The sequence below is a fragment of the Grus americana genome, chromosome 6, assembly GCF_028858705.1.
Source record: "Grus americana isolate bGruAme1 chromosome 6, bGruAme1.mat, whole genome shotgun sequence".
NCBI classification, from domain to species: Eukaryota; Metazoa; Chordata; class Aves; order Gruiformes; family Gruidae; genus Grus; species Grus americana.
The window spans coordinates 24984408-25055822 of NC_072857.1; the positions used below are offsets into that span (position 1 = coordinate 24984408).

Here is a 71415-nt window from a genome sequence, read left to right on the forward strand (position 1 = left end):
GATGCCAGCAGCGCTGCAGCAGTGTTTGGGATGGGGAGCTGAGGACAACACCGGTTGAGAGGTGTTAGGGGTGCACTGAGCTTCAGCGAGGCCATGCAGGTTCTCCTGTTCAGATCTGTGGGTTTTGGATCTCCCCTTGTTGGTCTGGCCCTTACGGTAACCCATCGATTAATGGGGCTGCAGCAGTTTCCCTGCTGCGAAAAGGAGATGAGGCTTTGTGTTAGCTCTGTGCAGTCAGTGCAGGGCTGAGCTGCCCCTTTGCACCGTTTCTTTTGAGGGGGGTTCCATCCATGTCCCTCTGTTGAGGGCCTGGTGAGCAGCACCTGGGCAGGGGGACCTAGGCAGGCATAGCCAGGGGCTCCCAGGGATGCCACTGTCTTGCAAGTGCCACTTTGTGTGGGGCTGGGGAAACAAAGCCAAATACCTCCTGCTCCATTAGCAAGTACTTCCTGAGCAGAGCACTGCAGGTGCCCAGCCCTGGTCCCTGGGCAGGCTGGGGAAGGGACTGCAGGGCACCCTGCATGGCTACCACCATGGGAGCATGCCTGGGTCACCCGGGGCTGCAGGCAACCGGGTCCATGCCTGAAGAGGAGGCAGCTGGCTGCACACCCAGGAGGCAAGGGGAGAGGCTGGTTAAGAAAGAGGGAGCCCACCAGCACCAACCAGAAGCTCCCTGACTTTCTTGGGCACCAGCTGGGTCATTGGAGCTCCATGGCAAGAAGTCTGAAGGCAGGATCCACCACTGGGGTCTCTGCACTGCTCTAGCCCCACGGGAAGCCCTGTGAAACAACCTGCAGGGAGGTCCAGGCACAAAAGGGACTACTAGGCTAGGGAAAAAAAGAGGGTAAAGGGGATGGGGCTGCCAGGCTACCATGGGGAGAGTGCCTCGCTGACAGCTGTCAGCCAGAGAGGGAGGGAAGGAGCTGCAGGTTGCGACACCATCTTTCTATGTGCCAGCCTGCCGTGTGTGCCCAGCGGCCGCACACAATGGCAGCCTGGTGAAGGCGCAGCGTTGCTGTGCGGCGGAGAGGCCCAGGTGTCCAGCACCTCCGCTGCAGATCTGCCTGGGAACAAAAGCTGGAGCCAGACGGGCAGCACAAAGGGGCTGGTGCTGCCGGGGCAATTAGGGCTGCAGTGGTTGGCTGGGCACCACGTGATGTTATATATTGATGAACAGGCTACCTCTGCTCTTAAAAGGCGTGAGATGGGCTGGACCAGAGCTCTGTTGGCTGCAGCCACTTTTCAGGGACTGAGCGGCAGGTTAATCCCTGAACGGGCAATGGCTCTCCATTCCCACGTGAGCAGCGGCAGTGGGTGCGCCGTGGTCCTCGCTGGGAGTGGGGCTGGCGGGGGCGGGAGGGGGCTGGCTCTATTAAGGGTCATCAATCACATGATGAGCACTTTTCACTCGACAGCAGTTCCTCCTACTTCTGCTTGGGCCTGAGCCAGCTGGGACTCGACCAGAAACCTGGGCCAGCAGAGGCAAGCCTGAGAGCCATGGAGTAACGTGGCAGGATGGGAGCGAGCCCCTTCAGTCACAAAGGCTGAAATGCAAAAGGGGACATAGTGAGGTGTCTGCACCTGCACATCCCCAGGTCTCTGCAGATGCTGCTCGGCAGCAGAGGTGGGCCTTTGTCTCCACCTTCAGAGCCCGGGTCCCTGAGCTCCCTGAACTGCTCTGGGATGAACCCCAGAAAGGCTCAGCTGCAATGACCATAAGCACAAAGCTGGACAAAATTAGCATGGGATCTGTATTGGGCAGGATGGAGGTCTTCTGGGTAAAAATACCCTTGAATGTACAATTTGAACACTTGGGTTCCTTTTTTCTTTATTTGCTGATGTGCAGATTTTCTTGCAACAGCAAAAGTTTTGGGAAGAGGGTAGACAACCCCATGCTAAGTGAGGTGCATAGTCTCGATCTTTCCTCCAAGGAACCTGGACCGCCTTTTAGGATCTTTGGGAGCAAGAAGGGCTAGGCAGGGCAGAAATCATGGCTGCAAACACTTTGACATGTCTGTTTAGCACACAGCAATATGGCTTACCTTGATACCTCTGGGTTGTCAATACGTGTAATTTTTCCTTCCTACCAAATTCACAGCCATGGGACAGAAACAGGGCTTTACATGGCACAGGAGCCCACGTGGAATCCTTATAGAAGGAGGGAGAGACTTTCCTCTTCTCTGTGTTCATGTGGAGGATCTTTGTAGTTAATCCCATGTACTGGGAGAGCAGAGGTCCCAGTCCCAGGTCTGGTGAAACTGCCCCAGAGGTCAGCTGGGAAAGGGGAGCTTGTGGCTGGGAAATATCAATGGCAGAGGGAGACACACCTTCCTTGGGAAGAACACAAAGTGCTGTCCCCTCCTGGAAGGGCTGTGCTTGTGCTGGAGCCTCGCCTCGCTCCCCCAGAGTGGCAGGATGATTCCCCTTCTTTGCCCTGGAGTCTCTACACATCCCTGGTTTTATTCATACTTTACAAAATAAACTCCCCAGAGCTTCGCCTCCTTCTTTGACAGCCTTCCTCTCAGAAGCCTTTGATGGTTTGCCTGTGTTAACAGGGCCACTGCTTAAATCCCCAGTGTTTGCTTACCTCTCTTTGGGATGCCCACCCACACCATGGATGTACATCCCCACGTACCGCTGAGAACCAGCTCTCCCCGGCTGGCAGTGTTGTGGCAGCAGAGGGGCAAGGACAAGGTCATGCTTGATCCAGATCTTCCACATCATTTTCCTGAGGGCTGGGGAGGGATCTGTGGAATCTCCTGTGTGTTAGTTATTGTAACAAGCACAGAGGATGGAGGCTTGCTCCAGAGAGGAAAGGCAACACCCCCCTCCCCAACCTCAAAGTAGTCCTTGTGGCTCAGGGCTGCCATTGCCTTCAACACATGCGCTGCTCAAGCAGCCTCCCCAGGGCACTGCTGTCAAGTGTCTGCACCCAACAGGGCTTTTTGGCTGGGCTTGTTCCTACATCATGTCTTAATTTCACAGTGACTGTCTCAGGCTTTGCAATGGCTCACGTGTTTCCAGAAGTGTGGTGGCATTGGGGTTGGTTTGGTCCATTGTTCTCACAGAGGTTTCTGCCCCAGCAGCTCCCCTGGCTCGTGCCATTGCTGCACAGCTTGCACAGATGTCCCTAAACGTCCCAGCCATTCTCAAATTGCCTTTGACAGCATCATGTTCCTCCCACTCTTCTTTTTAATGCACTTTTCTTCTTCATCCTTTGACTTCCAGGGACTCTTTCCCATTAGACCTCTTGCAAAAAACAAGCTGCACTCACTCAACTTCATATCACTGGGACTTAGCTATTTAAAAAGCCAGAGCAGCAACAAGAGATGCTTTGCCTGTGTTTAGCCACTGATTTCTGCTTTCCTCATCCTTGAACAGTCCTGCAAAAACAAACAGGTAGCAAATGAGAAACTTGGTAACAGAATCCAGCTGGGTGAATGGAAAGATCGTATGTTGATGTGACCACGGACAGCTCTTCTAGCGTTTAAAACACAGCTTTAGGTGTAATGAAACCAGTTACGTTATGCGAACAGAAGACTCAAGTAAAGCAGCAGCCCTCCTCTGGAGCCAGTGCTGTTTGCTTCACTCCGGCCAGGAGTTTTTACAGCAGGGGAGACTGAAGAGCACAGATGCTCTCCTGTGTGGACAGCCTTTTTCTGCTACAGAGAAAGCCTGGTGTTCCTAGGCTTCTGTTTTGTCAGAAGAGGATAGTTTCCAAACTGCTCTGATTGTCTTGGGTGTGCTGAGCAAGTTTGTATCATCCAGAATTTAACCCCTCCCTCAAAATGTAGGTTTCCTGACAAGGTGTATTTGATTTAAACTGTTCTAATTTATACCTGCATCCTCTGCAAATGGAAATGTAGGTGATATAGCCCATTATTAGCACAGCAGGGTAGCACAGCCCGGAACACTGAAGAAGTCTGTGTCTGGAGAAGACACAGAAGACCTAACTTGGGGTCTCTGGGCTTAGAGAGTCCCTAGCACATTAAAGCAGTAATCTGCATAACCAGCCTTTGCTCTGTAATAATTGCTTTATAGCAGATGGGCTGGATGAGCTCGGGATAAAGCGGGGCTGATAGAAGGCCATGTTGCTGGTCAGAGCCCATATGCATGGAAGCGCTCCTGTGGGCTTGTGTCTGCCTGTCCCAGGGATATGTCCTCTCACGGCCTCTGCTGGAAAGAAAACCTTGTTGAACCATCAACTGGGCATAATGGTGGGGCAGCTGGGGCTGAGCTGCAGAGCACAAGTCTCCATGGGAAAGAGTTGAGGCTGAGTCAGTGAAATGCTCTTATTGTGTCTTCCTATGCTGTCCCTTCCTTGCCACCAGCCCAGCCCTCTGAAATCTGCAAGACCCAGTGGAATTTTTCCTTCTCTGGGATCATGGTTGTCCTTGGGTGGTTGGCATCATGTCTGGTCCTCACAAAATTTGTGGTCTTTTCCTGACCACAGCGAGCAGCACTTTGGTCAAGAGCTGATAGAGCTCTTTGGGCCTTTGAGTGGAAGGCACTGGATGATGGATGAAGGCATTTCATGTTTTTATTTAGAAATAAAATATTTTTTTAATAAGGTACCACCCTTGCATTTCCCAGCTGAGTCCACATCCACCTCCTAAGACTTAGAAGGTTACATGTCTAATTCAAAGTGGCATGATGTAGCCCTTCTTCATGTTCCTTGTCTGTCCAGTCCCAAGTCACCACAGCTCAAGCGTGCTCTGCCTGGTGCTTTTGCTGTTCTGAACCGCATTGACACATGGTTATCAGTTGACAATTTGGACCAAACCTATTCGTTATCCAAATCAAGCATATGTGTACCTCAGACTGGATGGTCAAGCGTCACTTGGCGCCATTTAGGGAAAGATGATCACTTCTGGAGTCTTCGCATTTGGAGGCCTCACATCCTCCACGCTCGTTCCTATTCCCTGCCATTCCAGAGGGATGAAAACCAAGAGAGAGAGTTGGAGGGTTTGGCTGGGCAGTGCAACTTGCTGCACTCTCTGCCAGCTGCAAACGCTCAGTAAACAATGCTGAATAGCCAAGGGAAAAATGAAAGCCCATTAACGGGGTGAGCCCGGGGATTCAATTTTGAGAGGCTGCAGAGCACTTATCTGATGGAGCAAGACCATTAACTGCCGCGAGGTGCAGCAACCCCCGCCCCCCTGAGTGCGGACAGTCTGGGGGTGCCTGCGCAGCCCGCCGCGCCCCCGGCTGCTCTCATGGGCTACGTGGGCTCCCGTGAGAGCCTCCGTGGGCCTGGCCGGCAGCGGGGGCAAGGGGAGGGGACAGAGCTGCCCCGGGATGGGAGCCCGGGTAGCGGGAAGGCGCCGGCTCACCGACCCTCCAAACTCCCGGCAAGCGGCTCCGAAGTGCGCGGCAGCTCCGGCGAGTCCAGACCGAGAGGCCTGTCCTGAGGGGATCCCGGGAGGGCTCGGGGGGGGGCTGCCCACCCGCCGCCGGGTGTGGGCAGGTGAGCCGGCGGCGCCCGGGACCCCCGGTGCGGGCTCCCCCCGCCGGGCTCCCATTGGCCGCGGGGCGGGACGTGCCGCCCCGCTCCCGGCCCTATATTAGGGCAATATTGCCCCGGCGGGGTGTGGGGAGCGGCGCTGCCCCGCGGGCCATGGACTTGGGGTACTTTCCCCTCGCCTTCCCGCCGGGGCTGTGCCGCGGGGCCCCGCAGCCCCCCTACCCCCGGCGGGGGGACGGCGCCTTCCTGGCGCTGGGCACCGCGGCCAGCGCCGCGCCCCCCCCGCCGCCTGCCTGCGCGGGGGCGGTGGGGTACGCGGCCGCCTCCCCCGCGGCGCCCGGCCCCGGCTACCGGCCGTCCCGCGAAGCCGGGCCGCCGGGCTACGCCACGTCCATCTTTCCCGGGAGCGGCCGTCCGCCGCCGCCGGAGCCCGGCCACCCCTGCCCCTGCCCCGGCGCGGGCGGCGGGGGGCTGCGGCGCCTCTCGCCCTGCCCCGGGGCCGCCCCCGCGCCCGGTTCCCTGGCCCCGGCGGCGGCCCCGGCGGCGCCCCGCACCTTCGAGTGGATGCGAGCGAAGCGGAGCCCGCCCGGGAGAAGTGAGTGGGGCGGCAGGGCGCGGGCGGGGGCTGCACCCATCCCGGCTCCCCATCTGCCCCCCTCCTGCCCCGGCCCCGACCCCCGCCCCGCTCCTTTCCTCTGTCCCCGCTGAAGCGCGGTGTTTTTCGGCGTTGCAGGCGGCGCGGCGCCGTGCGGGGGGGAACCTCCTGCCTGTCCCGCACGCACCAGCTTCAGCACCCGGCAGCTCACGGAGCTGGAGAAGGAGTTTCACTTCAGCCGGTACCTGTCGCGGGCCCGCCGCCTCGAGGTGGCCCGCTCGCTGCGCCTCCGCGACGCCCAGGTGAAGGTCTGGTTCCAGAACCGCCGCATGAAGCAGAAGAAGCGGGAGCGGGAGGCGCTGGCCGCCCCCGCCGCCGCGCCCGCGGGTGCCCCGGGCGGCCCCGCATGAGGCCCCGCCGCACCCCACGGAGGGGTCTGCCGGGGACGTCGGGACTGGGCTGGAAGCTGCGGCCGGCGGGGCACCCGAGGTGTCCTCTCACGCGGGACCGCGGCGATGCAGCTCCGCTGTTTTTTCTATTGCAACTTATTTACAGTTTTATTTATGAGGATTCAGGGAAAGGTGCCAGCCCGAAACGCTGCTGCTGGGACCTAACGGGGACTGCCGCTCCCCCCGGGGAGAGCAGAGAGCAGCTCCGCTAGCTCCCCTGGATCCGTGGGCGGTGGGTGCACGGCGGGGGGCTGCCCCAAGCTGCCGACACTGTCTTCGTTTTGCGTTTAAAAAAAGAGATCCGCAGGCTCAGGCAGAGTTCATGCAGAAGAGGGGGAGAAACCCCGAGAAAGCAGAGCAGAGGGGAGCGGGGAAAACTTCCTCTGGCGGGAGGGGGCAGGGATGGTCACCACTACCAGTGTGAGTCCAAGATCCCCTTTTGAAAAAAGTGCCCTTGTCTTCTGCCCTGCCCTTCGCAAAACTGCTGCAAAAAAAGAGGCTGTTTATACTTGTATGTATTCCTCATTCATTCCCATTCCTTCTCCTGATGTGGCTGATTTAGTCTGAAATCTGTTTAGTAACTGTGAGGGAAGGTTTTAAAAGAAAAACTCCTTTAGGAGGAGCACCTCTTCCCATTGAAAGTGCAGGGGTGCTGGGATTTTCCTTGCAGAGGCTCTGGGCTGCCCGGGGACTGGCCAGCAGCTGCTCTGTTGGCTCCCAGCACCTCTCGCATGTGCCTGGGCAAGCACAAGACAACATAAAGCCTCTTACAGCATCCAGGCCCAGACTCTCAGATCATCCAGCTCTCCCAGGCTCGATTGTATCTTATGGTTAAAAAAAAAGCACCATATTAAATCAGTTTGCAACAAATCTTACCACATGCAAAACCTCAAGAGCTGTTAAAGTGCAGAAAGATGCTTGGGTTCAACCACAGACCTCTGCTAGCAAAAGACCAAGAGGATTCCTGGGTCTTTTACTTGGGATACTTGTTCAAAAAGAGTCACAATGACTGATTACTCCATACAAGTGCAAAATTCACCAGTGATCCTCACTTCTCCTGATTTCTTCTTTCCCAGAGATAAAATAACAGTATCAAAGTGGACAAAAGAGCCAAGTTTAGACTCTTCTCCTGTCTGTAACTGGGAAAGCATAACAGCAATGTGAAGAGGAATGACATCTGGATTTATGGGAAGGGGATTTTATTTAATTGTGGGACAAAATGATTTTGGACAACTCTCTGCTCTGGATTTCTCTTGGGTGTTGGACTTTGGGATGAAGAACAAATCGTAGCACCAGGGGAGATGGATGTCAGGGAACCTGTAAGTGCTAGGTCCCTGTCTGAAAGTCAGCCCCAGACACGAACAGCTGTTGGTCTTCATTGGATGTTTGCTTGGCAAAAGAAACACAGAGAGAAGATGAAGATGGATGTCTCAAATCAGAAAGTCCACAATGTAGGGGATACTTATTCTCTGTACTGCCTTCCATTCCCCAAGATGCCCCTCTGCTTGCAGGCTTTTTCATGAAGACTTCTCTTCTGCTGAGGGACTGGGAAGCCACCTCTGATGGCAGCTTCAGCAGAGGTTGGTGGGAGCCCTGGGAAACAGCATGCTCCCAAAAGCCGGACAGGTACGTTGGGATGATGCTGCGGCAACAGGCCCACGGCTCAGCGGGGACAGGAGGCCTCCTTGGCAAGGAGATGGGTGTCCCTGCAGTGAGCATCTGAGGGAGGGGACCTCCCAAGATAGAGGTGTTTGCTTACACATCATATCCTGACTGTACCTGGAAAGTACAATGAAGTTAGAGGCTCATGGCTGTGCATGCACACAGGGACATTTTTGTTCTGTATACACTGTTACAGTTCACATCCCACTGGCTGATTCACTTCATGGGTTATCACTGAAAAATTCTCAGGACTGAAGTACTCATGTGAAACTAGGTGCAATCAAAATATGTAATTTGCAGTTCCTTATTAAAGTGATGACACCAAACAAGCGTTTATACTGAAGGCTGAATAAAGCAAAATCTGGTAAAATTAATGGAAATTAAAGTAAATCAAATTTGTTTTGCAAGCTGAATATTAAAAGCAAGTCAACTACTAACCAACCATTTTCATCTGTTTTTAAGGTACATTTTAACCAAATATCCTGTTAGTACTCTGTGTTTTTTTAAACAACAAATAAGCATAGACATGTAGCCAGAATAACCCACCTTTCTAAGAGCATATGGTTCACACGCAAACTTTAGAAAACAGCTGTGTTTTCAGTTGCCTCCAAATTTGTCACATGTCTTTGGGGTTGCTGGTTTGTCAGCCTTTTATTTTCCTAATGATTTTGACATTTGTGCTAGGCACTTCAGGCCAGAGGAACGTTTTCCACACTGCTGGCATGCTCCTGCGCTACCAACGTGGAAAGAAAGATTCTCATTGATTTCAGTGGTGCTGGATCAGGCCATTAGAGCACACTAAGTCTTTTATAATGAATGTTTTCATGCCGTATATTTTCCTGAATAAATAAATACATGTGCTGGCCTTGTAGCAGTGCACAGTTCTGTATCCATCAAAATGACACAGCCTGAATATATAGAGATTTACTTGCAAATTAAGACGAAACCTTACAACTCTTTTATGGCAGTCTGAATCAATTTGCTGGTATGAACACAACTATATTCTGTCTTAAGAACTGGTACTTAGTATTAAGTGTAATTTCTGCTCACATGACAGGGCCAGTTTAATAGGATCTTTCTTCTTCATGAACAGTTTTAGCTGTATGAGGATTAGATATTGCTCCTTTGCACTGTTCTGTCAGCAAGACACCCAGAGGAAGGAGTTAATGCAAGTCATGTGCCAATTCCTGAATAATTAAATAAAAATGCCTGTGATATACATGGGTGCACACATGAGACAAATAAATGATAGATAAGGTCTAAGATTCACTCATTTAACATTAATCCCAAGAGCTGTGTCTCACACATGTTCAATTTGATGCCTAGCAGTAGGAAACAGGTTTTAGGTTAGGCAGATAGAGGTAAGAGCACAAGCTGCAGCTCCTACCGCAGTCAGAACGAAATATTCCAGACTTGCCTCACTAGATACCCACCACCATATAATTTATCACAAATTATAAAAATACTATTTCCTGGCCTTATTTTCCCTCAAACATCATTAGAAACCACAGAAAGAGCATTCTATTTCAGTCATATATTAATTTTTGCCTACTGACTATTGCTCAAAGGGCCACAGGCTACAAAGGGATATGAAAAAAATAATTTTTTTATGTGTTCCCATTTTGCCTGAAACAGAACAAAAATATTGATTTGGAAGGCTTCGAAGGAGAAAAAAAGTTGTAAAATTACTGTTCCTAAGCGGTATATGTGAATGTAGAGATTTCATATCCTTTGGATAGGTAAGTAAGTGATAACAGAAAATCACACCTCTTTGAAAACCAAGCTTAGACAAGAACCCAGGCTTGCTTGGATAATCTGGCTTCCCTTGCAGAACGGAATGAGTATGTTATCACTTGGAAATACAGCACAGGGAATGGTTTGCCGAGGGTCAAACCAATGACTCTGGTTTATGGTATGAGCTGCATACACAGGTTTATTCTGAGCATGAAAGAACACAGCAGTAAGCCAGAAAACAAAAATATGCACCCCAATCACCACATTTTAATCTCCTTTTAAAAGTGTGCCATTTCCTCTATTTATTGCTAAAACCTGGAACGGTGGCTTACGCATTAAATGGTACAGATTATTAGTAGAGGAGAACAGACTATTACCTCTTTTAAGAAAAATCTTTGCAGGCAAAATTACAAAATGGAAAGACCTCCTTGTAGTTCCAAGCACTTGTCTCTAACAGCTAATAAATCATACTGACGATTTGTCCTGCACTGCTGTTAGCCTAAATTCCAAGGAAATCCTGAGAACACTTGCAAATCCCTCATGACCAAGGAGAAAGAGGTATGGAGAGAAACCCCAAATAAGACGTGGTTGTTACCAGTTTATCATTAAGAGGTGACTGAAGTTTAGGGGAAACACATCCTTTTCTATTGGCGATATAAGGCTGCATATAGCTTTATGTATGTGACTCACTCAATCTCGACCATAATTTTTTATGACTTCCTCATGTCAGTGAACTAGACGTGTCTTTGGCCAGGGAAAAGCACCCTGCTGAAGGAAAGAAAGGGGAAACAAATGACAAATCATTCTGTCCCTATTGTAACAATGTCTATTATTCACACCCCCCCCCCCCCCGACCATATCTCTAAAATGCCCCCCAAATAATTCTGGGCAATATATAGGAAAAGGTACTGTCCAGAGCCAGTGTCTTATTATATTTTCATTTTATCCAGAAATCGTTTGCTGTTCTTGGGCACCAGCCAAGTGAACAAAGTAACCCTCAACTGTGCAACATGTGAATCTTCCTTGGCTTAAATTTAGGCCTGCATACAGTGCTAAAATCTCACACAGAGATACAGTCCTGAGAACTATTTGTAAGCAGGACAAGGCTTCCTTTATACTGAAAAAAATTAGACTACTGGCCCACAAAAGAGCTTTTCATAAACAATTTTGGTTTTCTTGTGTTTTTGTTTCCTCTAAAGGCAACAGCCCCTGGTGATTAGCAGATTGAAAAACAGCAGTTTAAGTAAACAAACACACACACGAACAAATACAGTCAGTTTCTTCTCTACCAGCCTATCAGACTTCCCACCACCCGGAAAAGAGATCTTTTTACTACACTTCATCAGAAAGCATAGTGTTACAAAGAATAAACCACATGAAATTTCAGTTTATTCTGGAAACCCAGGCATTTTTAACCAGGATGGCATACCATGCCTTATGAAAATATTTAACAGGTCTAACTCAAGCAGTCTGGCCCATGGCCCTGGCCTTAGAGTGAGACCCCTCAACCCACCAGCATGGGGAACATACCTAACCTGGGTGCTCGTGCCCTTACACGGAGAGCAAAGACCTTTGCAATGCATTGATCCATGCTGCTGTGGGTGTGCGGGAAATTACACCCATGTGTGAATTCAGTGGAGCAGGAGAGCTGCTTCTGCTGGGCAAAAGGAACCATTCCTTCTGCCAACACAGCCCATGAAAACCACCCGCGTCCCAGTAATATGATTTTGGTGACATGAGTGTAGCAGGAGAACCTGAGAGCTAAGGCTTCCCAGTCATTACTCTTCATCTTAACAGTTGTGCTACACTAAATCTACATTCCTAATGCCCCTTTTTATGTTCCTTCAACAAGAAAGCTATATTAGACACAATAAAGTTTAGAGTGGTATTTGAAAATAGATAAAAACCTCACTAAATTTTTTAATGACTACTCAGATCAGATTTTGTGCAGTTACTGTTCAGATAATGGAAACAGTTTCTAATGCTGCAATCTCTCGTATCAGATCCATATGTTAAGCATAGATATTAGAATCATTATTTTTAAACCCCACACATTTATGGATTTGTAAATTATACCATTTATGTGGAGTGACATTTTCTTCAACATCCAAGTGTATCAAATCCAATGATAATTATCAAACAGTGTTAAAAGCCTATCAATAACAGAATCATAGAATCATAGAATGGTTTGGGTTGGAAGGGACCTCAAAGACCATCTAGTTCCAAGCCCCCTACCACAGGCAGGGACACCCTCCACTAGACCAGGTTGCCCAAAGTCTCATCCAACCTGGCCTTAAACACTTCCAGGGAGGGGGCCTCCACAACCCTGCTGGGTTTATTCTGGAAACCCTCCTGGGTTTCCAGAATAAACCCCATCTATCTTTCCCTTTAGAAATTCAGCTGACTAAAAGTGTGGTAGGTACATGACACCAATGGGTTATCATCAAACCCGTTTTCTCATGCTAGAGAGACTAGACCCCAAAACACAGTGCACGCAATGGGGTGATGTCTTATAATAGGTCCAAGATTTCGTAAAACTCAGCACTGTGACCACTCTGACTCTCATTTTAATGTGACCAGACAGTTCAAAAAAGTGGGACAGGTCTGTGGAACACCCTTAATGTCACGTCTCACTTAAGAAATGGACCGCCTGGAGCTTCTGGTTGCTTTTCAAATGTAGTACCAAATCAAACAGATTTGGTAATCTGATTTGAGACTTCACAGGTGTGAATTGTTACAGGAAGAGCCACACGAGAAGAGGACTATCACAACTCTGGGGATAATAATAAATGTGAAAGAAAAAAAAAAAAGAAGAAAAAAAGCATTACATCCTGTCTGCATGTTGTCAGTGTCATCTATGATGCTGTTGTGTCTGTCGCCTGTGATCTAAGGCCTGCAGCAGAGCTCACCCACCCCAGAGGCAGATGGCTGTGCTTTCAAGAACTAGAAGAGCATGGCTCTGGCTTGTTGTTCTAAAGATTTTTTTCCTAAATTTAAAATACATTGTTTTTAATAGAAAGATAATGGCATATCTGGATGTTGTCAGCAGCAGTCAAATCCAGAGACCCCCAGATCCGTGGTCACCTCCAGCCTGCTATTTGTTTCCTAAAGCCTTCATCAGCTGCAGGCTGGCCTGAGCCTCACCGGTGGCCACATGACGTATAAGCAGTGCCACCATTTGCTCACATTTCCCGGGTTTGTCAGTCTCAGGGCTTGTTCTGCATTGGTCCTGTCTGCATTCAACTGTGCTGACAGTTCAGGCTGACTGGCCATCTGACTCATCAGTGTAAGTCTTCTGTACCAGAGCTGAGATACGTTGGCAAGCCTAGGCATTCGTTTTACTAAACACATTTAATTCTGAACATCTGACTAAGAAGGCTTCAGATCCTAACAACATTACTCTTGTAACTTTTGCCAGCCTTCAGGGAATGGAGAGGAGGTAATGGATTGGGGATGTCATGCTTACACATGGCTGCTTGCTGGACTGGCCTGGAATTTAGCTAGCCTGTGCTCTCTGCACACTCATGGAAATGGAATCTGGCTCATGTGGCTGAAAATATTTCTCAGTCAGGCATTTCTTTTCCATGTCCCAGTGTTCAAAAAGTTTCCAAGTGCATATTCTTTGCAAAATATTCTGAAATCATTGCTGCGCTACTTTTTATTTCTAGCTGCTTGGTCTCAAAAAAGACCAAAGGAGACACCTGGTGCTTTTCTCACCTCCTTCTACTGGTGCCAGGAAAGGGATCAATCTGATCTGCCACATCTCCTCACAAATCTCAGGAGGTACCCAGCTTCACCAACTCATACCCACTACTAAAAAGACCATATGTTTTTAATCTATATACATTCAAGTTATTTCAGTCAGCATAATTTTTTTCCTTACCACAGTTGTACCCTGGGGAGAAACTATGTCAAGTATGAACTTCTGCAGCTGTAATGAAGATATGGCAAAGATTTTCTTGTTCCTTTTACGGAACAAGACAATGATTTTAGATGGAGTAGATTCAACCTCCGAAGTTTCTGCTATGTCATATCTAGTGAATCAGTTCTCAGTCTCCCTTAAAAATACAGCAGGGCACTCCTGTACAGTCAGGCTGCATGTCAACTGGAAGTGCTGACAAAAAAACTAGAGAAAAACTTCTTATTTATGAGACACATGGGGGAAATGATTCAGAAAATAAAAAGACATTTCCATATAAGCTTTTTAAAAAAGGAGGTTTCCCATCTGGAGGAAAAAAGTTTATAAAAGCTCTGCAGCATTTAGCCGTAAAAACAGAAAAGTCAGTATAAATGGATTGCTTCTCTGAGGACCAAGTAATCAGGGACAACCAGTCACGACTTTTCTGCTGAAGTGAGATGCACAGCACAAAAAGCCAAGAGCTAAGCCCCATCCCGGCTCAGCAGACAGCGTTCATGTGAGATCAACAAGGTTCATGTCCCTGCTCCAGCGTGTCAGTCTCCTCCCTAGAGCGCTCCCCAAGGATACAGAGGTTGTATGGGATGGTTTGGACACGATGAATTCTCTACCAAACTTTCTTCTTAGGTGTTAAAATTTTCTGTTGGGTTTTCATGTTGCAAGAGTCCTACACATACAACTGATGAGGTTTTTTTGTAGGTGGGTTTTGCTCGCTCTCTCTTTTTAAGATCTTTTAAAGGGGTTTTGGTTTTATCCCAGTGTGGAATAGCAACACATTTTTAATCTCAAAAATCTTTTGGGACAAAGAAACCATTTCCTGCCCAGCTCTACAATTAATCACAGCACATCCCTCTTACAGTGTGCTACAGATAAATAATTCATTACAGCTGCCTCTTCCCTCCATGCAGGGTAGGCAGTTGTGATCATTTCTACAGGAAGGAGAAAGTTAATTCTTTCTGTGCCGGCCTCCAGAGAAGGATTTAGACCCTCTCACAAGGAGCTGTGATGAATTAATAAACCTCCTCAGTATTTACCACACTTGTCCAGAAACTGAGTTCAATTGCAGCTCCTTAATTTTCCAGATAACATCTTTAGAGTTTGAGAAGACTTGCCTAACCAGTGCCTACAGTCAAACTGTGAACAATTATTCTTACTTTCATTAACAAGATGGATCAGGATTTTGCTGCAGTATGAGCTATACAAATATCAGGATGAACCCTTACAGCCATCACTACTGCAAGTTGAAGTCATGATTGCCACTTTGGCATTCGTGCTGTTTTGACAATGCAGCCCTGATCCATGCTTCAAAAAAAGATTTGTTGGTGTCTGGTCAATTAGGGATTAAAGACAGACAAGTATGGAAGCAGTTCATTAACACCAGTTGGATCCAAGGCAACCAAAGGTAGAGTCAATTTGGCAGGGATGGTGGAGGAAGGCAGTGTGGACCTGTGCAGTAGCACGGGCAGTGAAACCAGGGCAAAGTCCCATCGAAGCTGTTGTCTCCCCTCTGGGAGCTCCTGCTTGCAGGCCCCTCTGATCTGAGATTTTGTTTAAAAGCCAAATCCTGGTCTCATATAGCATAGGCTATGTGAAACCTATTGCTTTAAATCCACCACTTGCACGGAGACACATGCTCCATGTGCAGCTGACACACTGCCAGGGTCCTGGGGGCATCGATGGGCCTGACCAGCCCCACCTGGGACCCCCACCACACCCTGCCCATCAGCCCAGGAGATCTATTTAAAGCTCAGCCTAGGGCAATTGCTTTTTTTGCCTGGCCATGGTTCCTGCTTACTTAGACCCTGACCCATGACTTGATGTCCCTGTCCCCATGGAGGTGCCTGATGCCCTGGGCTGAGAGCAGTGGGATGGGCTGTGGCTGTTGAGGCTCTGCCCTGCCAACCTGCAGAGCCCATGCATGAAAGTTTAGGTAAAGCTGGGAAGATTGAGATCTGACTTCAAGATCTTAGCTATTTCAGAGCATGGGGAAGGCTTCCTCAGCAGCTGCTGTGAATGACAGGGATATGCAAGAGCCGGGGGGCTGGTAATGCCTCCAGTGAGTAAAACAGTGAAGTTGGGTTTTCTGCACAACTGCTTTGATGCCTGCTCAGTGCAGCTGCAAGGATGACAGATGTGCTAAGATAGACTTGGCACCCCTGAAAATCTGACCCTGCTGAATAAAATAAGGCAAGAAAGAAGGTAAGTGGGAAAGGGAGAAGAAAATGATTTGTCTAATGGCTTTCACACACAGTTTGAGATCCCCTGTTTGTTTTCAGAAATGCTATTCTTATGCCTCTGAATTCTATGAAAACTCTTTCTATCCTCATGTGAGTTGTTGGAAATGCATCAGCATTAATTGATTTGTCAATTAAGTGTGCAGTATCTTCCATAAGTGCAAAGTGGTTAGTGTTAATACTCTGACTATTGCATTTTTATAGAAGTGTGTTCCTAGAAATCATACCTTATCTTGTTTATACAACTATTAGACCAAAATTTGTACCTGCCTGATTATAAAAATAAGAGAATACTGTCAGCAACATGTAATTAATTTTATTATAGTGTGAAAATTTATTGTAAGATACACCTGAACTCCCATAAAACCACTTTCATTTCTTAATCAGTCATGGATGCTCCCACAAGACATACATGCCAACTTTGTAAGGAAGTGTGCAGGAGCTCCAGAGGTGAAAGTTTGGCCTCAACTTTGAGTTCAGGTTCTCATATAAAATGGTACCTCCTTAATAAACTCATGGGACTCTGTGTGTGACTGACAAACTTGCAACTTGGGTCACACTTGGGCAATTTTGGCACCATTTCTCACTGAGGAATGAATGTCACTGACTAACAGTGGATTGCACGAAATGCCTGATAGGCAAACACTTGCCTTAAAGATACACTGAATGCCCTGTGAGATCCATTTGATCACACTAGTCCAGATCCATCTGTTTCGTTGCTCTGTGTACTTTGCCAGACTGTTTAGTGTACAGAGAACCTCTGGCATGAAGTCATGCTAAAAACACCCTCCTGCTGCTGCCTGGCACGGGATGTGTTGGCAGGGAAGGCCTTACTCAAGTCTTCCTTCATTGCAGCGATTCCCAGCAGCCGTAATAGCTTTTTAAAGACACTGACAGGCAGCATAATGCAGAGCAGCCCCCGGGATGCCCTAAGTTACACCAGAGGGGTAGCCTGGCCGCGGGCCAGGCAAGGAGCAGGCGTTTCAGTGCTGGTTTGTTTGCTGTCTCTTGCTACCACTTGGCCTATTCTCAAACACCAGCCATACCACACAAGCAGCCTTCAGAGGTTTCACTCATCAGTGAAATTTCCACACAGCTCTCTTTCACAGAGAACCATTCCTAATTGAATCTACGACTCCCAGCACTCCTCTTGTGTCTTGGAGAGTCCTGACTTGTTAGAGACCTGCTCCATGGAAATGGAGAGCAGAAGTTTGGGCAGAGGTCCCCAGTTGTGTGCTGAAAAAGTGCTCTGATGAGGTCTGTTGAGCAGCATGTGGCCCCAGCCTGTTGTCTTGGGATGAAGAAACGTCATACCGCAACACAGAACTCTGCAGTGTCCTCTACCACCTCAACAGTGCTCTGAAGAGGAATGTTTGCTATCAGCAATCAGGTCTGGCACACAATACCACTGTATCCACCTTAAACTGGACTTAGCCTACAATGTGCTTCATGAACTTGGGAACTGTGTGTGACACCTAGCAGAATTCAAATGTGGAGAAACTCATTCAAATGCCTCTGCTTTCTGGTGATTTGCTTAATCTTATGTCCTGTGGTACACTTGGCCAGACAGACTGTAATGGCCAGCAATAGTGAATGTGTTAAAAAGCAAATAGCTTAAAAATAAAAATGCAGGAGATCAAAAGTCTTCCATTACTATCTCCCAATTACTCTTGTAAAAAGTATTCCTAAGAATTCTATCTGCAAAGGACTTATACTGCAGGTATAGGTATACACTATTGATAGCCATACATTTTATTAAATATTAACATGGCATAAAAGAACAATACAAATTAAACATACATTTTAAAAGCCATTTAAATAACATTAAGGGAACTAATCAGAGTCTTGGTTTTTTCTAGGCATAAGATTAATCCTATGAAAATTCCATTCTATTTAAAATGGAGTGTATGTATATATGGCCTATTCCTGTTTCCCCAGCAGACAGTTTAACCCTAGCAATTAATACCTTACCTGGTAAAGGCAGACCATGTGGAGAGATGGGCTATGAGAAAACTGTACTCCATCTTCTGGGCATGCCTGCGTAAGTTGAGACCCTTATTAAGGGGTAATGGTTCTGCTAGATCTACTTTGGTTTATGTTCTGCAAAGCCCAAGGAACAGCCTAATTCTGCCTTTTGGTTTCCCTTGAAATACTACCTGAAAGTGCATCCTTCTCTCTGCACTGAAAGCAGAGGGACTAGCACCTTGGGATCTGCTGTTATGCCTTTAAAATCTGTGAAAGCTGGGGAGCTTTCCATGGCATGGAGAGATAGTTACCAGAAAGACATTTGTTAATGGTGTGGCCAGTGAAGAAATGATTCGCATGCAGGGCCTGCAGGAAGCCAGGCTCACAAGAGTGATGCCTTTCCTCAAAGAGCTGGGGGAGGAGAGGGGCGTATCGAATAAAGGCGAAGGTGGTGATGGAGTCGATTTCATTGCCGCTATCGATCATCACTGAAGATCTCCCTGGAGGATTTCCTACAAGATGCTCTGCTAAAACAGTCCTTTCAGTGGGAGCAGGGTGGAGAACTGGAAATGCAGAAACTGAAAACACTGCCCTGATCTCCTGTCCCAGAGAATGGAGCCTGAGCATCTGTGTCCTACCGCATGTTGAAGGCACGGGCTTAGCTCCACACAGTTTTGCTCCTGTTTTGGCTAACTGTTTGGATTTGTTGGTACGTTTCTGTTGGTATGTATTTGTTGATACTTGCTGGATTACTTCCTGATTTCTGTTCCCAGACTTAGTTTGCATCATCCACCTCCATTTCTGGGGATGAGCTCTTTGTATCAAACTGAGCTCTACAGGAAAACTTTCCTCTTTAATTGGGTGGTAACGTGAATTTAGCTTAGCTCATACCTAATTTACGCTCAGCCTTATCAGGTTAACTTTTGCAGCATGTCTTGTGTTTTTAGCCTTCTAAGTACTGTTGGTGATGAAAGGACTCAAATAGGACACACTATCTTAATTTAGACTGTATTCTCCTAATACAAAGGCACTCAACTTGTCAAGACTGCTCAGTTTCTGTAATTTGGTGCTATTCAACTTACAACTGTAACTAGAAATGTAGCTTTCTTCAGCATTTTAAAATAATCAGTCCCCTTCCACCTCACTGTTTTAAATTCTCATTCTATTGTTCCAATGTATTTACTGGCTCTTCTGCTTTTGCTACTGCTCTAATAGCATACTTCCACTACCATGTGAAGATGATGCTTAGTGATTGAATAGTAAGCATCAACAGAGGACTTTGACATACTTTGCAAACATTAATACATTTCTACATTTGTTCCATACCTTCCAGTACTTACAAGATTTAAGATCTTACCTTACAAGACTGAAATATCTTTGTGTTATCTGTCCTTCACAGTAGAATAGTCTTATTTGATAAAATGAGATATTCTTAATTCTTAATAATGTGTGGCTAAAGAAATAAGGATCAAGAGGCACCATCAAATAATGGAACAAGTCTTTCACATATCCACTATCTTCTCTGCGATCTACATATTGGATGCATAATTTACTTTTATGGCATTTTTCCAAACTTTGGATAGTCTTTGTATTACAGAATTAAGACTAAGAAATTAATGGTTGTTTAAAGGCAAGATGTACATCTCTAAATGCAGAGTTTGTCTTCTGGAATCTTAACTTGAGATGAAGAAAAGACAGCTGTACCCTTTACTGAGTCTCTTTAGTTATAACTTATTGTTCCCAAGACTCTTCAGGAAGTATTTTGGTACCAGGATGTTGAAAAGAAAATAGTCAGTATAGTCAGTACATAAAGCACCTAAGATTCTCAGAACAGCCTCCTGTCAGATTCAGATCATTTTATGCCCCCCTCCTCTGTCATTTGTGTTTTAAAGGTAAAAAATTAATGGTCTGATACACTGTTCTGAACCAATCCAGAGAAGCAATATATTCCAAAGTTGTATAGCCAGAACTAACATTTTTGTTCATATTTACATTGGGGAAGAGTACTAACTTGCAGTTAGTATGGCACTTCCGGGCAGTTAAAGGCTGGCTTTTTTTCTGCTTTAAGGCTCTAAACCACATTCAGCCATTTCTGTTATCTTCAGAGAACTAATGGGATTAAACCCTCACGTGTCAGAGCTCCACGTAGAAGAGTGGCAGAACTGAAGATGGCTTGAGTCAGCTTTCTCGGGAGACCCTAGAACTGGTTACAGCATTCCCAATAGCTCTTTCTACACTGAATTTAAAAACCAACCAAACCCAAACAACCCATAAAACCCCCTGTGGGGATTCATTCATAAAAAAGAAAGGTACAATAGTCTGAAGCTGCACCTTTCAGCTGCTTAAGATATTGCCTCTACATATTGTGTGGAGCATGTAAAGCTGATTTCCCACCAATAGCAGATTCCCTGTGACTGGGGGCTTTCAGCTTTTTTTTTTTTTTTTTTTTTGATGTTGCCCTACTGATCCAGTGCATCCTTGCCCCTGACTCCTCTCTGTAGGACCATAGCCTCACGTGTAATATACCATAACATGTAATATTCCATAACAAATGCCACTGCTCCCCCAGCATGGGTTTTACCACTGCTCGCTGCCGGGAGCCGTGCCCAAGTCACCCCAAGAACCCATCCCAACGCGCAGGATTATGATAAATATTCTAATCCATCAGCATATTGGCTGGGGTTTCTTCCTACCATTTGACAGACTGGAGTTTTGTTTTCACTCCCCTGTGATTCTATCTCCACAGTAAGAGTTACTACGCGCAGTTGTACCTCAGTACCGTTTCCATGGGACGTGAGTTCAAAGGGGCTTTTCCTCAGCCTGGATTAACTGAGGGGAGCGGGAGTAGCTCCCAAGTACCGGTTTATTCCTCATTACCCTTCAGAGTTTCCCTCTTCTACCCGTTAAGCACCGTAGCTGAGGAAAGGCTGTTGCGAACCCGCACAAGCTGCAGGACTCCGCCTCCAGTCCCGGTGACCGGCGGGGGGGGTAGAGGAGAGTGGGGGCGCGGGGCCCCGCCCCGGGCGGCGGGGGCGGGGCGGGCCCCGGATGCAGTTGCGGCCCCGGCGGCGCGGCGCCCGGTTCCTGTGCGTGACCTCGGCCTGCCACCGCCCGCCCTCCCTCCCTCCGCGACATGTCGCTGGTGGCGGAGGCCTTCGTGACTCAGCTGGCCGGTGAGGGGTGGAGGCGGGTGGGTGAGGTCCCCGAGAGCCGCGGGCGGGCGGGAGGCCTCGGGCCGGGCCCCACTTCGTGTCAGGCGCTGCGCTCCGGGTCGCGGCCTGAGGGTGGCGGCGGAGCTGGAGCCGCCCCGCTGGGGTGCGGAGCCAAACCCTTGCGGCCTCGGTGCCCTGGGTGACCCCTCAGGACGGGACTGGGGCGCCGTGGGAGTCGCAGGGGCGGCTGTGGAAGGCTAACGGCGGGCCGCGGGAGGCTGCTGTGCAGAGCTGGGCCCTGGGCGCCTTTCCCCTCACGTCGCCCGCCTGGCGCTCCGAGGCGAGGGCAGGTCACCCTGCACAACTGCCCGCAGAGCACAGCGGAGCAGGTTCACCAAGTCGCCACCTTTATGGGGTCCCTAACCCTTAGCTGTGCCAGGGTGCATCTTTACTTTGGTTTAATAATTTCGCTGTCTTTAAAACCATTTACTTTTCTTCAGTGGTCCAAAACCTGTATTGTATTTAGAATTTCAGCAGTTGGGGTTGAGTGCTGCTATGTAGGAGTGCTCGGTGTGGTTCCATCCTCTCCCTGCTCCCCATGAGCATGTGCCGTGTTTCCTATATTGCTCCTGTGAAGCTGAGAAATGTAACTACCTTTGCTATTTGCTAGTGCTCTGTCATCTACTGCAGCCAGGTCATGGAAAATAGACATGAGCCTTGCCATAAAACAGAAATGTGTATTGCTGTGGAGTTATTTAGCAAAAATTGATGTTAATCTGCTCTCAAGGAAAAAGAAAACATGCACCTCACATAATTCCTGGTTAGGAAGTTGAAAATACATTTAGTATGTTGCACACTGAAAATCAGTGCATTGGCCAGTTTCTCCTTACTTGTTCTCTGTTCCTGATCTCTTGCTGCTACACAAGCTCACAAACAATAAATACTGCAAGGAAACAGCATTTTAACTGCTACTGACCTGTTGAGGAGGAAGCCAATGTTTTGTCCCAGGAGCTGGGTCTTCTGCCACTTGGTAGAGACCCCAGTGTAAGAATCCGATTTGGATTCTCTACTATGAATGTACAGTTTCCAGAGCAGACTTGCCCCTGACTGGTAGCTAAAGCGAAGGTGGTGGATCTTGAATCTGGGTGTGCAGAGGTACCCATAGACAAGCTTGAAAGTTACAGGGGCCTCTTGGGTTTGCATTCATTAATTTGTAGATGTTAGCACAAGCCATGTTTATATTCTAAGGGCCAGAGCCCTGATCCTCAGGATGTGGAGAATATGGTCATGATCAACATTGCTTCATGCCCTTTACTAGCCTTTAAGATCTCTTTAGTATATTTTATTTATATTGTGAAACACAAGGATAATGACATGTGTGAGCAGGTATTGATTCTGTTGTGTTCCTCTGCTCTGTGACCTTTATGAATATTCTAAAGTGACAGCTTGCTGATACTTACTTTTTCTGGAATTACAGATACAAACTCAAAAGCGTACTGTATGTAGGCATCTCATTGCTTTCTTGTTGCAAGTGCTGTTTTTTTTCGCAACAACTTCCTGCTAAACAAGGAAATTGTTGTGGAATACAGCAGTGACAGATCCAAATTAAGTATAGCAGAAGGAAAATGCATGTTTGAAAAACTGGAAACAGGAAGACAAAAGTTCTGCAACAACTAGCTCTTCCCCACTTGCTGAAGCGTTCTTCCCCTGTTCCTGGAGACATTCTTGCCTTCCCTTTTGGGGTAGTTGCATGCTACTTATACTAGTCTCAGACTCTCATCTTAACAACTGTACTATAAAGGTGGTGCTTTAAGGGCATCAGAGCTGCTCAAGTACTTCTGGACCCTCCTACAATTTAATAAACTTAAAACAGTAGCACCTCATCTTTTACCTGTCAGTCACAGGTTAAGCGATGCTCATTTTCTTTTTATAGGTAAAGTAATATGTAGGCATCTAATAGAAAAATATGTCCAATGCTCCTCTATTTTTGCAGAGCAGAAATGGTTGGTGCTTATTTTATTAATCTTGTACTTCTGCTGGATACGCAGCTGCTTACTGTGACTCAAGGTACAGTACAAATTTTTGTTGCAGACCTGCCCATTGAATCATTCTTTAAAACAAAATTATGACGTTGCCTTTGCTTTCCCAAAAGCAAATTAATGTCAAAAGCAATTATCTGCCTTGAAAATAAAAAATACCTTTGCCAGTGGGTCATGGCCTTCCTAGCTTGTCTGTATTATGTACCAGTCCCAGACTGAAAGTACATAATGGCAAAATCACTCAATTTGTTCATATGGAAGATTTTTCTAGGGGAAAAAAAAAGTTAGCTGGGATCTTGGCCAGTACCCACCACACTTGTAGATTTCCTGAGATGTTACATAGACACAGAGAATATTTCATTCTGGTACTAAGAAGATAGAAATGTCCTGGAAATGTAAGAATATTTGTGAGAAAGAAAAATAGTGTATCTGCAAGGAAAAAATACCACTTCACAATGACACTTGTTTTAATAGCGTATTATCCCCATATCTGTCATTGTGAATACTGTCTTTCTGTTATGTATGTATGGAAATTTAAGAATGATTGGGAATTTTTCCATGTCCACAGAAATGAAATTTTATTAGCTTGTCATCGAGGGTCCTGTTCATGAAGATGATTGCTTTGTCCTGGCAGTTGCAATGAACTACTGCTGCTTTCACATGTAACAGCTATAAAGCATGGGTCTTTGCATGCAGGTGTTTAAAGACAATCATCCCAGTATAGTTCATTTTCTAGAAATGTTTTATAAGCTGAGGGGAGGGTTTTAGCAGAGAAGAGGGTCGTAACTCTCTTTTACACACTGACTTGTTTGTGTATGTATTTGATTTATTTTTTTTTTAAAGCACTCCCTATCTTCACCTTTCCTGCACCTTAGGCATTCACTTCTGCCGTGGCTATTCACTGTCTCGGCAGAAATTGAAACACAGAAAATACCATCTGAACAGAAGAAAAACTTTTTTTACTGTGAGGATGGTTTAACGTTGGAGCAGGTTGTTCAGAGCAGTTGTGGAGTCTCTGTCCTTGGCGATGCTCAGCACCAAACTGGAGATGGCCCTGGGCAACCTGCTGCAGCTGACCCTGGACCTCCAGAAGTGCCTTCCAGCCTCAGCTGTTCTGTCACCATCAGTTGCTCAGTCCACTTACACTGATGCAGTAATTCAGCACCCTCTCTGTGCAGCATGCATTCACCTGAACATGCTGAGCATAGCCTTCTGCTGTAATACATTAATGATTAAACACAAAACGATGACTAAATCACTTATGTGGAGTAAACCACTTGCTTTAGTGCCATTCAACTGTTCACTTATTCAGAAATTTAAAGACATTGATGCTGTGTCTCGGGGAATAATAAACAAATATTTCCATAGCTTCATGAATTGCAAGTATGTTATGTCACCTTTTAAATCATCTATTTCTGAACTGTAGAAAATATTAATTGGATAATATGGTAGAGAATTTGTTTAGAGTAGCTCAGCATCAATCACATATTAGCAGGATAGGAAATGAGTGTTTATACTGTAAGAAGAATTAGAGTGCCAGCTTTCAAGTGGTCCAGAACATTAATCTTTCTAACTCTCGTAGTTTTGAGAAGCTGACTGCTCAAATAATCTATAAAAGATTTTTGAAAAGATGTTTAATTGATCACTAAATTACTCAATATGCTTTACTTTTTTCCCCCCAAAAACACTGGTTTTAGATCAGTGATCAAAAGAGAGAAAATAATATCCTTGTTTGTCCTTTGATCTCTGGAAAATTACTTCTGTTTATTGCCTTTGAGTTTACGTCCAAGGGTCTTAGGCTAGTTTTAATACTAAGGGAAATGAATGCAGTTTGAAAAACAGATGCCCTTCTGCCTTTAGATATTTTACATTCTTAGTGAGTCTACCTCCAATGTGACATGCCAGAGCAAAAATAAATCTCTGACGTGCATGTTTTATGTATTGAGACAAGCTGCAGTTTGGCTGAGAACAAATACGTAGGGTATGAAACCTGACCACCTAAATTGTTCCTGCACATAAAGACATAACATTTAAACTGAGTATGCATTTTGTGCATCAAAATGTGCATAGGTAAATGTTAACATTTCCTGCACGTGTAAGGTGAAAAAATAGTTGTTCTTGCTTAATAATAGGTTGGCTGTAGCACAGATCATTTAAGCCTGCTGCAGTGGTGCTTGTAGTCAAAAAGATGTGATTTGAAAATACCAAATTTGTCAGGCAGAATGATTTTATCTTACAGTGGTTTTTTACATGTGCGCTTTTCTTTTTTGTAATCAAACTAAAAGGAAACCCTTTAACTCTTGTTCGGTTTCAATAAACAAGTCTCTTAGGCTGCTCTTGCCAATTTGTGCTCAGACACATATGTTTTATGACTTGATTTGAACCAATCCTTTGGGTGGATTGCCTATCTAATCTTTTTTTAGGTCAGGGGAAAAAATTACTTTCTTTCACAATTATTATAGTACAGTACATATTTCATTTTGAGATATTATTATTTCTTGTTTTTAAGAAGCAATATAATTACAATGTATAATGTGGTATATTTCTGTAGTTGTTTCTGGCTCCATTAAGACTAAGCGGTCTTTCTATAATCAGCGTTTTATTGTTACATGTTTTCTGCTAAAGTAGTATCTCATTTTCTTGTGCCAGAAATGAGATTGCTCTAGAAATAACAGTAAGAAAATTAGTAAATGGAAAGTAACATGTATTTTGATATTGTCCAGTTTGATTTGCAAGGGAGTTTTCATCAGTTGTAGAATGATTTGGATATGAGTGCTTTTTAGGAGCCTAACTGTTCAGCACACAAGAGGTCATAGAAGAAGAACTTTACAAAGGAACCAGATCTTTCTTCTCTTTCTCACACTTTTTTTTCTGTCTGGACCTTGGATGCTCTGTTCTCTGACTGTCCCTAGGCACTAAACTGGTCTCTTCCTGGAGGTTTGGACCCTATGAGCTGCTTCCTTTTCAAAACAAGAATGAATGAAAAAGCTTGGTTGCTCTACTTCTTTGCTGTAGTTGAACAGGTGTTGCATATTGCTGCACATTTTCAGCTGGCTCTTTTGAAAGTGAGTGAGAAACTGCAGCTGCACGAAAGCCATGGGGAGGACAGAGAAAGTCCACACCAGGTTCTGAAATTTTTATTATTATTATTTTAAAATTCTGTTCTTTAGTTATTAAGATGATGACATGGATGTTTTAATACAAACTGGAAGAAGGTACATGTGTTAGTAAAACCTATGAAATGCATAGGAAGGATTGGAAGCATCAAAGGAAGAAATTACAATGGTGCTGCAAAGAATGCAGGGAAAATTGATACCAGTCTCATTTGTGGGGGAAAAAGCCCAACCAAAAAACTGGAATGTGCGTACTGAATTGAAAAGTAAAAATGCTGAGAGATGGGAATTTTTAACAGTTCTGCCTTCTAGCTGTTGTATAATGAAATTGAAGCCAATATAATGCTTGCATCCTTAGCAAGAAGTTTCAAAGTCTAACTGCATGTGTATTTTTTTTGCATTTGAATGCCATATTGGAGAAACTCTGGATGCATTAGAGTGTGTTCACTGGAAGCCTTGGAAAAGAAATGAGGAAGACTGTGAGGATATGATTAAGACAACAGGATAAACATTTTCAGATTCTGAAATAAGGAGTCTGCAACGTTTCCCAGATGTGAGGAAGAGCCTGAGAGGTGCTATTGCAAATACCATTGTCTGCTTTGGGCTGACTTAAAGATTGTGAGCCCTAAAGCAGCATCTTCCCCCTTGCTAGTGGCAGTGCTTGGCTGGCTGACTGCACCACTGCTAACTGTTTGCATTTCTACCCCACAGAGCTCTCCTGCTTAGAGATCTCAGTTCTTCTTGCCCCTTTGCAAGACTCAGGCACAGACAGTCTCTGTTGTCATCACTTTGTATCTTCTGGTACTGCTGCGCTTAGGGCCGTAGGCAAGATAGGAGAGAGAGAAGGAAGGGGAGCCTTAACAAAAGGCCAGAGGGGTCAGGGCTGGGTAAGCGGGAGTTGTGTGTGTGTAGCAGCTTTTGGAGCAGGTATGAGATGCTGAGGTCCTGTCTGGTGGGACAGATGTGTAGGATCTCTATTGTGGATCAGAGAAGAGGTGCTGTGGATGAGAAAGCAGGGAGCTCCTTAGGGCACTTTGCAGAAGTAGTGTTCAGACTGCCTGCCAAACATCCTTAGGGGAGAAGGAGTTCAGACTTCCACAGAGAAGAGGGGATATCAATCTAAGAGAGCTCTCAAAGGACTGATTTGAACTATACAAATGTAGATAACATGGCTAAGAAAATGTCCTAGTCCAGTAAGGCACTTAAGGCATTCATGAGTATCATACCTCCACTGTCCTACTCTTCACAGCACCTGTACTTGAAGTTTCACTTCTTGAGTGAGGGCCAAAGAGGGGCAAGGGACTTAAGTAGCACAAAGGGAAGGGATTGATTTAGAGATCTGTAAAAAGCTATAATTAAGAATTACAAAGCTTCTTCGAGATGGAACATTTATGCTGAATATCGGGAGTAAGTAAAATAGCTCCAGCTTGTCAGGACTTTATAAATAAATCTTTTGAGATAATTTATCTGGCGCACTCTCTGATTTTTCTGCAGAAATCCAGATGTTGATTTAGGAACAACTTTTATTTATGGATTTGATTTTGTTGAGATTTTTTGTCCTTGTCTCCTGATGGGAGGTGTGATTCTGCAAGCACGGAGATGCTGAGCAATCTCCCTCCTGTGGCCTCCACCAGCAGTGAGAGTGCTGAGCACCCTGGAGGATTGAACCGCAGATGTGTATGCTCTGGAAAGTCAGCTCAAAGACAGTAACAGAATTGGACTAATGCTTAAATACATGCAATTAATAGCTTTCTTGGAGGGTGAAGAAACAGATTGTGTCATGCTAAATAGCTGTTGCAGTAATGTCACATGCTGACTCTCTTAGTGGTGCAGCCACAGGAAACTCAAGTTTGAGAATTGCTGCTGAGATTGAGTCTTTACGTTGACAGTCTCCTTGATCAATAATTACTGAACAGTCATGATTTATCCGAACTGTACTATCTCTATGAAGGAGACCTGGGATGGATTTAAGCAAATGATGTCATTATTTGATACATGATTTAATGCACGCTGTTTAGCTTTTTTGAAAGTTGGTTTTCATTTGGCAAGGCACTATGAAACACTTTTTGGTCCTTTGTCAGCAGAGCCAGAGAGTTGCTGATGCTTTCATTTTTTTCTTGGCCCTTGTTAGTTTACAGGATCAGGCCAATTACATGAAATTGATCTGTACTCAGTGCGGGTGGGTTGAACTGGGCGGTCTTAAGGCAGCTAATTCACAACTTTCTCATACTTCCTTTATTGATCACCATTTATGTACAAGATGTGTATTTTTAACTGCTTTGGTTCCAAAGTGGCTGTAGCTTCACTGTATTAATCAAAATATACCCCTCCACTTATACCCCTGTAATAAGGATATAGAAACACATAATTCCTGGCATTTTCTTTTTAAACAAGGTATTGCTACTTGAAAATATGACCGATTTGCATTATGAAAAGAGAATGAAGTGATCATCTGCTTTTTTTTGATGCATTGTAACATCAAGCAGCTAATAACCCTCTTTCATTCTGGAGTCTGTGGGATAGCTTTCCATGTGGTTTTCTTTGGGTTACTACATCTACAACATAGTGAGCAGCAGGTCCCCCTGTAGCACCAGTCTTGGGAAAACAGAAAGGGTAACTGTTTTCCTGCTGATTGTTATGATGTTTGCTGCATAATGTTTGGAGACTTGTAAGTAATGTTGTTGGATGTGGATGTTGCCCAGATGTAAGACTAAATTTCTTTTTAGTGTTTACTCTTGTGAGAAAACAGTTTTGAGGTATCTCATTATAGTTTAATCAAATTTGTACCTAGGGAGAGGCTAAAGGAAAGTATGTGGAAATAATGTGTAAGTTAATCTCTCCAGCTGTAATATTGCAATGCAGTGATTCAAATTAATGCCAACTTTTTTTTTTTGTTTGTTTTTTAATAGAGGATATCTTGCCTCCTGGTTGTTTTAACAGGCCTTTAATGCCATGTGAACCAAACTGGTAAATACAGATGTTTTAGGTTTCCTCCTTTTTATGCAAGTTTAATGTCAAAGTGTTTAAGAAGAATGTAACAGAAAGGAGACTGATCCATGCCAATGTGGTGACTTTAGAACAGGAGTAGTCTTTATTTCTATATGACCCATAAACTACTTCTTAACATTTCAGGAAATTACTCTGTCTAGAAGACCAAATGTTCTCGGGCCAGGTCCTAGCCTCACCTATACAACAGCATACAGTGAACTGCATGGGAGAGATTGTTAGTTGACTGGGTGCTTCATTTACAGAAGCAGAAAAAAGATATCAAAGGATAAATTACTGGCATACTTGAGAATTCAGTAAGTTTTAGTTTATAGGAGATTTGAGGCAGAGGTTGTCTTGATTTACTTCTCACTCTGCAGTTTCAGTACTTGAGAAATAATCAACAGGGTAGTAACATTTAGTGTTAATTCTTTAGCATTGATTCTTATTAGGCATAGGCTACCTTTATAACAGAAAATTATTTCTATCTGCATTGCCTTCCAAAAATGTTGTTGCCCCACTGAAATTCTATGGTATTACCAACACGTGGGAACAACCTAATTTCAAGTTCAGTGTTTTCTTACAAAAACTTTTAACCTGTTGATAACTTCATTTCCCATGCAGAAGGGAACATCTTGATGCCTGGATCCAGAGGTCTCTGGCATTTGTGGCTGATATTCAAGTATGCTGCAGCCTGACAAGTGTGCTAAATGAGTGGCCGACTAGCAGGGAAAACCATGCTGCATACTCTACTGCTTGAAACTGGCTATTCATACTAGACCGCTGAACCAGCTAAATTGTCGTTTAGCATATTCCACAATTTAACATGCAAAGTACTTTGTGTCTTCTCATTTTCACAGTCAGAGTCTTATTTTTTTAAGTAACAGGATTAAAGGCATAACTGTAAACCATTTATTTCATTATGTCTCTCTCATCATTGTGAAGCTGCTTGGGGAAGGTGGATGAAAATGTCTGTTTCCCCCATCCATGCAGGCAGCACTGACACAGAATGAATAGTTTCCCAGTAGTTTAGAGTGTAGGAGTTGAAACCGAGTTTTGTACACTCATAAAGACACTCTGAACAGCCTGTACAAGGACTTGGTGGAGCTGAGGCACTGTAGAGCATCTTGGGAATGTGCTGCTTCCTGTTGCACAGATTTCACTGGGCAAACGTTATTGCAGCCTTTCGTTCTTTGAATTAAAATTTACCTCTGCGCAAGTATAATATGTCCTGTTTTGAGAGCATTAGTTGGAGTTGAGATGTGTGTAGGCCTCACGTGAGCTGCTGATCCCCTGCTGAGAGTGCTCTTAAGTATCTCTTCTTACAGCATATGTGCATTCTTCTCTCTGTCTTTCATTCTTCTCTCTTTGCTGTCCCAAAAGTATTTGGGTGGGCAAAGTCTTATTATCGAAATGACAGTCTGAAACAGCTGGAAACGTTGAAATCAAAATGGTATTTGAATATCTGTCTCTGGCCTTAATGTTGCTCAAGTAAAGCATTTCACTACAAAATCTGAAAAATGCACCTAATGCAAAACATTTTTAGTGGCAAAGAATTTGACATGAACGTCATGACTCATTCTGTATTTTGGTAGTTTTTGTGGACAAATGATGTATTTTTTTAGGTAATTCTCTGACATGACAGGTCTAGGAATCTGTTTTAACAGATAGTTACAAACCTAAGTAATTAAAACCCCACTGGGAACATGCAACACACCAGTTCACAGAATTTTCTTCTAAAAGTCTAATTTGACAACTAAGAACCCTGTTAACACTTTGAAATCTGCATCTTCTATGCTAAACTGTTAATAAGTAAAACACTTTGACTAACAAACACGTTGAGCTTAATGAAATTTTCATGCATTTTTAGTCATGCACAAAACCAAAGATTTTATGTAAGTGGTCTACTTGCCATTTGACTTCTCTGGTTGTTACGATACTTCTGCTGAATTCTCTCAGCTCCTAGGATCACAAGGCTTATGCAGTGATGCTTTCTGTGTCCATCTCCCTTTAATTCTCACTTTCCAGCAACTTTTGAACTCAAAGCTCATTTCAGCCAAATTTAACGTGGAGGACTGTTCCCACAAATTTTTTTTTCCTATAACTGGCATTAAAACAAGCAGTATGTAGAGGAGAAGTAGGGAAAGACAACAGTATGAGGTTTGCTTATCCTGAACAAACAGCAGACAATCCACATCAAAGACTAAATATTTGAATTTGTTAAGCATGGGAAAAGTTTCAGTAGGGTGGGAAAACAACTTTTACTAAAGACTGCAAGCCTGAGAGACAGACCCATTGAAAACCACACAATAGTAATTCCTCTGATTATGGAGGCAGAAGGAAGAACCAAATAGTTCCTTATTCTTAAGATATGTAGAGAAGCTGTTCCTGTAAGGCATACTTCCAGGCAGTTATTTCATCCTGTGAGCAGCTAATGATAAAAATGTCTGTTGCGTAGGATCTAACACGTAAATGTGATTCTGTGTTGAAAGCTTGTGAAACTGAATTGACATCACATTTGTTAATTTTCTCTTTATATACCTAGCACCACTGTAGCCATGGTTAGCAGGGAAACGAACATCTACAGACCAGAAGATTATAGTTGCCGAAGGATAAACTGGATTTGACTTCATTAGTGCACAAATGATAAGTTTGTGAGGAGTTATTATAGCATTAATCAACTTGATGGATTGGAAATATGACAGAACTGAAGCAGCGTGTAATATTAGTGCCTATTATTCTACAAATTATGTCTTCACCTACATTCATAAGGCAAGAGTCATTGCTGTACGTTAAAGATGTTACACACTTTCTTCTCTTGTGGAGGCATGTGACATCCCTTCAGCGATTCCTCCTCCTCTCTTCCCCCAACGGGGTTCTGGTCTCCCTTAGCTGCATGTTTGCACCTTACAACTAATTGAAGGTGGCTTGAGAGCTGATATTTGAACTTAGCTTGCACCTTACGAACCTGGACACCTCATGTAGCAACGTGTATTTAAACTTTTTCCTCCATCAGAAAAAATATTTCATACTCTAAACATCGTGGAAGAGAGTGGAAATTGGAAGATTCCAGAGGATTGCACAGTCTTCGTGTATGTACCACCAGTATTGTTGAACATGATCTGCTGCATGCAATTTGGATGCATGCTGCAGAATATTTTTAGTAGGATATGAGTAATAACACATGAATCTTAACATGAAGTTGATTATTTTAAAATCCAGTCTGTACAGTGGTAGCAAAATCAATTATCTTTTATCTGGTCTGCATACAAAGCACTGAACGCCTCGGTTCAAGGCTCTTGAGCATGCGTCCACCTCATCCAAACACGGTCAGAATTGTGACCTCCTTCTGGAGATTGTCAGGTGCCAAGTGCAGGGGGTATTATTCGTTCATTTTTCTTAGACCTGCTGAAATTTGGAGTTTAAGGTGTATTAATAATGAAAACTGAGATTTTCATGTGGCTGTTTGTCCTCATTTCATTTACTTGTCAAAAGACATGTATTAGTACACAACGAAACTGTGAATGAGTGAACACAAAGATTTTAAACTACCCTCGTCCTTTCCTTCCCTCAAGTTGGGCGTGTGCTCCTAAGTACTAGGACTGTGGGATAAAGACTTCATATCATAAAGAACAAAATTAGGGTCAGCAAATATCGTTCATGAAAATCTGTATGTGATCAGTAGAATGTAAAGTAAAATTTAAGCTAATAAGGGCAAACAAGTTATAAAAAATATTCTACTTGTGTTTTAGTTTATAGCATGTATATGGCATCCCTTAGCAGCGGTGTAGTTTTGGATTCTGTGTGCCAAGAAGCTGGTTTTTATATATATATATATATGTCTCCATGGCTGCGTATAGCTTAGTGGAATTAGTGTTTGAATTTCTTGAAATATACCTAGCTCTTTTGTTGGAAAATAAAAAGTTTGCTTGATTTTTTGTGTGCCTGAAATATTTCAGCCACGTGCTTATGTAAAAATAAGCCACTTCCAGTTTGGGCTGGAATCCAAGAATTAGATATAAATCTGACATTTCAGTCTGAAGAGGGTCAGGCAAAAATTTTCAGTAGAAATGGGCCCATGCAACTTGAAGTTCTCTGTACCATTTCGGGCATGTAAAAAGGATGTTTTCCCTGGTTAGCTGGAGTATTTACAAGATCAGTGTACTTTCGTGACTTAGTTACTTCTGTTAAGTATCTTGGAGTCCAGCACTGATAAGTTTGCTAAAGTATGGTAATAACATTCTTACTTTACTAATTCCATTTGCTCTTATAATAATACTTCAGCGGATCTCAAGAAATGTATGTTAGATAAATTATTTCAAACAGTTAAGGCTGTACAGACATTATCTTAGTCTCTTTTTATTTAAAGAAGTAAATGTACTTCCACCTCAAGAATTTTCACTCCAGGGCAAAACTTTAATGGAGGGGTGTAAAACCAATAACTGCTACAATAAAACATAAAACATTTTTTCATGACACTTAAATGTGATTAGTTGCTTTCTCATGCCCATACTAGTATAGCTTGGATAGGCTCTGTGCCTTAATGTTAGAAGCAGTGACCTTTGCAAAACTGTGTACAGTGTTATAAGCTTTACAGTTCTATGTGACTTCTATAAAAGTTAATAATTCAAGAGTATCCAAAAAGAATGATAGTTAGAAAATTGTGTGGTTTTTTTCCTTTGAGTTCTGAGGGCAAAGACACAAAGAATGACCTTACTGAAGCCAGTGGCATATTTCTGTTTGAACCATAGATAGTTATTTATAGACATTATTGCTTTAAAAAAATAATTTATCTGATTAGAGCATTAATTTTGCTTACAAATAGATAGTTTGAGTAGAACGCAAGGTTTGAATTGGTATTTAAAAATAGATTTCTCATCGACATTAGCAAGGAGTTTAATGGAGACAAAACAATGTGATGACCTGTTATCTTGATGTTACTATTAACAGTAAATCAGTACTGATTATTATTTTGCCTTCCCATAGATTCAAGTGGTGTATGATTGATTAAGTGCAATGGTTCTCAACTGGAAAATGTGATTGTCTTTTATTTCCTTGCCTTTTTTTTTTTTTTAAACAACTGTTCAACTGTTTTGAACAACTGATGATGCAGGTTTTTAAATGCATATTGACATTCCCATTTTAGGGTTGACCAGTATGTCATTTAAAGCAATAGGTAGTCCCAGTTGTCCTGATGGGTAGGTTTCTGACATGCCCAGGCACCTGGCTTTGTGGTTATTATATAGGACCAGTGAGGGCACAACTTTAAAAGGCAGGAAGCTTTTCCATTTCCCCAAAGCATTCTTCACACTTGGTTTGAAGGTTTGCGCCTCTCTCCTCTGTGTCTTGTTCTGTTCTTTCCAGAATTCTTTGTTTAGTACCTTAATAAATAGTTGCTCTTGAGAGTGGCCAGAATTGTGATGGGAACGTGCACAAGGATGTCTTTACGGTAGAGAGAAAATAGCTGCTTTAGCTGCTTGAGAATTACAAGGCCATCCTATAACGTGGCTTGAATTTTAGCTTTTCTTGCAACATTACATTTTGGGACTTAGTTTTCTGCTCTGTGTTGTCCCTCTGTGAGCAGGAGAGAAGTACGGGAGAAGAGAGTGGCAGCGGGACGTTTTTAGGGCAGGTTAAATCTTGCATCAGCATCTTTGCAGTTTGAGTTCCTGCTCTAGGTAACGTTTGTGTTCAGTTAGCATCTGCAAGCACATTGTTGTTTGGCTTGCTTAATTAATTCCTCTTCTTTCCACAGCCGCAGAGCCTTGGCCTGAAAATGCTGCGTTGTATCAGCAACTGAAGGGTGGGTACGCTGGTTTTTGCAATTAATAATTACTTTATTTTTAGAAAACACATTAAATATGCACTAAGATAATTAACTGCAAGGAAGCACAGAAACTGTTAAAAGAGTCCTTTGTGTTGTTTGTCTGGTCAGAGGTTTTAGCTACGCTTGCATCTGCCAATATAAACCAGCTATTCATGGCCTATAAGGTCCTTGGTTTATTATTGACTCATTATATTGGCTGCTGTAGGCAGTGTAAAATGATGTGGTTGCAGGCACAGTTGGCAGATTTACTGCACCAATAGCTGAGGCAGCAGATTTTTGAAGTCTTGTGGTAAAGTGGGCTCTCAGTAAAAAGGAACTGTTAAAATGTATAGGCTAGGATGGTTCAGGCTCCCTTTAGCAGCTCTTCATATATCATCAGATCACATTATGGCCCCCATTTGGGGCTCAGCAGCCTGCTACAGTTGTCAGAAGACTGCAAAGTAATGAAGACTAATAGGTAGCAGCCCTAGTCTTCTAAGCATGGAATTTTTATTGCAGTGAACTTGTCATCTTTCTTTTGTGTGACAGACCTAGACACAGTGTGCAATATTAACTGCAAGCCGCTTTTATAGGTTTCTGAATGCTTTTACTTTTTAGCCAGAGGAGTTATGAAGATGCGATTTTATTTAACTTTGATTAGAAGAAGAGTAATTGGCATAAAATGCAAGCATTTGGGTTTTAGTTGTGAGCATTTTTTTATTGTACATTGGTGGTAATGTATGATAAATGCAATTGCATTTGCAGGAGAAATATTCCTGGTATTCTTTTTTTTTTCTCCTCTTTCTTTTTTTAATATTCATATCACAGGTTTTCTAGTCCAGCTGTATAATAATTATGTATGTGCTCCTTGTTTTATGCGTAAGAAATGCAACCCAGAATGGCTTACAGTTACAGGTCAGTAGCTAAATGGGCTGAATGTTTTTTGTAATTGTGTTTTTTGTTTTTTGTTTTTTTTTTCTTTCAACAGAGGAACAAATTTTACTTTCTGATAATGCATCTTCCCTTGCTGTTCAGGTAAAATGTCATCTTTTCTAAACCAAAGATGTTAATTCCATTTTATTTTTTTAATTATTACCTAGCTAAAGTAACTATATTTAGCTAAATTAATAATTTAAGAATTATTTCTGTCCAAATCAATGACTTATTTCCTGCATCTGATGTGCTTTACATTGTCATTGAAGTGCCAGGACATGAGGATTTTGAGAGTCCTATATAGAGTGCTGCTTCTTGTACTCGTATTTTTATTGGTCTATGTTTGTACAGTATCTGATTGTCTACCTATTCTGGGAACTGTGCGTGGTTCCCATCTTTTGTCACTTGGTATGCTAGTTTGTCTTGTAACGTCTTGCATGATGCTTGCTGGTTATTTAATTCTCAAAGCTACTACTGCCCCAAAGTCGAGGCATATTTGCTTCCTGCTGTGGGCATCAAATCTCTGTATGTCTCTGACAGGTTTTCTCAATTTCATCATGTATACAGAGTTAAGATCCAATGTGGTTTTTAGAAATAGTCCAAATAATTGACAAACTTGCATCTCTGATTGACTTAAAAGCACGTCTGTGGCTGTGAAGTCTGCGTAAACTCCATTAACCTGTTAGGTTCAGTAACCCCAAATCTCAAGGGGATGTTTTCCCCATTAGTAGAGAGGGCCTGGCTGTCAGAAGGGGTGGTGAGCAGGATGTCTGTAAGGTTCCTGTTCTTCAAAGCAACTTTGCTGCTGCTTTGCATCGTAGGGAGTTGGACTGTTCCCCTGCTTCTTGCTTTTTGTGTGTGGTCTACCTCTGAGCAGCAGCCTTTGAAGGCTATCCAAAAAAGGTCACATCTCATTTAGCCAAAGTGGGACACTTGGAGACTGTAGCTGACATTACCGGTAAAAAGATGAAGGACGTTTGATCATGGTAACTATTTCCAGGATCTCTAACTTTTTTCCTCCCTGTATGGCAATCTAGGAAATACCTCTAAGAGTAAATTCTATCACAGCAAGAAGGTACCTTTATCCTTTGCTGGAAAGATGACTCATCTTTGATATGCCAAATTAATAAGGCAGTGTTTGTTTGTTTGGGGAGCGTGTTTTATATTGCGCCTCACAGTAATGCAAATAAGTGTTTTTGTTGCTCACTTGATCTCGGTGTTCCTTTTTACTCCAGCAACTCTATTTTTTGTGGTTCTCATGAATTTTCTTACCATCTAACAATATGTATAGGCGTGGCTTGTATTTAAAACACAAAGAAAAGAAACAGCAACATAACCCTAAAATTTCCTTTTCTAATGCATCATTTTGCTTTACTGTTTCCAGTCCATTGTTATCCTACACATGTCACTTAGATGATAAATTAACTATAATATATTAAAAATGCTTGTTTTTCTTCAATATTCTCTAGCTGGACAGCTGATAGTAGCCATGACTATAAATATGGCTCTGGTAGATATCTGATCTTAAACTTTATGGAACAATTTTGTATTGGGGATCATATCTATTTTGAAGAATCTGTGTAACTTGGTTGTGACTGCGAAAGAATAGCTATCCTTGGTGTCTTTGATCCATTTTGAAATGATACTAGGATCTGTAGTTATGTATTACTAGCTTAGTGATCAGAAAGCTTTAGATATACCAGTGTGTTTTGCATAAGGAAATTGCTGAGTTCCTCTGTTTTAGAATTTACTTTTTATTCTGATGAGAGGCTCTTTATCTTTTTAGTGGATATCTTTTTGATGGTGGGTTTTTTTTTTGGGGGGGGGAAGGGTGGGGTCACGGTGTGTGTGTCTTTTCCCGAGGAAGAAATGAGAATGGGGATACGAGGAGAAATAGGAGCTGATACTTGGGACTTTTTTCCCCACTATTGCCATTTCTTTTTCCTTTGTTACTGATTCGGGGCACATGAATATCACCAGAACAGATACATAGCTTGTTCATGGCTTGTTGAACTTCCATGTGGTGAAAATGCATCTGAATTTTGAGTCCCTCTGATCAAAAGAGCATGTGGAGTCAGCCGCCATCAGATCTTTAAGGAACATCGTTCACAACAAGACTCTAAATGTGCTGCAACTGGTCTTTCAGATCTTTCTCAACATCTCCTTACAGCACCTCTTCATAATTCTGCTGTGGGATAGCTCTCAGAGGACGTATATGCAGATAGCTACATATAAAATAAAGAATACAATCCAATGCCATAGTAAGTAATTAGTGAGAGTAAAAGTTGACTGTTTAAAAACTGACGACCTTGCAATACAGATGGTGTTTCATGTACCTCTTGTCAACAGAGCAGATCAAGCAGACAGCAGAGCAAGTTACTCAGTGTAGGTGTAAAAGACTGTTACAGGCATTTTGTTTGAAGTAATGAGTGGCGAGGGCTGCAGATTGAACACAGGACGTTGGTTGAGTCTTGCTGTTTTAATAAGGATTGGACTTATGACTTCTGCAATGAAATCTGGACTCCTGACTATAGCTACATGTCAGTTGAGAGAGGAGGATAGAGTCTTCTGGAAATTGCTAAGTAACTGTCGTGGTGCCTTTAGTAGTTAAAACCCAACCAAACCACCACCACCACCAAAGTCCCTCTCATCTTGTGGAACCTCTCTGCTGATTCTGGTAGGGTTTTTTTGTGTGGTGGTGTTGTTTGATTTTTAATTCCTCTTCTGCCCATTGTTGTTCTTGGGAACAGACTAAATTAACAATTCCTTTGTCTTTTACTGGGTTCAGATTCTTTATATTTGCTGAAAATGCAACATAACTTCAAAGGAGCTAGTGCATTATCTCTGGTACATCTTGGTGTTTGCATTCCTTGTTTGTTAACTTGAAGTAGTGTATTATACGGTCTGTTGAAAGTGAAGCCCATTTCATCTTAGGCTGCAAAATCTTTATATTGAATGAAGTTTTATTTTCACTGCAATGGAATTAAAATCAAGGGAAAATACTAATCGGTAATGATTATCCAGCTACAGGAAAGAGAACGTTGTATGTGGAATGGTGGCTCTCTTCTTTTTGTGAGGTGTTCAGCCTTGTTCCCATTAAAGTTAATGAAAACACATACACCTCCCGGGTGACATGACTCGTGGTTAAAACCATTCTCCGCTTATTTATTGTACAGCTTCCATTATACAGCATTCCTGCTTATCAGTCTTATCATAGTAAAAAAAAGCCCTGAAAAACCAGAAGCGAATACACAACTATATTTCAATAACAAAACAACTCCACAACTTCAAGGAGGGAAAAATGGAATTATAAATAAACTGAAATACCACAGGAGAGTATATTTCAGTCTGAAGCAGAGAGGCTGTCCAGGCCCTGTCTCCCTATTACACCTGGTGCAGGTAAAGCCTTTTTGTTTAGTGCCTGGGTGGAAGTGTGGCTGAGGAGGAGGGAGGGGGTTAATACAGCTGTGCTGTGCCAGGCCTCTTGCCTCAAATGGCAGCGTGGAGCATCTCTGTGCACTGTTTCAACTTGTCAGGAGGAGGAATGTGGATATTGAGACTGCCTCTGTTATTACAGGTTCTTCTGAAATCTTTACCCAGGTAGTCTTGGTGTCTTGCTTAGAAGGCTAAAATGCTCAGGATTGTGGAAATTCTTATAGCTATCCTGAGGTTATAGAGCCTGCAGCTCATTATGTTAAGATATGTATTAATTGCTTGTGCAATTGATGTCCTTGTAAATGGTCTTAATATATTCCAGGAAAGTGCATTTAGAATTGTCTGTTCTTAGACCTGAATGACAGAAGGATGTTTGGGCAATTTAAAATTGTGTTACACAGACCAACTGCTTATTTACTTCAACAAGTAATCAAATAAATGTGTAAATCACGCATGATTAATTGCCCTCAACAGATTTGTGATTTTGTGTGTGTGTATATATGAATTGTGGTTTGTTTTTTCTCTAGACAAAACATTAGCAGAAATTTGAACTTGTTGCTGATGCTTGAACAAAGGCTTAGCAGTGAAATGAAAATCTGACAATCTCTTTTTTTAAAAGAGAATAAAAGCTGGAATTCTTCATGATGAGAAATGCAGTATCAACATAATCAATCTAGCAGCATTGCGTTGTAGCTGAAAACATGCTTAAATCCCAAGCCATACAGGTACTGTTTGTGAGTGAAACATCTTTCATATAGTTCTAAGATGAAATTACCCCTGAATGAATAGCATCTTCATTTATCTTCAAAACCTCTGTGCTACCAGTGAATCTACTCTTTCCGCATTCTACAAGAATTACATTATACCATTAGAGTAGTGTTGTGCTGCAGTGTAAAATAGATTGTTTTGGAGAATGAACGTGGCTTTGCTATAAATTACGTTTACAGGTACAAAGGAATTTGTTATTTTGTTTAAAATAGTCACAAATATAATTAAGCTCTTAATTTATGTTAAACTACAAATGTGGCCATTACCATAACTGGATTAGGAATTTAATCTGTCACTCAAAGAATGATACTGAACAGTTTTCATTTATAACCTTAGACACACTATTTCAGTTACAGCATCTGCAGCTGTTTGATATGAAAACTGAATTATTCTGTAGATTTGTTCATGGTTTTTAACTTTAAAATGTGTTCTTGCAATAAAGTAGAGAATAACTCTTTAGTTGTCATCACATATTGTCCTTTGTATGCTCATGAAATAATGTAAAAATGAAAACAGAAAACGCCTTTCACTCTTTTCTCACAACAGTATTGTGCAAGTGCTTTTAGAAGTGCTGTTGAATAAGAGATGGCTTGGAATGGCTTGTTCTTTATTAAAAACTAATCACAAATGTATCTTCAAATGAAGCCTGGAGTGTGCCATCTGAAAATGGTGTTCCTCATGTGGGGATGTAACTTGTGAACTATTTGAGTCTTGGCATAAGTAATTTCATTCCTGCCTCTGATCTCAGAAACTGCAATCTGGATATGATTTACATCAAGTTGTAGCTCATTTTTAATGAGTATATGTGTTTGCTCATACGTATTATTCTGTGAGGGGACTGCAGGGGAAGAGGAGAGTGTTGTGATGGAGCTCTGACAGGGTGATTCGCTGCCCAATGTGTGTTATGTTTCCATACGGTGTCCAAACAGCCCTTCCTTAGCTGGAGAGGGCAAAGAGGAAGGGAGAGCAGGAGTAAAAATGGTACCTGAAACAATTAACTGTGGGAATAAATACAAAACTCCCTCCTCCCTTCTCTTATTCCTTCCCATTGTGTTTCATGCACAGTCATTTTCCATCCTTGTCATCATAGGAAGACACAATGGCGTCACTTTCTTGCATTGTTTGGAGGGCGGCAGCAGCAGCGGAGATGAGAATGTGTCGTGTGAAAACAGGAGGAAGGGGAGGGTGGGGTGGGTAGCCCTGTGGCTGGCTGTGGTTTCTGGTCTCTGGGCTTTTGAACTGTGCTAAAGTAGCACAAAGGTGATTGCTCTGATTATTTTTTTTAGATAATTGAAATCCAATATACTACCTACATTTTGAATTTGAAATTGGGCAGTCTATAAGAAAACAAAACAAGCCGTAAGTTGATTGTGTCCGTTAAGCAACGCTGCTGTTGTAAATGTAGTCCATAATTTTGACAGGAGTTGTCTTCTGCCATGATTGAAATGAATGATAGGCATAAGATTGTTGATTAATTTTGTAACAAGTGTCACCTCAAGGCTTCCTATCAGCCCTTTTCACACAGCTGCTGCTACTTCGTTCTCTCACAGCAAAAATATGAAGTGGCTTGTTCTGTGCTGACTTTGAAAACAGAGTGGCTCACACTACTACTCTCTGGGAGGAGAATGCAGTGCAATGCAAACTGTAGTCCTGTGGGGATCAACGTGTGGTAGGGCAGGAAAGGCACCCAAAGGCTTCTCCATTCGTTGTCCTCACTCCCACACTCTTTCTTCCCTAGTCTATAACAGTAAATATTGTGAGGGCAGGGAATGACAGACATAATTCATATGGTGGCACCTTTTTTCCTCCCTCTCCTCTGTTTCTCCTCATGGTCTTGCAGCAGCTCTCTACCTCCCTGTCTATAGCAAAGTCTCCCATTAAAAACAAGGTGCACAGAAGCAGTAGCAACTTTGTAGACTTGGTGCTCTCAATCTGGAAGAAGAGAGATAGCATTGCTAAAAATATATTGTTCATATTTCTCCCTTCCCTTCCCAGGTGCTGGAAGAGTAGGTGATGCTACAGGTAGAGAGGCTGGAAGAGTGTGAGAAGGGGAGAGTGTTAGCCTGCAGGGAAGAGAGACAGAGCATGCGTGGGAGAGAAGCTGACAGACCCTATTAAGCCAAACCTTTATTTTTTAATACCTTTATCTGTTTCTCACATTAACCTCATCCAAAGAAAGGGCACACTTTGTTCCAGAAATAACTTAGAGAAAATTTTTTGCAGCAGACATTATATTGAAGATAAGTTACTAAACTGGACAGTTTTCGAGGTGTCTGCTTCAATAATTGATCAATGCCTATGGTGCACAAGAAATCGGGCCCCTGTTTTTAAAATTACAGAAATGCAAATAATCAGTGGAACGTATGGATAAAGTGTGCACTCCTGCTGGTGCCAGGGGAATTAAACTCAGTTCTTGCCAATCTGAGATTTCATTACCCTTGTTTTATGCTGCATTAACTAGTATGAGCCATGAAATTATTAATTTCTTTTAAAAGCCTGAGTGTGTTGGTTTGATGTCCATCAGTTGTAGTAAATTCTGTATATTTATGCTTCAAAGAAGTTTCCTTAATTTGTGTAAAGTCTATTGGGCAGTCATCTCTTGATCTTCTGTAACATGGGCAAGGGGAAATAAGAATGTTAAGCCCTCCTCTTTACGAATTGATCCAAGTAGTTAAATCTTTGGATAGGTGTTAAGCATTATCCTTTCCAGCAGGAATTCAGTTCTCCTTTCCCTGCTTAGAGTTTGTTTGGAAGAGTTGTTTTCAAAGTATCAGTAAACATTTTCAGCGTACATCTTTACAATTACTTTGGACCAGAAAACTTTAGATGAAGTAACGTGTACCAGTTTTACTACACCTGTGAGAGCTTTCCCCTTCCCCCACCTCTTCTGAAGGACTGTAACTGCAGTAGCATTATTGCATGAGAATCCTAGGTGCTGGAGGAGATCCAGGTTGTGGCCTACAATAGTCACCCTGTTTATTCTGTACTAGTACATTTTTTTCCCAGAGAAGAGAGCAGGAAATTTAATGCTGTTCTTTGGAATTACAAGCATTTTTGCAAGGTATGACAGTTAGACTGTGCTCAGCTAAGTGTCTTGTTTCTAGTTTTGCTGTTACCGTCTAGCTTACCATTTTTAGGTGAATTTTCACTAGAGCTTGATTAACTAGCTTATGTGTCCTTGGAATTCAGTTGGCCCCTTTCAGTCCCTTTTTAAGTTGATCAGCCAAATTTATGATGTTAACAATAATCTCTGATGTACTAGAATAAGCCTGGGCCCTTGATCTTTCAGATTGCTCAGCTTTTGATGCCGTGTCTTTGAAGGGGTGTTGATATCTTCATAAATCTCAGCGGAACTGCACTGGGGTGGTTTCAACCTTCAATCTCTCGCCCTTCACTCCAAAAGCACTCAGAGGAGCAGAGCTCACTCCCTTTTGCTGATGGTTTCTCTCACAAGAAAAGCAGGGGTTTACTTGCCTGCTCAAATTATACATGTGAGGTATCCGAAGGGAAACGAGATGCTCTGAGCTGGAATAATCAGCGTTCCACTGCATCTTTTATGAGAGTTGGAAGCCATGGCGGTCTGATACCATCTGCACACCAAATGTGCTAGTTCTTGACATTCTCCATGAGTGGTCAAAAAGGGAACAAATCCTCCCTTGATCACTAGGCTAAAGCATTAAATGAGATAAAGACTTAAAAAAATTGCTGCTTTGTCCTATATTCTCTCTAGGATTTCTTTGCTCTGTGTCAATTTCAACTATGTTGGTAATAGTTCATGCCACTTACTGTCTAGTATCAGTTATTGTCTAAAATCTAATTTATCTAATTGAATGCATCAGAAAAAAAAAGTTTTTCTGGCAGTGGATATTTATAAGAATGCATTGGTCACGATCCTTGTCTGTCTCTTTTTCTAAAAGAAACCATGATTTCCATAAATATGAAATGCATTCACTGTGCTGGAAAAGTCAAAAACACCTGTGTTGTTAGTACTAATAATTCCCACAGCTTGTCAGTCACATCAATAAAAGAATGTGAGTACTCTCATCGGAATGCAAATTGTAAGGCTTATTTCTTAGGCTGAGCCTTCATAGTTTGTGATAGTACTGTCCCCTCTTATCGGTTGACATGTGTTTTTAGTCAACTTGAAGGCTATCCAGTGGACCATTAGTTTAAGCTGGATCAAGAAATGGATACTGGTCTACTTCTCTAGGTAATGATTAGTTCAACAGTGTAGATCGAATAAGGATTAAACTTCTCTCATATTGTGGAGCTTTCCTTCATTTTCCTGCAGAGCAATATTTAAGGAGCACTTAATATTGAATAGGTCATGCTTTCAGTACAAATTACAGCTCAGCATACTGGTCTTTTAATTGCCTGGGCTTCTATCTTTTTAAAGACATAATAGCATTTTGGTTTTTTTTTTTTAATTTTTATTTTTTTATTTTTAGGTTTATTGTATGGCATTAAATGATTTTGTCTTCAACTCTTTCACTGTTCTGTTTTCTCTTGTTTTTGTATTTCATTAGTATTTCACCACTGGTATTAAAGCTGATCCTAATTATAGATGAAGGCTGAAGAGGAATAGGTGTTGGCACGTGGATGCTGAAGGGTGTTGCTGGAACAGGCCTTGTAAGGCTGCTGGAGAGGCAGCTTCAGTGATCAGTGTTTCTGAACCTCGCAGGACTGCTGGAGTGAATGCAGAACCAGATGCATTTGCCCAATTTTAATCTTGAATCACTGTTCAGTTTCTCAAACTTTACAAAATGTTCATCAGAACTGGAGATAACTATTCCAAGGAATTTTTCTCAGGTTTTTGGTTTGGTGTTTACTTTAGGGTCTCTATTTTTTTTTTGTTTAACTTCACTGAGGGTAGACCGACTTATTTCTAAGCTTTCTAGAATCTGCTCTTTATTATGCAGAGTAATGAACGTTTTTATTTAGTTAATATTTGTTCCCACGTTAGAGCTCAATTCTAGTTCAACTTCCTCTCTCCTCTTTTCTTTACGAAGTGCAGAAGAGGCACACGGACCCAGTGTGTTTGCATTTCCAAGATGCTGAAATGGCAACGTATTCTCAATCCGCTTTGCGCTAGGCCAGGGACTGAGGTAGAATTTCCCTGCCAAATGTAATAAAGGTGGATATTCCTTGTTCTGTGGATGTTTATTGAGGAGAAGGAGAGAGAGAAAGGTCAGATTCAAATTTTTAATGGAAACTTGGCTGAACTCTTTACACCGAAAAAAATTATTTATGGTTTAGCCTCTACGCTGAGGACTGGTTTTCACAGTCACAAACGGTGGTTTTAGTAGAAACCTTGTACTATGTAGGAGCCAACTTACCATATGACGTACAGTAGGCAATATGCTGAAGCAACTCATGGAACCTAAGCGTTCTCTGCCAGCATGTCTCTTTTTTAACGCACTGATATGAGAAAATAAAAGTAGTTCTCTGATTTACCTCTTTTTGCTTAAATGTGTCTCTGCACTTACAAGCTTTTCAGATATTCATGTGTTACCCTAACTCCAGTGCAATTCAGACTTTTTTTATTCTGAACTTGCAGGGAGAATACTACATGGCAGTTAGAAAATTAATCTCTAGCTTAATGCAGAATTGCAAATTTAGTGCCTTACTGCAAAGGAAATTCATTTGGTAAGCCTAGAGCAAATGAAACTTCACGTATTTTTGAGATGAAATTCAACAGCTAAGGATTGATTAACTAGTATGGTACGAGTTCATTCCACTCCTACCACCCATAGATGAAGTTCTTTGAAGCTGTTGTTTGATGCCATCAGTTCCACTGCAGCGCGGTACTGTTGAGGAGGTGTTGTTAGCTAGAGCTTTCAGAAAACCCAAGTCTGTGTACCAGTTGTATTAGAGTGTATGTTTTTGGTGGGTTACACTGTGTCCAGCAATGGCATAGGAGTACATATTTAATCTAAACCAAAGTCTCTGCATTCTTGTCTCTTAGCTATTTCTAAAAAAGTTGCAGATGATGCCTCAGTTTGGGCAGAAGGCATGATGCATGTAGCAGTAGCTGTAAGAGTCTGGACATTGCTAGATCCCACAGAGTCAGCAGGCAAAGGAAGAGATCCAGGACCGAGATAGACAAATGTCTTAAATTCCTGTTTGATAATTAGTCCTTTGGGTATTACTGTTTGCATGGCGTTTGGATTCTATGACAAGAGCATTGATTTTCGGTGGACTCTGGTGGACGCACAGACTTAGAAAGTGGGGTGGTGTCAAATGTGGCGGGCTCTCATCAGCTGTAATCAATGTCTTGCCTAGCAGCTTGTGACCATAGTTCCTTGCTTTAAATTTGGATTTGGGATTTAGTTAGGTCATCTAAAACTGCAAGTGTTGTAATGGACTGTGCAGTTCTTGGATTTGGTTGGAAAAGGACCAAAGTTTTTGGCTTTTTTTCCCTAGATGCAGTTTGTATCAGCACTTGGATTAGGGTTTGGGAATAAAGGACTTGGAAGAGCACAGGGGAAAGGAGAGGGGCTGTTTGGCTTATTTTTGTTTGCTTGATGGGTACTACAGAAGCCACAAAATTAGGAGCAGGGCTGATGGCCAGCGTTAGTTCATGCCTTATGCTCTCATTTAGTGCAGAGATGAGCAATCTCAAGGTTAAGGTTTGCGTTACTTTGATGTCTACGATTAGGGTCTGAGCACGTAAAGCTGTGAGCATGCAGCTTACTGCCAGATCCAGCAATCTGAAGAGCTAGGAGGCGGCTCATGTAGAAAGTGCCAAGTTACAGCAGCATTTTTCTTCATGGTGGTAGCCTTCTTGATGTAGGCTTTCTTAACCTCAAGCCACTGTGTGGTAAAATAATAAATAGATGTAATGTTGGAATCTGGAATTCTGACCTGTCTAATTGCAAAGACAAAATGAATAATAGGACTTCAGCTCAGTTGTGAGAGACTCTAGATGTTTAAGAAGTTCCTTATTTGCCATGCTCTGTCCAGATTGCAAGTATTTTTCTTGATATTTTGCTATTTCAACAGAAACACACTAAGGATTTTGTGGTGATGGCAGGTGCTGACAAAAACCAGTATCCTACTGAGAATGCTTTGAATCTAAGGTTACAGATAGAAAGAAACAGTAAATCGATCACTTACATTCTCCACGATTCACATAAATTACAGATAATAAATACTTCCTCCCAAAGCAGACTTGTGCTCTGACAGTATCACAGAGCAAAACTTCGGTCAGCTATTGTAAATAGGGTGTGGGAAGGTGCTATATGTGTGTGTTGTGTTACACGGCGTGAACTTGGTTAGCCAGCTTTAGCCAGAAGTAAGTACTATGATTTTCAGGAGGGGCAAAATGTCACTTAATTTTGTACAGCCACAGCACTAATTGTGTCTGTCAGATACTTCTTTGCTCATCTTGAAGGAAACCAGTAAAAGTAGATGAAATTTCATTAGAAGAATTCCAGTCAATGACTGGATGATAAACAGAAGAATTCCAGTCAATGACTGGATGATCTAAGGCAGTAAGAAAACCTTGTTTTTCTTTAACCTACCCTTCTTTCTTCCTAAAAGCCGTATGCAAGGAGTTATACTTCATAATCATGTGCTAAAAACTAGCTAAAACATAGTCAAATGTATTGAGAAGAACACGTTTATTTGTCACTGGTGTATTAATGCTTTTTAAATGTGACTCTTTGTTTCCAGGCCTTTTTGCAAATGTGCAATCTGCCAATCCGGGTGGTTTGCAGGGCAAATGCCGAGTACATGTCCCCATCTGGTAAGTGTGGCCTTCATTTAGATTACTACGTTATACCTCCATTTTGATACCATGGCAACTGCGCCTTGTCTTGCCGATAACAGTCAGTCAGTGCTACTGTGTGTGGGTTGCCTTCCCCCCTCCTCTCCAGTGCAATTTCTCCTCTGTAAACAATTAAAACAGTCAGATGCAAAGTAACATTGGCACAATGTGTAACCGTGACTGCAGTACCTACATACAGCATTCAGACAGTTCAAATGTCTGGTGGAAATCTTCTCTAAACTGCCTGAGAGTTGTGTCTTGAAGCAGAAAGACTTACGTTTCCAAAAGTGGTTTTATGTCACATCCAGGGAATATTCCAGTGAATGCTGTTATGTTTTCCATTGCTGGGCTGAGACAACCCTGGCGGAGTATCTTTTGTTATCCTGTCTGGGTGATGATTGCCAGGATGTTGATACAGGAGAAGATTGAAGGGTGCATTGTCACTGTAAGGGTGACAGGTGGTTTTAAATTTTCCTCTGATCCATGAGACTGGAAAAAAGTCCAAACCCACCAATAATTAAGTATTGAACGGGTACAGAGTCTGCCTTCTGCTGGAGGTGACTGGTTGCCCAGAAACCTCCAGAGGCTGGCTCCAGAAGGTTGTCTAAAAATCAGAAAGAATTGCTGAATGCAGAGCATAAAAGTCTGGTAATCCTTGCACTCCTCAGATTTTTGTTGTGTGAGAAGATACTTATTTACCAATTACTTGGCTTTGGCTGATGCCTGCCACATGGAAGTGCTTGTGAGTATATGTCTGCCAACTGCATGGATTCTGCTGCTGCTACTGATATATTGGTCAAAGCAGCTGGAATTATGCTATTAAAAAAAAGAACCAGTGCTGGGCAGCAGTGAAAATACAGCAAAATATGAAGGTATATAAATTATTCATTAGTAAATAAAGGTAGCTTTGAAATGCTGGATCCATGCACAGAGGAGCATCTTGCACGCCCAGGAGTAGGGCTGGTGACAGTTGCATACTCTCTCTTCTCTGCCACCCGCGTGCCATGTCCATACTTGCTGGCATCTGATGTGATAATGTGGATCTGAACCCTTCTTTCCTTCTGCTGAAAACAAGGAGCACAAGAGGAAAAATGATACTGCTTCAATTTTAAATATAGGTGGAAATACACGTGTTCTTTTTGCCCTTACTCGTGGAGTCCTTGTTATTTTTATTTACTTTTCCCATTTCCTTTCTTTATAATATTTTGATGTTTAATGATAATTCAGAGAAGGTTTTCATTTGCTCCCTTCTCCCTCCCCACCTCCCCCTGTCTCACAGCAGCAGCAGGCATCGTTTTTGGGGGATGGTTATTTATCTCATAGTCGTCATACTGATGAAACCTGTTCTGAGGGAGTCAAAAGCGGAATACCAGAGGATTGTCTTGGTGTGTGAAGGACAGTCTGACTGAAACCGCTGAATTCTGTGGCTGCGTTTCCTTCTGCAGCCTGCAGCGTATGGATGCAGATGTAGCCTTTGTTGGTGTGATGCACTTCATTTATTACTCTTAGGCTGATCAAACCAGTGAGAAGTGAATTTCATGATAAAAACCATGACAGAATCTGCTGTTAGCATGACCTGTGTTTGAGCTAGGCCAAACAGTAGGTTTTTGTGTTTCAGTGAAAAGGGTGAATGTATTGCTAATAATTTGGAGTTGGGCAGGTACTGATCTTGCTCTTTGGGCTGTCTATCGAGAGCAGAGTTTGCCCACTGTGAGAGGTGGGAATGTGAGAGTGCTGTGCCCCCTGCACGGGGCAGGCTCGTTTACTGCCTTTGGGCATGAGGATGTGCTCAGTAATACAAAACATCCAGCATTTATCTCCATTTGATGGACGTTTTCAGTCACGTAAGTAATCTTAAAGGATTCAGTCTTAAATTTGAGGTTGATGTTTGTCAATTGCTTTTGGATGAAGATTTTCAGAATGACCAATGTGGTTAGGGTGGATTGGAGCAGGAGCCCTCGGCTTCACATGTTGAAAGCAGGGAAAAAGGGATATAAGGCAAATTCTGTCATTCTTTGTGGCTTGCTGTGTGTAACAGGGCTTCCTCTTGTATCTCTGCCTGCCTTAAAGCTTTGGCTCAGTTCTGCATGTAAGAAAAGTGACCAAGCAGAGAATGCGGTGCATATGGACTCGGGAGCCCTTCACACCCCCACAAGTTCCACCAGTGACACAGTCATTTCCCAGGTTCCTTTTGAGGACTGGCCGTTTTTAACCCTACTGCATGGTGGGCCCTCAGGGCTCAGCTTCATAGACTAAATGTCAAGCTTTTGTAGTATTAAGCTTTAACCCCATTTTGCTTCCATGATGATGAAGCAGCTCCTTCTCCCTGCCAGCCCCCCAGATCCTGAAGCTGTGGGTTTCATACTGAGAACCTGTTCCTTACCCCAGGACCATGGGGGCTCGAAAATGCCAGCTCGCGACTAGAGGGGTGACGACTGGGGCAGCCAACAGGAGGTGGCTGGCCCAGTCGTTGGAACTCTGAAGGACTGGAGGAGAGAGAGTCAAGACCCTGCCTTGCTGAGTGTGCTTTTGCACTTCCCCCTGCTTGCTTTTCTGGGCACAGGGCCACATCTCCCATCGTCCTTTCAGCAGCCCTTTCCCCGCCAGTGGGTTAGAAGGGAGGGTGGGAATGCGTTGTGTTGTAAAACTAGCCAAGGGCTCTGTCTGCTTTCCTGGGATTTCCCAGCTGTACTTCAGAGAAACATTGAATTAAGTCTTTCCAGCAAAGCAAAATCCATTATTAAAATACAAGTCAATAGATCTCAGTAAATTTGAAATACACAATTGCAAGGATTGCATGTAGAAGAGGTTCAGGAGGAAGAAGATGTTTCTTAGTACAAACGTTCGGTGGGTGAGCTGTGTATGTTACCTGTGCTCATTTGAAAAAAATCCACTGATGTTCAGGTCTACCTGCAATATCTAATTGCTTTGAAAATTGGAAATTATGTTTTACATGTATGAAAACCTCTTACTAAAATATATTTCTCATTTTACAGGCAAAGTACCCTTTATTCATGTGGGAAATCAAGTAGTATCTGAACTTGGGCCCATAGTCCAGTTTGTAAAAGCCAAGGTAATAACAGGACATTGTTTTCATAATTACTGAATAGCATGTTAATTGTGCTTAGCACTGTGTTGATTTGGTGTGCTCTTCGGGAATGTTACTTAATTTGTTAGAGCAATGTAGACATCTAGTTCCATTTTAAAAGAAAGATATTTTGGAATCGGAGTTTGTTGAGGTGGAAAGGTTTTCTTTGACATCTACTCAAATTCTGGAAGTAAATTCTGTGTAGGATAGCTGCAGACCAGTGCCAGGTTCTAAGACTGTTTTTCTATGTGCCCTGTCTCTGGGTCTCAGAGCTCTGAAACCCAGAACTTACTGGTTTAAATCTTGAAGTCTCAGATACTGTTTAAATTTGCCTTTGCTCCTCCCATCCCCAATTTTTAAAAACATTGGGTTTTTTCACTGAGCAGTCGATAAAGCTGTGTCACAGATGTAAATTTCTGTTTACTTCTTGCCACAGAGATAACAGTAACCAGGATGCTGTGTACTCAAACTGTGTTCACCAATAACTGATAATAGTCCATATTTCTTGTGGATTAGCCTTTTTACATAATGATGATTTCTTTTTTAATTCTAAAGGACACTGTATGTAAAAATTGCACATGTAATTTGGTATTGAACTATGTAAGAGATTAGGATCTGAGCCAAAGCTCATTGACTTCAGAGGTCCTTGGGTCAGGCATTGCTGAATATTCCAATATCCTTTCTTACATATGTGTCTCTTCCCCTTTTTTTTTTTTCTTCTTTTCCTTTCCCCATTAGGGCCATTCTCTCAGTGATGGGTTGGATGAAGTCCAAAAAGCTGAGATGAAAGCCTACATGGAATTAGTCAATAATATGCTCTTGACAGCAGAGGTACAGCAAACCATTGTAACTCCACACACCTACATAAGTGACTAGAGGCAAGAAAGCTTCAGGATTTGTCCCTATATTGGAAATACTGCTTGTTCATAGATTAGGTCACCAACTTTTGAGGTGAAAGGAAGCAGGAATAAATTCTCTGTACCCTATAGATAGCTCGCTGAAATGTTCCTGTAGACACAAGCAACAGGTATGGTTCCCCAACCTACTTGAAGTGTGTCACGTAGCTGTAGAAGTGACCAATTTCCGTTGACGGAAAATGCCAACAGCTCCTGAGATCCTACCCCACCCCAGAGCTGGCCAGGCACCCTGCTGTCACCTTCCGCAGCGTGCATGCTCATGCGCCTGGTGGGAGGCTGGGATCCTGTGGTTCGTGTCTGTTGCCAGCTAACATGACATAACCCCGTTGTAGGAACGGCGTTAGAAATGCTGGCAAGCCCTCGGCTGAGGGCTGGCGACCTGTGCAATGTGCGCCTTCGGTCCCAGCTTGGTCCTGGTGCTGGCAAAGTAAGGACTAGCCACTGGGCTTTTGCCTTCCAGTTTTAATTTCTTTTCTACATTCAGAGGTCTAAAAGAAGGAATGAAATAGAAATTTAATCTAATATAGAAAAGAAAATTCTACTGGTGAGAAATTATTGTCTCTGTATTCTCCTTTATTAGGAAGTTTTAGTAACTGTTCTTTTTGTTCCTAGCTCTATCTCCAGTGGTGTGATGATGTTACAGTAGAGGAGGTGAGTGGTTCTGCAGCATTTATCTTAATTAAAATTTAATGAGAAAACACTTTTGCTCACAATTGCAAGTCCCTACTCATAAATGAAACATTGAGGTTTATACCATTAATGATACAGTCTTTTCACTTTAATTTCACTTGCATATACATTTTAGGGAAGTTGTGTCATTACTGGAGGTAGCTGACTGCAAAATAGATGTGGGTTTTGTATATGTTTCTGAAGTAATAGTTTTAAATGGTTATATATTGCGCAAACTATAAATTCTGCACAAATAATTACAGCGTATCACACAACTCGCTGTCTCTTTTACAGCTCCCTTTCTGATAGAAATGTGTGAATATTAGCTATTTTGTACATAGAAGTATCTGTATTTTCTTATAACACAGAACCTTTCTGTTTCTAAACAAAGATTACTCACCCGAGGTATGGCTCCCCTTACCCGTGGCCTCTTAACCGCATTTTGTCCTATCAGAAGCAGTGGGAGGTAAGGCGAAAGATGAAAGCCATTGGATGGGCTGGCAAGACACTTGAACAGGTCAGCATGATAAGTGAAGCTTACTTCTTTACCTTTTTTTCCCCCCCTTTTTTTTTTTTTTTAATTTAAAGGCTTTGGAGAGTAACACTTCCTTGAAACAGATGTAGTAAAAAAATATATTCTCTACTTAAAACGTTGTCTCGAGTCAGGTATTTGCCTTCAGCAGCAATAAATCTTAAATTATGTGGAAGCTGATGGAGTGAGAGGAAGGATGTTTTACCATGAGTGCACATCTCTGGTGATGTTAGCTTAGGCCATAGTCCTGCAAATAGGTTGTAAGTTACAGCCCCCACTTCCTGCACGGCGTTAATAGGCAAGCTTTGCAGGGTTGCGGCTTCCCTTGTCAGAGGTCTTAAAAAAAAAGGCAGTTTTGAGCTAGAAGTTAGTACCTTTAATTAAGCTAAGTTATAAATGTTATGGGAAGCACTTAATCAGAATTGCTTTACATCCAATGTTAGATTAAGTAACGCTTAGCTACCTGTCTACTGCGTAGGTTTGACTTTAACAGCTTCTGATGTTCCAACATTGTATGTTCCTTGTTCCCACTGTCAGTGCAAATACAGTAAGGAGGTTATTTTTTTGCAGCACTGATTATTTTTTGCAATGCTGGTATTTTCTGACAATATGGATCTTTTGTGTGGTTTGATAGGTGCTGGAAGACGTAGATCAATGTTGTCAGGCTCTCTCCCAGAGATTAGGAACACAACCATATTTCTTCAATAAGCAGTAAGTTACTCTTTACTGAAATATTATGTCTAGAAATGTGAGATATAGATACACATCCACATATATATATATATGGAAAACTCCTGTTTTATTTTAATGCTACATAATTAGTTGAGGAAATACAAATGTGTGACTGGAATATAAACATGAAATTTCATAAATAAGTAATTAAAGATCTTAAAAGGAAAGTTGGGTTTTTTTTCTATTTATGATTTAGTTTTACTCTGTTTGTCTTCTCTACAGAGTCTTCCATAACTTATGTAGGCTACAAATATACACCTTTATGCAGTTAGTTTCTTATTAAAAATGATACATTTAAAGCTTTACTTGTATTTCTTGGGTAACATTCTCTATTGGGTACAGGGAAGTGTGTGTATGTCACGCCGTGCTGACCAGGACAGCTTCTCTTGCCCTAACACTGGGGGCAGCTCTGAATGAACTGAATTAGTGTGAGGGTGCCTGTGAGTCATAAGAACTGGGGGAGAAGCTTGCCTTGCATCAACAAAGGATCAGTTGCAAAGTGAAAACTAAGATCCACATTCCCAAGGGAGAAAAAAGGAACAACCTGGCCTTCACGGGATGTCCTCTGCTTTCACCTGTTTCTTCCAACTGCAAAACACGTTTGTGTTTTTTTTTTCTTTCCAATCATTCAATATTTTTGAAACGTTACGGATTTAAATAACATCACGTTAGCTCCCTCTTGTCTCCTGTGCATAGACCAGACTAGAAATGCTAAGGTCTGGGCTACAGTTAATTACATTTGGACAGGGAGATGTCTTCAAATGGCAGCATATGGTCTTGGTTACTTTTCTGTGTGTGTCTTTGCTCCTTAATCTTTTCCAAGTTGAGACTAGGTGGGTAGTGTGAATTGAGTGGATACAGAAGTAAGCTTTATAGAAGACAAGTTTGAATTGCATCTTCTCAAATCATTCTTAAACATAGTATCTCCTAAATTTTCTTTCTGTATTTGTAAAGAATTGTAGTTTGGGGATTTTGTTTTATGTTACCAGGCTTTCTTGGTACAGTTTCAACCTTTAAGCTTTTTAGCTGTCCGAAATATTACTAAGAAAGTGTGTGTTCTTAGTCCGGTATTTTTCAGTCTGTTACTTCTGGGAGTCTGTAGGAGGTAAATAAGAAAAGCAGCCTGTTGCTGACAGATTTAAGTTTATTACACAAGGGCCCACATCTCCGCTGGAGAGTTCTTAGTGATCCACAAATAGAAAACCCTCATGCTGCTTACCTTGAATACTAGTAAAGGAGGACTCTTGTTATTAATATATTTGAAAAAAAAAAAAATTATTTGCACATGGGCTACTTGCATACAAAGGTCCAAGATGACAATTCTGAAGGCTTGTACCTACAATAAGGTGGGACTGAAAACATTCAATAGACCACTGTTTCCCAAAATACCTGTTTTCTTCTGTGTAGTCCCCTTTCAAAGGAGAGACGTTTCCAGGTGCTGTCACCCCGAAGCTCCTTTTCTTATTGGTTGAATAGCTCCTGACTATTGGAAAGGACAAAAAGGGAATAGGGGGTTTATGCCTTTTTTCCCCCTCCTCCTCTTTTTTTTTAATTTTTATTTGTGACATAGTAACTGTTTTTTTTTTTTTAAATATACATCTGCAGAGGAAAAAGAAAAACCCCCAAAAGACCTGATAAGCATTTGCCCTTGTTACAGAACTAAAAAGTAGAGCACGGTTTGATACTGGATCAGTAACTCTGCCCCTTCTAAGTGTTATTTCCACATTTCCAAGCTACCAGAAGTAAAGAAAGATGCCACACTGAGAACTAGCAGCATGCTTATATATACTGTATACACAGTTTTCATGCATTTGGTAAGTTCAGCATTACCTGATTTCTTCCCAATTCTTAGATTGCGTGGCTGTCTAAAAGACACTCAGAACAGCAGGTTTTTTTCTTGATCAGGACTAGACTGACAAAATACCTGTCCTTTTTTCTGTTTTACAGGCCAACTGAATTAGATGCTCTGGTGTTTGGACATCTGTTCACAATCCTTACTACTCAACTAATCACTGATGAACTCTCTGAAAAAGTGAAGAACTACAGTAATCTCACAGCTTTTTGTCGGCGAATAGAGCAGCAGTACTTTGAGGGTCATGATAAAGACAGCTCTGCAACTGTTGCAGCCCGATCTGCTAAGAGGTCCTTGCTGCGATAAGCGTAGTGGTTGGAGCGGATTTTACATTTCAGTTTGGGGTTTTGTTGTTTGATGAATTGATTTTGAGAATGGAAGTACGTGTTAGCTTTTTGAAGCTGCCAAATGATTCTGGGGAAAAAAAAAATCTCTAAATGCAGTTTTTGTGTTGTAGCATATACCGTGCACATTTAACTGAAATGACTGTGTGGGCACTTCCATTTCAATAGCCTGTATGCCACTTACTCTAAAGTGACCTTGTAAAAATACTGTATCTGTATTAAAAAAAATTAAAATCCTTTAAAAAGTTTCTCTCTGATTTTTCTAAATGTCTTTCTTACTAAGTTTTATGTCTATGTAATTAATGTCTATGTAGTTAATGAGTGGGATCCTGTTGACAGGACACCTGGAAGACAGTTGTATGGTAAACTAGTTAGAATTACTAAGCTGGGAATGAAAGGACTCATTAGAGATCTTAAGTTTGCCTGCCTCAGCCAAAATTCATTCAGGAATTGGGTGACAAAAATGCCTCGGAGCTCTGCAGCACACAAGTGGTGTGATTTTATTTAGTTGGTTCTCATTTTGTGTCAAAGTAGCTCCTGGCTGTCATTACTTCTTCCTATGTGTGTCCTGCCTCTGCTTTTATTTCTTCTTCACCTTTGGTATTTGAATTTACTTTTTTTTTTTTTCCTTCCTATGATTTCCTACTTTTAATCCTCAGCTTGTCTAGGTAAGCGCCTGTCTCACCATTTCCACTGCTAGTATGTTAATGTTGCTTTGGAACTTTGACATACTTGCTGGGGTGGTTCTTGTAGCAAAAGGATGTGGTATGAGCCTGTGGCTGACACGCCTTGGTCCTTCTGCCTCCGTATTATCCTACGGTGCGTGTAGGCACAATAATACAGCAGTAAACAAATACCATTGTGGTGCTCCAAAAATCTTGGCAGTGTGGAACTTTTCAGGAGAGAGTTCCTGTGTGTAGGCAAGGACTCGATCTGAGTAGTATTGCATTGAACACATTAAATGGCACCACGCTGTTCTGCTTTGTCCGTTTTAGAACTTTTAGAAAGTGCCAACAGCCCCAGGAATGTGCAAAACCAGTCCTCGTGTGCTCGGGAAGTCCTGGGCATGACTGGGAACCAGCTCAGGCTGTTTGGCTAGCTGGAACCATTGTGTTTTCATACTATAAAATACATTCTTTTGCCTATACTCCGCAGTGTCAGAATACTTAATGGCTGGAACCGGTTATGCAGTGGTCATGAGATTTTTGGCTGCCATTTCTGTCTCTCTCAAAAACTGAGCAGAAGGCAGCTACGTACCTTGGCCGGGCTGGGCCTCTCTTGCCTCTGTGGCTCATGAACCACTGCTGCTTACTTATTCCCTGTGGGGCACCAGTGTGTCAGCTCAACTGGAAAACAGAGTTTTCTGTTTTCTGAATTCTTACTGCCTGCTTTTTGATACCTGAGTCCTACTGGAGTCAAACTGACAGAAGTATCAATTCATAAGAGGGTCTTGGCCTTTTGTCAAATCACTCTTGCCAGGAGAGGAAAACCGCTCATCCTGCATTTCAGTCTTAACATTTCACACGTGTATGTTGAGTAACAGCCTTTTCAAACTAAACCCCATCCACTCTTGACTACTTAGTGACGGTTTCTGCCATCAAAGTAGTCAGTAGCTGAGAACCCAGATCCTTCTTTTGACCCTCCTTTTCTGCATTAATGCAGCTTCTGGGAAGTCTGGAAAAGAGTTTGTGCAGTTTTTCTTAGTTTGGAGAGAATATGATGATATACACTACTTTGAAAAACACTAACAGTCTCTAAAGCTAGCAATGCCCCAGCAATGGGGAAATCCTGTGTGAAAACGGAATTATCTTAATCCAGAGCAATTGAACTTGCCTTTTACCTCCTGCTATTTACAGAGCACCATTCATGAGTGAAGATTTTAACCTAGCTTCTGTGGTTTTGGCAGTGCCTGAACTACAGGAGTCATTTACTTAATGGCTTTCCAGACCCACCTATGCACAGGCATTAACTTACATGCAGTGCAAGTGGGCGTGTATGCATGCCACCTCTTTCAAGGCTGCAGTGCCCATTAGCCAACTTGTAACCAAATTTTAGCAATTGCTTTGAAAAAGCATTGAATTAAACCATATTTTTAGATTTTGGCACTGGTAATGCTGAACAGATAGTTACTGCAAATGTTGTGTGGTAACATACAGCAAACTTTATAACATTAGAGGATAACAAAACCCCACTGAGGTAGCCACATGCATTAACCCACTTTGAATGTCTCCGTCTAGAAAATATACTCAAATGCTGTGGAAGTGGTTGAGTAGAAGATACTGATCTCTTACAAACAAAGTTTGTGTAAATCCATCTGAGCTGCTCAGACTGCACTTAATGATACAGAGACAGGCAAATTACACAGAGTTTTCAATGCTGAAGTCAGAGGACAAGCAGAGACTGAGCTCTGGAAGCTAAACTGAATAATTTCTAAAAGTTTAACCACCCCTCATTCCTTGTGTGACTCAATTAGTAAAACAAAATTTAAATGGGAAAAATTTTTAAAAAGAGTTTTAAAAAGCATTCTATACTTCCTTGACTGAAAAGCGTACTTTCTATATGGCATGTTTGCCACAGGGCTGGTTTGTAGTTCAGGCTCTACCTCATTCTAACAGTGCTGAAAATAGCTAATACAATCCTAAGCAAAGGACATTGTGCTTCATAAATACAAGAAACCATTATGCTTCTTTTAAATTACATTGCTAGCATGACTAGTGCTACAGAGCAGACTGAGCTGAGTGCTGAGTTCCAAGGCTTGTAAGCCATGCTTTAACTCTGGGAAGCTGCAGCCCTATAAAGGATGCTGATTGCACCTGAAATGCTGTGCACAGCTCAAGAAAAAAAAAAAAATTGAAACAGGACCAGCAATAAAACTAGTTAAAGGTGGAAAAATCAACCCCAGCCCCAACCCAATAACCTTTCTAGCAAGGGAGTTGAGCAAGTCAACCAACCCACCTTATCGAAGGCCAAGGAAAGAGGAATTTCTATTACTCCGAGTGGCCCTCTAGTAGAAAAGGCTGTGCAAGTGCAGTCTGTGAGGATTTTACTCTGGGGTTTCGTGTTTTTCTAGATCTCCCATGACTGAAGTACAACTGCTGCACCAGAGGCAAGAATCAGGCCAGGAAGGCCCATGGTCTGTCTCATGTAGCAGCACAGTGTGGGTGATGATTTTCTTTCCTAGCTTCTCAAGCACAAAAATCCCCAGCTCCCAGAGGCTATTGTGGGTGAAGAAAGCAGACAGCTGGAACTCCTTAAGTTTCTCAAAATTAAGACAAAAATTAGATTTCTAACAGAAAGAATGTCAGGAGCAGCTGCACCATGGCTTAACATACATCCTCTGAACACACCCCACCGGGAACTGCAGGGGTCACTCAACCAAACAGTACCCAAAGTCACGAAAGCACTCAGAACCACAAGTGAATAGACATTACCGAGTCTGAGCAATGTATAAATCACTTGCCTATGGTGGTTTGCTTTGCAGTCTTTTTGTTCCACGAATTAATAGCTTCATGTGGAGATGCTCAAGTTGAGCTAAATGCTAGTTGGAAAGTAGCAGATGCTTTCCTTGCCTGATGGAGTTAAAACAATTGGGAAAGTCCTGGGGAAAACAGGACTGCTCCTCCATTCCCAAGATGCTTTTTTGGAGTTGTGGAAGGGACTAATCTTGCTCAGCACAGACCCGGCTCAGCACAGTTACCTGCTTGTGTCCTTGCTGGATTCTGGTGTCTGCTCTGATCAGAAACACATGGTGCCAGTTCCAGATGTTGCAAAGGTCTCGTTTGCCTGGCCAGCACGGTACTGTATGCATAGCAAAACTGTGGATCCCGTGTACCCTGCACCACCGCATATACAGCATGGAAAACGGAGCAACCATCCTGCTCCACCACAAGCTGTGGCAAACTACCTTGTGATTTGATAGTAGCCAGGACTTCAGCCACAGGCTAATTTATTCTATTGGATCATTGTTTCCAGCTGACAGCCCTTCCTGAGCTCCTGGTTTTCCTGTCCCTCCCTGAAGACAGCTCTCCTTGACTGGGAGTCTGATGCTACATTTTATGATGTTCTGATGAGATTTCAAGACAGACGTTATGTGAAGGCGCTTCGGTGGTAGCAGCTTTTCCTAGGATCTATCACTCTTCACATATCAGTTAGTAAAAATTATAGTATTGAGTGGTGTTAATGAGATATTCATCTGCTATTTTCTCTGCCTTTTATTATATTTCTCCTCCTCCTCCCCAAGGAAAGAAAAATAACCTGGCAATCTCCTGCTTCTCAAATGTACTTAAAGCTCAGTGTTGTGGAAAGAAAGAGCCTAGCACAGCCCTGCACATGGAGAATGCTGCTGAGATGCACTTAATGATGCCTCTTAGGATCAGCTGTGCTGCTAGAAAACGCTTCATTTCCTGTGGCTTGCTTTCTTTACAAGCAGAGTGCAGCTCCAATGGCTCTCACAACAATTAGCACCCACTTGTTCTGCAGGTTTAAAGTTTTTTGCATTAGTCAGGTTGAGAAATTCATGGTATTAATCATCACTGAAGTTGTTATTTATCACCTGCTGGGTGAGAAATAATAATTTTGGCACTACTGGGGCAGCAGGCCAGAAGTACCAAATTAAGTAAAACATCTAAACACTAGCAAGGATCATTTCTCTGATTAATGAATTGTTACAAAGAAAAAGTGCTACTCGTTATCTGATCTTAGGATAAAAGTAGGAGTTGGAAGTAGAAAGCATTAGCAAAGTCAGGCTATACCCTGATGTAGTTTGAAACTTTCCTGGCTGATCTCTCTTTTGTCATTCACTAACTGCTAACATGCGCTCATCTGCCTCACAGGTTTGCAATACTTGGCTCACATCCCCATCGCCACCTTTGTAAAAAAAGTGGCATTTGTCAGGGAGCTCAAGGTCCATTGTGTAAGTGCCTGGAAAGAAACGTTGAAATGACTTTAACCTTCCAGGGCTTGTCTAGGCTGGAAGGTTTTGCCATAGGAACAGTTGCCAGCCTGCCAAAACACCATTGTGTGAAGGCAGTAATAGGGGTGCAGGAAACAAAATCAGCGGCAATAGAATGAAGTTTACACCCAGGTAACGCTATCCATACTGGGGCCATTAGTCACCCATGGGATTAAAAGACCCCACAAATTCCAGCTGTCCGATGAGAAGTATTTCACACATAAATACAAGAAGCATTGGCCTATGCAGAAGTGGATATGTTGAAATGGGGTCTGTGTGTGCTGTGAGAACCCTAAGCCACAACGTCACCGTGCCACACCATGTCCTCTCCCTGCAAGACCATTGCGAGGAGCTGAGGAGCTGACCACACAGCAATGCCCACAGAAACACTATTTTCTGAATTCATAAATGAGATGTAAAAACTGACTGTTAGCCTTGAGTATGGTTGAAGAACAGTCCAGGAGAGAAGCGCCACCACTGAAAGCAAGCAGAAACTTTGGGTGCAATTTTGTTTTATTGTTGAGGCTTACCAAAAAAAAAAAAAAAAAGAGTTTGAGAGACCCTTTCTGGCTGCAGCTAATTCATTTGCTGGAAAGCAGGCACAGGCTTTTCCCATAGAGAGCATCAACCATTCCCGTCTATTGCTGCAGACTTCAAGTTTGGTACTATTTGAGGTGAAGAACTTGACACAGATGGGCTGCCCCTGCTGACATCTGGGACAGCCAAAGTAACTCCTCTCTACTAAGTGTGCCCAGAGCCTGACTTGAAATTGTGAGCTGACATGCAAGATGAACATGAACCCACGCCTCTCCTATTTGGCTTAATGTTGACAGTAACCCTGTTTGTCAATAAAGACATTTTTATAAGCAAGCTTTATGTCACATAAATGCTCTCTCATCTAGATTTTTTTTTTTAACCTAAAAGTTTATCCTGCATTTAAGAAGAAAATTAGAGATCTTGAGGATGTAGAGCATGATGGTTACCTTCCCTACAAGCACTGCTCAAATCGTCAGTCTTCCAGGGTTTGTGACCTCAGTTCAGTGACAAAAGAAAAAAGAAATAAAAAGGATGATTGTTCACAGAAAGTAAAAGCAGCAACAAAGGGCTTGCTGAAAACAGAAGACCATTTTCCTAGGCTAAGCAGGCAGCCAGCAGAAAGTATCTGAACGAACCTTGTTGCAGACACTGTGGAGAGGAACCAGTGCAGCTTAGCCGTGACAAATTCTGTGGAGCTGGAAAGACGACCAACCATCACCCAGCTGGTCTGGTCAAACTATGGCATGATCCAGTCCCCAGAGCACCTTCCTCTTTAAATTTGTCTTCTCTCAGCATGAATTTACACTTTCTACCACTTCTTCCTGCCAAAGATTTGTCAGCAGCAAGTCCACGTCCCTAGTCATATGTCTCAGGTTGTCTCTGCCATCCTCTCATGGCTGGTGACATCTCTTCCCTCTCTACTTTTAGCTACAAAGTACAATTTTGGCCAGGTTTTCTTGACTTTGAAACTCTCTGTTGCTGGTCTCACCGTTCTCTCACTGGCGAGATCAACAGTTTTGTCACTGATACATAGGATTATTGCTTGAGAATATTTTGTGAAATTTATCCTTCATCCATCAGATGTTATCACTTGGACTGTTAGATTAAGAGCTGCCCACTTTCTTTTCTTGTCAAGACAATAAAAACTTCTCTTTATGTCCACTGCTGTTTCTAGCTTGATTCCTGTAAATTCCTTTCTAAAATTCCTTTGCAGTTTTTCTCAGCTCCTTCCCTCAGAAGTGCGTAGCATCTTGATCTACAACGCCTCCTAGCCAAGAAGTATATAGCCGAGATTACTGACTATCTCCACGATCTCTTTCATTTGCAGATTTAAATCTGTGTTGTGGCATGTTTAAGGAACCAGTTGATGGAGATCAGTAGTTTGGGGGCATTATGGGAAGGGTTCATTTTTATCTAAAATAAACTTCTCTCCAGCATATTTTGTTGTAGGTTATAATGTTTTGTAAAAGGCAGTAGGTTTCTGCATGTGTGTGTAAAGATCACAGACCTGACTGTGACTCGTGTATTACATGCAAGCGTGAGTGCAAAAGTCTTGCTGTTATGCCAAAGCACACTTGTAGCAAAGCCTAAAAACACTGCTGTGTAAAACGCTGCCCGTCGTCTGATGGAAATGCGTTTGACACACATAGGACAGCTCCTGCAGACCTGTTTCTATGGAGGCGCTTTCATTTGGTTCAGTGCATCTTCCTGGGGCCCGTCCTGCTGCCCCTTCTACCTGACAACCTTTCGTGGTCCCCCTGCCTTTGCTGCTGCTTCAGGGTCTTCCTGCACGGGAAAAAGGAAGGGGCTCACCCTTAGGAAAGTTTCTCACGCCTCTGGACTGCATTCCTCCTTCTGCTGTGAAAGAGATTGCTCGTGCCAGTAAAATCACCTTAGCACAAATAGAGAAACCAGCATGCTTTCTAGGATTTGTTCAGGCAGAGAGATGCATCCTGCAAGCCTACCACCTTCTGCTCCCTGTATCTGTAGTGAGTCCAAATGCTACTGCCACAGGAAACACACTGTGTTTCCACATACTATGATGCCTAAAATCTGCTTTTCTAACTCACTAATCACAAACAATTCCAATACCAAGGTAATTGGTGTTAATTTTTTTTAAAAGTTTGACCAAATTCAACATTGGAAAAATGGAAAGTAATATTAAAACTCATTTGGATAATGCAGTTCTCTCAAATTTCTTTGGCATTTTTGTATTATAATAACAATTTATCAATGTAGTCATAAACTGTGATTTACTGAGAAGTAGGCTGGGAAAAGCTTGGAAGGGCAAGGAGCAGATTTGTCACTCCTGAGGGGGTTAAAAGTGCAAAGCGCTTAAATGAGGCTTCCACAAGAAGAAAAACTGGTAGCAATAAGAGAATGGAGTTCCCTTTCAATCCTTAAGTCAGCTCAATGAGTTTCTCAGTATATTGTCCTCCTCACCACAGTGAACTGGAGCCATCTCTTGCACTGACGCCAACAGAAGTTGTTTGAAACGTCACCGATCTGCAATCAAACGAGTGATTTCTAGCCAAAGATTACGAAATACTTGGCAAATGTAGCCAAGTGGATGAGTCAGACAGAAAAACCTGCCTGACAGAAGAGTAAGTCAAACCACAGCAGTTGCAAGTAATTTGTCCCAAATGTGAGCTGGGCAAAATCTAGAGCAGGAGGCTGGAGGCTGGCTTCCCAGCTCCATGCTCCAACCACTGCACCGCATTCTTTGCTGCTTTTTTAACCACAACGGCCTCTGAAAATCACCCTTCAAAGGCATTTCTTGGTGGTAATAAATGAACCATCAAAACCTAAACAAAGAACCCAGCAGTTGAGATGATGCAACGTAACAAATAGAAATGACTAAGATTGCCTTGTCCTCTGCTTATTTCCAAAAGAATAAAGCCCAGGTCATTTATAAAGCCTTCCCCCTTCCCCTCTCCTTTACAGCCCCGTGGGAGTCACCCAGGAGACAGCACCACTTTCCTCTGCTTCCCTATCTTTAAAATATATTCATTCCAGTTTTCAAATTGCTATTTTGTAGTGCTAAATCTCTACCCACACTAATTTCTCCAGGTCAGAATCTGACCCTGATTTGAACAAAATCTGGAGTCAAATATTCACACCAGAATGCTTTTGCCTTGCTGCATGTCAGATGCCATCTCCCTGCAAATGTTTCACACACCTTGGAGTGCAGCTTGTGGAACTGATGAGGTGAAGAGCACTGCAGAGCAGCTCTGTGCTGGTAATCACAGGACTGAAGAAACACATACATCATCTGCCACATAGGTTGGCATTTCAAGTAAAAAACCTTCACAATGTGTAAGATGTTGGACAAATGATGGCCATATGCATGTTTGTCTCTGTGCAGATGTCTTTGCATTCTCAGCTAGGAAAAAGCTGAGGTAGGCTTTTTTTCCCCGACAGTTTAATATTAGTGACACAGTTTATGTCCTCTGCAAAAACAATAATGGAGGATAAGGTGACATAAATTATTTGCAAATCGTTTGACATATGCAGGGCATTGTCCTTGCAATAATCACCATCAGTCTGTCAGTTTAAGATATGAACCGTGCCACTGCCATTTTATATCATTGTGTTAAGCTTTCACATGTTGTAATTTTACAGATTTGTTCTTTGGAGAACACTGCAACACAAATCAAATTGTATTATGTTTAGTCATATGCTGTGCGGAGCATCGCCCTGCAATTAGGGGTGGGGGTGGGTGGGGGATGAGGAGCAAACACAGTCCTAGATAAGAGGCAGCTCCTCAAAACTTAGGATATTTCCTAGATACCATTACTCAACTTTCGTGGTCATTATTCAAGGCAAGAGGAATTATTTAAATTCATGCTAACATCAGTTGCTGGCTGCATGAACAAAGTGAGCACTGGAAAGCACCATACTCACAGATCAATTTAAAACACCCTTGTCTGGTTTGTTTCTCCGTAACAGTCAGGCACAACATTTGATTCTTATGAATAATGTGGGTTTTTCTAAAGCAAATATACTGATTTTTTTTCAACTCACAAAAGATCCCTTCAAGACCCAGTAGGTGCCTGTACTATTAACTCTACTTTTCATAGATATGCAGAATGGTTCTGGAAGAGCAATGAACTCAGCACTGTCTTTTTTTTATTCCAGGCAAATTAATTCCTGCGGTATCGTTTAAAAAAAAGACCTAAAGCCACCTGCTTATATTTAGTCTTTTTTTTTCTTTTAATTTGAACTGCAGATTACTGTGGTAGTCATTCACAAGTGTATTCTAAGTGTATTCAGTGCCAGATACCTTATAATAACTATTCGAGAAATGTATTAGTATGTAAGTGTGTCTTAATTGGTAAAGGAGTCAGTAGGAAATACTGTAATGTACATTCTGGAGTATCACATTTCAGTGACTTTTTACTATATTTTGAATAGAGAAACATGATTTGTTTTCCCCTGGGAAAGTTCCCCACATTCAGTTGTCAGCAGAACAGAATCTTTTGGCTTCCAGTGAGCCCTTAAACTAGAAAGATTTATTGCACTTACACCCTTGAAAGAACATATCTTTTTCTTTGAAGGCAGCCATTATCACCATCCCATTTTATATCTTTTCTGATAAGTGCAGGCAGTAAAGCAGATAAACTCCTTGCATACCAATTAAAGACACATGCACACTAAGACACTGTATGCTATCAGAGATGCTCAGGGTAATATTCTTCCTAGCACAGTAGATGTATCTAAGGAGTTTGACTTTTATTATTCTCAGCTTTACACCTCTGACATTTCTAAAAACATGGAGGAAATTAATGAGTTCTCACCCAAGACTCCATTGTCTAATCTTGCCCCAGTGCTCATGAATTATGGAAAATGACAGATCAGCTGGTGACGTACAACAGGCTATTTTAAAACTGTCTTTTTTAACAAAACCTGGCCGATGAAAGGCTTACCACTGAATTTCATGTGGTCACCTGACAAAATATTGGTCTCATGTTAATTGATACCTTAAATAACTGCCTCGCTTCCTCGCATCCAGGACGTTGTGATCATTTTTATGTACAAAAGGCATGAAAGTGAGAGCCCCTGAACCTCAGGAAGCCTCTTTATCTATTCTCAGGTAGGATGCTGAAGTGCAACTCTAGGCAACCTGCCTTGGATTTTTCCGTTTTGAGATCTTCACAGGCTAAATGAGGGCTCAGTAACATTTTAAGGTTCTTAAGCACAACCTCCTCCACCTACCTAACTGCTTCTTCTAGTGCCTTTCCCCAGGCAGAAAAAGGCCTTTGCTCATCTTGAACAGTGAGACCAAGAGGATTTGTATGAGAAGGCCCTCCCGGCTGAGATTGTTGCAGTGACCAGGCTGTTAACGACCGAGAGCCATATTAGCAGCTGCAAGCCCAAGGGTTGTTGTCTGACTCATAATGTTTGACTGGGCAGGAGGAAGCCACACTGTCTACAACGCTTTCAGCTAGGACATGTCCCACACCTTCTCTGTCCCTGTTAGCATGCAAAGTCACTGGTGTAGGAGCCACTCCATTGTGTTTCTTTCCAAATAAACACAAGCCCCTGAGCATCACCACAGGCAGAGGATGTCAGCGATGCCAGCTTGCTGGGAGGTGCTGTCCAGGCAGCCCCGCCGGGCAGGACACCCGACCAGTGAGGGGCTGCCCTGCTCTCCTCCCACACCTGGGACAGCTGAAGCTCCGGGCTGCTCCCCAACCACCACATGCCCTGCACACTCAGCTCCTTTTTCCTTCTGCGCTCCAATTTAAAATAAATTAGTATATTTACTCACGACATTATTATCGGGTGGAAAATTAGCTGTCTGCAATATTATCTGTGAACTTATTTTTACCTCTCCAAGAATCTCACCCAGGGTTTTCCCTGAAGTACAGCGTCTGAGCACATCAACGACTTCCTTGTGCACGGTGGCTGAGATACCAGTTTTCTGTCAGGGTTCCCTTTAGATAAGAAACTATGGAGAGCAATACATCTCATTCAAAACATCTGAAAGAGCTGAAGATACAGAAAGCACTAATCAGTAATTAATACAAATAAAAGAAACAATCTTTCATGTAGGTGGTAATAATAACACTCCAGAGTTTGTTCTAATCCATCTTTTTGTCAAATGAAGCACCAGGGAATTTGTCTGCAACAATCAAAGTATTTTCAGAGTCTCTGCTTTGATTTGCAATATGGGGTTTAGTCCTGTGTTAACAGAATAAATAATCAAAGGGAACGGTTTTAAAACTGATAAGCTAGGCTTTACTATGCAGAGGAATTCTGCTATACTTTTATACCTTACAAGTCAATTTTCCAAATTAAGAAGCTTCCTTTTCGCTTTATATAGGAATTGCAAAACCATGACAATATCCCATTGCCCAAATCCTGATAGCTCCCTTTCTTCCGTATTAAACCACTAAGAGCAGCTGGAATAAGGGGCTTCTACCCTTCTTCTCCAGAGATACAGCATCTTCCAGAACATCAGACAGTTCCAAAATCCTTTAAATAGCCCTGTATTCGTTATATTTAGTGACAATTACACAAGTGACTTCCTGACTGCAAATATGATTCATTACTCTGCAGCAGAAGTAATACCTCTCATAGACTATGCGTTGAGTTGACCCAAAATAGCTGCTGAAGAATAGTTGTTCCTGAACTACTCCATGGATAGACTTTTTTAAATTATTATAACCATATATAAGAAGTACAGATTATCCTGCCATGTAATTATTTAGCACTACCCCTAAATCTTTATGTAAACTAAAGTTCAAATGTGGACAACAATAAGCAATGTTTAATAAGGAGTTTTTAGGAGCAATTTGTCTGGAACTTGCTGGAAGGTTATAAGCCCTATTTTAAATGAATCAATTTGCATTCAATGTTTAGTCACCCTTTAGCTCCACTACTACCATCTCACTCATCGAGTTAAAAATGAAGAAGAGAAAAAGAGGAATATAAAAGTAATTTTTTTCTTCTGAATAAAGGGAGTAGCAATTGAGTATTTCCAACCCTGCTAGACCTGAGGACACAGCCCCAGCTCCCTCCCCACTCTGGAATAACGCAGGCAACTTAACCCCATTGAGGACAGCACTACCCCAGGGCTTGCAAGCCCATCTTTAACAGGATGGTGCTGCCCTGCTATTGATTTTAATGCCTACACAGCGTGAGCATCAGGGTTTCACCACATACGCAAATTAGGAAGCCTGGAAATGATCTCAAAAGAATATCATGTGTCCATTCCCCTACTGCAGAGCCTTACACCATGAAGACAGCCCTCCTTCACACTATTACTGTCCTAGGAAGGGATTACTCACAGGCTTGCACTGAACATCTTCAGGTCATCCTCAGTGTTCAGAGCAGACCTCAACACTGCCGTGTGCCACACTGGCTCCACCTCGTTGACACAGGGCTCCTCAGCGCAGCCCTTTCCTAAATTCACGGCTGCAGAGCGGGGCAGGCATCAGGGTTGCAGCTGCCAAGCTTGCGTGGATGCCCCCTGCCAAGGGGATTTCTGACATAGCCAGATCCCTGCCCTCACTCCCAGGGCAGGCAGAAAGTAAAGACTAGGGGAAAATCGGAGTCTCACCCCCTCCCTCTCGCTGACGCCAACTGCAATTTATCCATGAACTTCAGAGAGGCCAAAATTTCATCTGCATTGTTCAGGATTTCTGCAGGCAAAGCAGCCAGGTACGCTCAAGGGGAAACTCAACCCTATCAGCTTTCAAAAGAAGCCACAGAAATACTCTATTGCCTTCACATAGATGATACTAAACACATGTGCAGTAATCTTCTTTCAGCTCCCTTTTTACTCCTTTTCATAGCAGTCGCTCTGTGTAACCTTCCAGACAACAGCTGCTGCCAAAGAGGAAGGCTGAGCCGCCTGAGCTGTGCTCGATACGAAATTATCCAGGTGGGTGCTCTCAGCTCAGCTTTAAAATTTTTATTATTTTTCCAGCTTCCTGTCCAAGTGTTGTGCCTGCTCCCTTGATTAGAGCAATGGCAATTTAAACTAAACCTCACACCACACAATGGCTGATGCTACTGCAGAAAAACCTCACCGATGAGGTCTCAGAGTAATCCCAGTGTCCCAGCTTGCTGTGCATCTCTCTGGTCTAGCTTGTAAAATGACATTCTACAATGCTGGTATGTAATCTAAAAAGCATCATAAGTAATAATTAAACATTAAATCAGATTAATTCCAGGCTTGTTTGCCCTTGATAATAATACTGTTAATTCTCTAGAGATGTAAGAAAGACAATCATGTGAAAACAAAGCACAAATAAAGTCCATAAAATGCAGAGGAATTATTTCCAATATTAATTTTGTAATACGGAGTATTCATTTTGTAATATGGTGGTGACATAAAATATGCAGCAGCAACAAACAGAGGAAAGTTGATGGACTGCCAAAGCTGTTTCTCCTTAAAATACAGATTGCTCTGGAGCAGTTAAGCTCGGTGCTGAGATGAGACTGCCTACACAGGCATTTTCAAAGGGCTCTTTCAAGGCCGACGTGCCACTTTCAGCTCTGACGGGATCAGAAGTAAAGCTTGGGAGTCACACGAAAATGCAGCCAGACTGCGTGGGACAGCCTCAGAGAGGAAGGCTGTGAGAGCTGTATTTGTGGTCTCACGGGGTGTTCCCATGCTCGCTGTCTTCATATCAAAGGTGCTCAGTTTACAGACAGCAATCTGTTGGTGCCAGGCAGCAACGGCCGTGTGATATATGGCCGTTGGCAAAATGAGCCCGTCCGTGGGTTATCACCGGCTCTAATTAAAGGAAGACACAGGCTACCGAGTCGGGGTCCCTTTCATTGAGCTGAGAGGACAGCAATCTCCACAAGAGCTGCAAAGGAGGACAGGTTCATTTGACTGATTGCATGATGTCTGAATTAATGGTCAGGAAAAGAGCTATTATTGTGCCCGTGCTGGTAGGCTGCCTCAGAGAGCTTTTGCTATGCTATCTGCTTGAGTGTGGAAGCAAAAGCAACGCACTCCTCAACACACAACCAGCAAGGCAGGAGCCTGGCTGATGCGGTGAGCCTTTCCTGGATCAATTTTACAAGGCTGAATGTCTGATACATAATGAACGTTCAATAAGCTCAAATACAAATACTTTGCAAGGAGTAGGCTGTTAGTCAAACCAACGCTGCTCTAACTTTTAAAACAGTTTTTTTGTTCTACTGACAACACAGGCAGCAGAGACAAAGCAAAGCAGGACACAGTATAAACCACAGCACCAAGCAGCTTTGACTCCTGGTCGTCTTTGTGTCTCCTGGTTTCTGGGGCTGGGAAAAACTCACTAATTAAATCCTTGCAGCTAAGCTGGAGCTGCTGGGAGGAAAGGGGTGGGGACTACTTGCTATCAAATAGCAATGGTCCAGCATGTGTTTGACAAGTGGGAAAACCTGGTTCAAGTCCTTGGTGTTGGGGAGCACTTTTTTTTTTTGGGGGGGGGGGCTTATTTCTTAAAAAAACACTGTCGTGCTATTCTTGCTGCATGTAAGAAATCTGGCTTCTCTCAGGATTTCAGTAACCTTACAAAACTGGAGCAAGTTCCAGAGCTAAAATTAAATTCACAAGCTGTAGCAAGCTTGCAGGCTGTAACAAACTTGCAAGCAACAACCTGCTTCCAACATCACATTTGAATGTAATGCTTACATTGCTAAGCTCTTCAGGATCACAATAGACTTCCAGCTAAACGGAATTAAGTCCAGACTACAATTTGCTCTACATGGCTCACATCAGCTCTTGCCAGGCAATGCTGGATCGAGCTGTAGAGATACTTCAGTGTGACCC

General features: G+C 42.6%; 2 protein-coding genes across 4 annotated transcripts; both read left to right on the top strand.

Moving 5' to 3' along the window:
* The first annotated feature begins 5617 nt into the window (after positions 1 to 5617).
* HOXD1 (homeobox D1) lies at positions 5618 to 6469 on the top strand. Its single transcript, XM_054829485.1, has 2 exons — positions 5618 to 6059; positions 6198 to 6469. Exons 1-2 carry the CDS (start codon positions 5618 to 5620, stop codon positions 6467 to 6469), a joined length of 714 nt encoding a protein of 237 aa, XP_054685460.1.
* A 14565-nt stretch (positions 6470 to 21034) lies between these two features.
* On the top strand, positions 21035 to 56397 carry MTX2 (metaxin 2). Of its 3 annotated transcripts, XM_054829819.1 has the most exons (10): positions 21035 to 21192; positions 35064 to 35111; positions 36103 to 36149; positions 47925 to 47997; positions 51015 to 51091; positions 51845 to 51937; positions 52636 to 52674; positions 53084 to 53209; positions 53859 to 53935; positions 55904 to 56397. In XM_054829819.1, exons 1-10 carry the CDS (start codon positions 21153 to 21155, stop codon positions 56112 to 56114), a joined length of 831 nt encoding a protein of 276 aa, XP_054685794.1. In that variant the 5' UTR covers positions 21035 to 21152; the 3' UTR covers positions 56115 to 56397. The 3 variants fall into 3 exon arrangements, with proteins under 3 accessions (XP_054685794.1, XP_054685796.1, XP_054685795.1); XM_054829820.1 differs by lacking the exons at positions 21035 to 21192; positions 35064 to 35111; positions 36103 to 36149 and adding exons at positions 39310 to 39446; positions 40102 to 40207; XM_054829821.1 differs by lacking the exons at positions 35064 to 35111; positions 36103 to 36149 and having other exon boundaries at positions 21070 to 21192.
* The last annotated feature ends 15018 nt before the right edge of the window (positions 56398 to 71415 follow it).

Excerpts from the sequence above, each read along its gene's own strand:
- HOXD1 (XM_054829485.1), top strand. The coding sequence starts at position 5,618 with ATGGACTTGGGGTACTTTCCCCTCGCCTTCCCGCCGGGGCTGTGCCGC. Across the intron at positions 6,060-6,197 it reads GCGGAGCCCGCCCGGGAGAA|GCGGCGCGGCGCCGTGCGGG; the intron begins GTGAGTGGGGCG and ends TCGGCGTTGCAG.
- MTX2 (XM_054829819.1), top strand. The coding sequence starts at position 21,153 with ATGTCGCTGGTGGCGGAGGCCTTCGTGACTCAGCTGGCCG. Across the intron at positions 35,112-36,102 it reads GTTGTATCAGCAACTGAAGG|AGGAACAAATTTTACTTTCT; the intron begins GTGGGTACGCTG and ends TTCTTTCAACAG. Across the intron at positions 53,210-53,858 it reads CTGGCAAGACACTTGAACAG|GTGCTGGAAGACGTAGATCA; the intron begins GTCAGCATGATA and ends GTGGTTTGATAG.